Genomic DNA, 72089 nt, shown 5'->3' on the forward strand with positions numbered 1-72089 from the left:
TATTTACTTAATGAATATAATATGAATAAAATTTACAAATACATCATTTAATAAAATAAATAATTAAAAACCGAAAATTCATATCGCCAGGATCTAGTTTTAATAAATTTAGTAATCTAACATATTAACCAGACGGAAGTAAATGTTTCATATGGCTATGACTGGACAGGCTCTGGAACTACACATTTGATTCAACAACTTGTAAACTTACCGGAGAGGATAGCCATCACGTAAACTAGTTTCGGCGAAGAAAATGGAGTCCCACTCCTGCAAACACTGGAGATAGAATAACCAGATTCTGTTACAGTCAACTAAACGTTTCAAGGCTTTGCACGCTAGGCTCAATTTCAATGCGTCTCTTGGCTCCACCAACATCAGTATCTGGACTAATATATCCCATCGGTACCTGATCGAACGCGCTGATAGAAGAAGACGAAGACGACAGAGGAACCTGAATCGCCTTCGTCGTATCCTTGCAACGATTCGATCGGCTCCACACCGATCGCCACACTTTCTTCAGATTCATTCTCGAATTTTCCCGAAGCTCTCGCTCCCCCCTCTGCGTTTATTAACTTACGCTGTTTTCTTAAATTTGCCCTAGAAAATGAATCAGGAAAATTATGGTAACACACGGCGACGGCGGTTTATGGAATGACGCGTGGCCTGTTTAAGACAACGACACGTGTTTCCAGTCGCGGGCAAGGACTTCTGATGAGAGTGGCACTTCACTCACCGACTCAAATGTCCATCATCGTATAACGATACTTTGCGAGCCCAGTGACGAAAATATCCAAGTGGTCAGGGAGTTTATTTTATTAGTCTTGTCTGATTTTACCACAATTTATTAAGAAAACACTTTCTTTTATTTTTTATTTTTTATATAAGGTTGTAGATTTTTTTTACCTTCTTAAGTTTCTCAAATTTTGTTAAGAATTTAAAGGGATGTTATTCAATCACTAATTTAAATTTTTATTAAATTGAATTTACCTTCAATTTTGTTTGAAACTCTTGTAAATCTATAAGACTTTATTTCAAAAACTTTGGTTTTGGAAAACATTGGATGTTAATGAATTATTTGAAAAATAAAATTGAATGACACTTAATTTTACAATCAATGATTCATGATTTATAACTATAAAATCTAATTAGATGATAATCCGTGCGCATGCGCGGAATGAATTTTTATACTAATATTTTTTCATCAAATGGTTATAACATTTTGGATTAGGTTTTTTGTTCTCGATTTGTTTACTATTGACTTTGCATAAGTGATTTCATTTTATACCTATAAAATTGTGTTTTCGTTCTCGTTTACGTTTCATTAATATGAGTTTTTTTTCTTTTTTAATTTATTTTATGAAATCGGTGAATTACATAAATGTTAATTTAAAAAGATGGTCATCTATAAAAATTAGTTACACTCCATATACATATCTAAAATCATTTTTTTTTAGAAAATCACCAGCAAACTTTATTTACAGGTTAGTGTTCAAATCTAATATATCAAGATGTTGTAAAATATAAGCACATACTCGAAATATAAATGTATTTCTAGTATATATTCACCAATTCAGTCTAAAACCATTTAATTCTAGAGCAACAAACAAATTACTTATAGTTATTTAAGAGTTACCGATAATATATATATATATATATATATATATATAATACTTTATCATTATAGTATATGTAAACTATGTATAAACCAATAACTATTTGATTTATTAAATGATAAACCAGAAAACTTATAATAAATAGTTCAAATCTTCATTTTTCAATTATAATAGCTAGATAGGGTATAAGGGAGAAACAAATATTAGACGAATGATCAAATCTCTCATTCTTCGAACAAACTCAAAAGAAGGTGATTGGAATCTTTTCATGATATTTCATTAAAAGCATTTTAGGAATAAAAATCAAGACTAAATTATTTAATCTGAATGAAATAATATATATATATATATATAGAGTACTTATAATATTAAAAAATCACTTCGATTTGAATAAATGTATTTCTAGAATTGTCAGGATCAAATAACATATTAGAAACCACATATTTAGAAAATAATTTGAATACATAAAAGTACATACATTATAGTAAGCACATAAATCAAAACCAACACATTTTGCTAATTTACAACCATGTTTTTGGTAAATAAATAAAAAAATATTTTATTTACTTTATATAGTATATAACTAAACTTTAGTGATATTGACGTAGATACATATATATATTTATATATAGTATATCTTAATAAAATAAAATAAAACTGTTGATCACAAAATTTTTAATTTGAGACTTTTTCCATTTTTTTTAATTTATAGTCGTTTAAAAATTCAAAATATAACATATAAGAAAAAATCTAATTTTTTATTATTTTCTTAATGTAATTTTTTAATTTCTTTTAATAAAATAAAATTAAATAAAAAGAGAGATGATACAAAAATTATTCTCAAATATGTATTATTCATAATCATTAATTGTCATATATATATTAATCATATTAGGTAATTCCATAACTTTTATTTAACGAAAGGAAAAAAATATATTCTACACTACTAATCAATTTGATAGTTAGTTTAATAAAAAGTATAATATATATTTATATGTACCAACTTATTTTTCTAAGGATTCTAAAAATCATTATAGTGATGACACGTGGTTACGAAAACATGTTGTAATGCTTCATGACTAATGTATAGGGGATAATATCAAATTCTAAAACGTAATTTCGAATCATCAATTAGAATAATAGTAAATTATAAATAAATTTAAACTCTTTAAAATCAGCCATTGAATAACATCTCTTAGTAAAATATGTTTGAAATAGTCAATTTACTTTGATATTCATCTACCAACAAATTTATGATTCTTAGAGAAAAACTGTAAATCAATATCTAAAATATTTAACAAGTTCACTCTATTTAACTTACTTATTTTTTGTTTCGAAAAAAAAGTTTACTCATATTTCAATGCGTTGGGAATTACAAATTGTTGCGAGAGAATTACCTTCCTAAATATTTTTTTTTAAACCCGGACCGAATCGGTAATCGGACCGGATTGAACCATGAACCAAAAATAATCCGGGTTGGGTTAATGTTAAAACTCAACTAAAATCGAACAAGTTAAAAATCCCTATCGAACCGTCAAAAACCCGGAAACCGGCGACCCAATGAACCGGCCAAACCCCGGTTCGTATATATGCAAAACTTTTGTTAATGAAACAATTAATTTTTCTTCCTTTTTAAGTAAAAATAAGATTGATCAAAGATTAATAAAGTGTCGTCTCTCGTCTTTTTATTTTGTAGTCTCTACAACTTATAAATTACAAGATTCATAAAGTTTAATATTCATGTCAAGATATTGTTTTTGTCTACTTCTCACCTTGTTTAAATTTTTATTTCATGATCACTTGTTTTGAAGACTTTAAATAATTGAAACATTTACGTTTCTGAAATTTGTATTTCAAAATGTAAGTTTTACCTAATATGTATATAATTTTTCTTAAAAGTGATGAAGATTTAGAGTGATAATTAGTTAAATAAATATGCATATTATTTATAAAAATGTAAAACAAAAAATATACTCGCCCTTTAAATTAAGATTCTAAAAGTTAAACTGAGATGATTGTTCTCTTTAAATGTCTTCAAAGAGATATTTTTTTAATCTAGATTTTAAGTTTTTCTACACATTATGGCTATGTAAACATTTTATTTGATATGATCTATTTTTTAAAAAATAAATATGCATATTATTTATAAAATATTATTAAATTTAGTTTAATATAAGTAAACCCGATCGAATCCGGTTCAGACCGGTCGAACCACAATGACCAATGACCCAAAAAATTTTGGTTCGCTAGCCGGTCCGGTTTTAAAAACATTGCTTTTTAATGACAAACTAGATTTTGACCCGCCCTTTAAAGGGCGGGTATATTTTTTATTTTATTTTTTGAGAAATTTAATTTTTATATTTATGTTTTTTTTGTAATCATATTTGTGTTTAATATTTATTTAATTTAATATAATTTTTGGTAACTATATTAAATATGTCAAGTTGTATAACTTTTCACTTATGCCATATGCATTTCAGAAATTATTTTTAAATTTTATTCCTAAAGTTTGTAACATATTATATTTTTGTAATAGTTACCAAACATAATTAGCCAAGAATATTCGTATCCAGAAAAACCCAACTCGGAATCGACCCGAAAATCAAAGTCGATTACTCTATTAGATCTGACCTATATACTCGAATGGTTCTTAAAGTGTTATATTCGAAACCAATATCAAATTTAACCCGCATCGCAAACCAAACAAATTTTTTGAAAAATGTTTGAAAAAAATAATTTTAATATATTATGTTATATATATATGTAAATGGGTTAATATGATCTTCACTAACTTTAAGTAAAATCACATTGAACAAATTTTTTTAATCAAATAACCTATTTAAAACCCATTAAACTAAGATTCATAGAATATATTAAAATAAATAATACTTCGATAATAATATCATATACACATTAAAAATATATTCAGAATTTAAATTAGATATTAGCCATATAATTAGGTACCAAATAGAAGTTGGTTACGTTATATATTTAAATGCTATATCTTCTAGGGAATTTAGATGCAATTTTAAAATATGTTGATTGAAGTAATAATTAACTAATGATTTTGATGCTATCATGCACTTTTCTCATCTTTATTTAATTTCAGTTTATGTTTGATTAAATAAGATATTTAGATGTAAATAGAAAAAGTAGATCACAATTATTATGCTCAGTGGTTACATCCACAATATATAATTAGATGCAGTTAGTAATTTTTTTAAGTATGTATTATTAAAAAATAATAGTTGGACTAAATATATATCAATTAGCCATGTTGTTGTTTTAATAGAATAGATATAATTAAAAACACATAAATATATAAACTAAATCTCTCAAAAAAAAAATAAACAAAATATACCCGTCTTTTGAAAGAGCGGATAAAAATCTAGTTTTTAGTTATTTTAGGATAAATTTGGATAATATTAGTATATTAATTTATGATATATAATAAAAAAGATATGGATATATTTTTTGTATTCTTTGCAAATCATAAGTATGTTTGTGTTAATAGGACTGTTTTATAATATAAAGAAAATATAAGAAACTTAAGATTATAATTTTTGGTCAAGTGAAAACATCAATCGAAAGTTCATTCAAGTCTGTTTTCATGTTTAAAGCTGATAAAATATCATTTATTACCAACAAATTTTTAATTGAAAGGCCTAAACGATGAAAAAATAAGATTACAAATGGTGCACAACAAATAAAAATAAACCACAAAATAATATTCAGAAAAGGGAAATTATAGTGGAGTACACGTGTATTGTTGCAGTTATTTTCAAAAGAATCTGGACAGTTTCACTTCACAAAGCTTACATCATCATCATCTCAAATGAAGTTTGGCCCTAGAAAGTTTTCGCCCCCGGCATCGATTGCGTCTTCACCGTGAGGCCTCTATCACTTGCTTGCACCAAATTGCAGCATTTTAGGATGATAACCGGAAAAAAAAACTGGAAGAATTTGTGATCTCCACCTCAGGATTGTTTTAAAAGAGGTATTCTTGTCATCATCTAAATTATCGTATTCTGCTCTAAACCAACCTAACCATTTTAACCATTCACCCAAAGAAAATTTTCACCGCATAATCGTTTATAGTGAGAGCGAATAGTTACTTTCATCTGTGAGAGAGATTACGGTGAAGATAAATCGATGAATAGAACTTTATTACAAAAGTAGAAACATAACCGTTTTTATTAGATAGAAAAAGACGTGGTTGGTTTTAAAGTAAAACTGAATACAATTATATAAAAAGAATAATAAGAGGATCTCAAATAAAAAGAATAAATATTTGGACACAGCATATATCAATTGATGATTTAATAGTATTGATTTAAGTAACATTTTATACTTTTGGATATATCGGACACGTGGCTAGTTAGTATTGGAAAGTGAATTTCTGATGTGGCTGCAAGATAATAATGAACCAGCTTGTTTAGAAGTACACATAGATTTTGAGGAGGAAGGGTGTGTATATAAATTCGATCCTCAGATCCGGTGAGAAGCTAATTGGCGTCAATCCTCAACCAGTTTTTTCTTTCAGATTGGGTATCCGATTATTCTCCCCATTTGTACTTATCCTTCTCTTTAGGGTTTCTTTGGGATGATCTAATCGAATCAGTATCCATCGTTGGTGTTTTGAGTACTGATCCCTTGTTTCGGTTGTTAGGGTTTATCTGCTTCTTCGTTCGTGTTACCTTGCAATTTCAATTGAATTCAGTTTTTTCTGGAGCTTAATTTGTAATTTTGGAATCTGAATTTCTCATGGAAGTTTATTAATTTGGTCACAAGAGATTGAAAATTTATATGTAAATTGTGTGAAATGAATCTATAATTATGAAATTGGGTATATGATCTTCATCTTCCTCATCGTCTCAGAGATTGTAATTTACTATTGCAGGTTGGAAGAAGCTGGTTTTGTGATAATTATGGCCGACTTTGGTATGTTCTCTTTCCCTTTGTGATTTTTTTCACTTGTTTTGAATCTCCCCCCATGTCTGATTACAATGTTGATGAACCTGAAGATGAATATATGGCGGATGAATACGACATGGATATTCTTGAGGATGATGTGAATCCTGATTTTGATGGAATTGATATCGGTGTTGAAGATTTCGACCAATGGGTTTGTCTTTTTGGTCCTTGATTTATCTTTTGTTTTGTATTTTATATTCATAACACTCGGTTTACTATTTCAGACCAAGGCTGAAGATACCTCTGCTGCTCAAGCTCGGGACGGGAAGGACATTCAGGGTATACCCTGGGAGAGACTTAGCGTGACTAGACAAAAGTACAGGAAAACTAGGCTAGATCAGTATAAAAACTATGAGAATATCCCCGATTCTGGCGAGTCAGCTGCCAAGGTCAGTTACATTTTTCATGCTTCTCCATGTTTTTCTACTAGGAGCTAACACTTGTTTTGCCCTTTTTGAAACCAGAACTGCACCAATACTGAGAAAGGCAGCTCGTTCTATACGTTCAGGAGGAATTCTAGATCAGTGAGATCAACTATCCTTCATTTTCAGGTTTGCTAACTGCGGACCACCATTACACTCTGTCTCTGTTATTTTTCCAACAGCATCGTTCTTTCTTTGAAGCATGCAAATGTTTTTGTTCTAGTTTTGCTTACTGAACCATACTTTCATAGAAAGCTGATTATAGTTGGGTTAAATCATTTTCTCTTCTTTGTTTTGCAGTTGAGGAATTTGGTCTGGGCTACATCGAAGCATGATGTTTACCTCTTGTCCAACTACTCTATCAGCCACTGGTCGTCTTTGACAGGTTCCAGGAATGAAATTCTCAACGTTAAAGGTCATGTTGCTCCCTCGGAGGTTCGTCTCTCAAAACCCATTTTTGGGATTAATTTTTCTTACTCTGTTTGGTTTATCTTAAGCCGATATTCCATATTTTTTTCAGAGGCATCCCGAGAGTTTGTTGGAAGGATTTACTGAGACTCAAGTTAGCACTCTTGCAGTGAAAGAAAGGTTGCTGGTTGCTGGCGGGTTTCAAGGAGAACTCATTTGCAAGGTTAGTTTAAAAGGCTTTTAATGGGATACTATCAAGGATAGTAGCAACTCCATGGTGTTTCCGCTAACTGCTTTCAAGTCTCTTGTCATTGATTCAACATGCCCAAGAAGTTGCTTATTCATGTTTTAAATTTGCTTCCCCTGCAAGCAGCATCTTGATAGACCTGGGGTGAGCTTCTGCTCACGTACAACTTACATGGAAAACGCTATCACCAACGCTATAGATATATACAGAAACTCGAGGTACCTCTTCGCCTTTCATATTATTTTGGTGGTTTCGAATTTCCGTAGAGTTATACGATTGGACAAGCAGAAACCGAAACTATTTATATGGTCTTTATTAGCGGAGCACTACGTTTCATGGCCTCAAATAATGACTGTGGAGTTAGAGACTTTGACATGGAGAGATATAAGCTTGTCCAACTCTTCCGTTATCTCTGGCCTGTCAACGTAAGCTCATTTAATGTTTTCTTTCATTATCTAGGCTGATAACTAAAAGTCGATCTTATACTTTTTGAAAATTTACCAGCATAGCTCCCTAAGTCCTGATGGAAAACTAGTAGCAGTCGTTGGAGATGACCCAAATGGTCTATTGGTAGACTCAAGCAACGGACAGGTACTTAACATTCTTCTTCACGGTACGGTCTATCTTACTCCGGTTAAGCCTTGGAGAGCCTTACGGTTTTGAATATTGTTTGCAGACGATCGGGACGCTAAGAGGTCACGTAGATTATTCATTTGCATCCGCTTGGCATCCCAACGGTGTGACGTTTGCCACAGGAAACCAAGACAAGACCTGTCGTATATGGGACACAAGGAAAACCTCGGAGTCAGTTGCTGTGCTTAAAGGCAACCTTGGATCGGTTCGGTCCATTAGGTTCACATCGGACGGATGGTACATTGCGATGGCCGAGCCAGCAGATTTTGTGCATATCTATGATACAACGACAGGTTACAAAAAGGAGCAAGAGATTGATTTCTTTGGAGAGATATCTGGGATTTCATTTAGCCCAGACACTGAATCTCTCTTCATCGGTGTTTGGGACCGGACTTATGGAAGTCTCTTGGAGTATGGTCGAACCAGAGACTACTCTTATCTTGATTCATTACTTCGATAAAAAAGATAAAAGTATTTTAAATAAAAGAACTTGCATAAATAATCTGTAATATACAGTATTGGTTAGGTAACTTGGGTTTTAATATCATACCGAAAAAAGGAAAGAGAGATAGACCGTGGTTCGATGCAAAGACAGAAGCTGTTGTGTTGTATTATTTGATTTGTTGTGCTTTTGCTTTTCAAAGGTACATTTTCCAGACACTTTGGAGATTGCATCGGGATCGTAAGTCAACTCAATTTAACTCTGTAAAGATCTTCTAGATTTAGTATGATCAGATTTTTAAAGATTTTATCCCGAAAGGTCACATTCGGATATATCATATATATACGTGGCCCATAATTCAGGGCTAAATTGAGCATCGATTACACTATTTTTATTTGATTTCCTGTGAAAAATCATTTCATCGGTTTGTTTCGAACTTTTAGATTTAACTAGTTCCGTGTCCGCGCTACGCGCGGATTATCGTTTTACAACTTCTTAAGAATTTATAGTATTGTTTTATTAGTTCTGGCTAAATAACTTCTATATTCTTAAACAGTTGAAAGAGAAGGAGGATGGTAGGATGTGTGATTGAAATGTAGCGCATGTTTTGATTGTTATGATCTTCTGACCAACGTCTAATAAATCCAATGTCTTACTGAAAAAATGATATACCGAATGGTGTGTTAAAATATCCGTTGTGATAGTACAGTAACAATGCAGCTATAATACATTCCTTTCTCTTATTTCACCAAATACAAAATTATTTGTTTAGGTATATTGACGTTGGGCAAATGTAGCTACTACGTTATCAACGCGTTCACATGTCTTTTTTTGTTAAATTTCTTAGTTTATTATATATAAATTATTTACTATTTTAGTTTGAGAAATATGGTAGCATAATAATATTTGCAATGTCTTATAAAACAAATTATATTCATATATATAAATGATTATTGTAAGTACACTGTTTAATGCATAGATTCAAATGATCATTCAACTAAACTTATACGTAAATTTAACACTTGAATTTCAGTATTTATGTTCTTATATATTTTATATAGCACACTAATTTTTATCTTCGATCTTTCGTATAAAATCACAAAGGTTACATATAATGTCGTTGATATTTTTCTTTAATATTCACGTAATACTATAAACAAAAGAAAAAGATAAACTTGATGGTAATTAATTTATTTTTAAGAAATTTATTTTTACGGTTTAATTTCCTATTTTTCTAATATATATAGTTTTTCCCTATTTTTTTAACCGTACAACTAATAACTAACTTTTTATCTTCATATTGTAAGCAATTCAACCAATTTTCTGAAAAATATGTGTAAATAGCATAAGATTGTTCATAGATTATAGACTATTAGCATATCAATAAAGCCAGAAATTTATTTTTATGATCAAATACGAAGTTCTTGACGGTTTAATTTCTTCATGTGTTATTTTTTCTAAATTTTAATATATGAATTACTTCCTATGGCGGTTTATATAATAGTGTTCTCATTTTGTGTGCTTTCTATTCTATCGCGGAGTATGTATTACTTAAATTATTGTTTTATAAATTAGTATACTTCTTACTATTGTTAATTTTTAAAATATGAGATAATGTAATCAGAATAAAGGTTTGAATCATAGGATTAAGTTATTAAATTAATCCTACCGATAATAAGTCGCTGATAATATTTAAATTTTCACAAAGAAACCGAGTTTGATTAAGTCGACAATAAATAAGGAAAAAATGTGAATGGTTTGGTCCTTTGGAATTCACCTTCACAATTTTTCCGTTCACCACCATTTTACTCCTTTTACAATAGTTCATTATAGATAGTCACCAGATAACTGCAAGTTTAATTTATCTTTGAACTTACAGACAGCTCATTAATGTTTTTGGTCGCAGACCACATAACTCATCAGCCATGGCTTGTCATTCTTCTCTTCTTCACATCTTGGCAGTTGTTTGCTTCGCCTCTCTTATTTCACAAGCTTGATCTATAAAAAACCTGCGCTCCAGACTTTCTTGGGCCTTCCAAAACTTGATTCCTACCTCTATCACACTTTCAGTGCCACCAACTAATCTCTCTCTGATGCTTTAGTTGTCACTCCATCTTGATCGACGGCTGGATTGCTTGGGCCATCAATCCTTCATCGACTGGGATGAGCGGATCTCATGTGTTGAAGATATCCTGAAATTGGTGTAAGCTCTGATGCATCAACAATCTCTTCTTTATACGCGTGTTCGATCACGAACTTTCGAATTAATAAATAAATTCACAACCTAAAGTCTGTCAAGAACCAGGAAACCACTTAAACCAAAGCAACTCCAAAAAAACTGAGCCAACAATAAAAGTGTCATCTAGCCTTGATGATGAACATACCAAAGCAACCACAACAGTAAATCCTACAATCTCAGAGGAGACAACCTCAAAACCCCTATCAGCAGCAGATCCGCTGATTTTCAGCCAATCTAACACCGTTATAACACGGCTACTGCAGACTTTCTCCTACTGGAATTTCAGACCGTTTTCAGTGTTCCTGTTGAGTAATACGTCATTATGAGTTCGATGTATTCAGCCAAAGTAAAATGGAGTCTACCTCACTAAAACATGTCTTGTAATATCTTTAACTAAATAGGAGCAAAAAGAAAGTCCAAAAGTTAAATCGTTAACAAAGGACACATCAAATTCATAGAAATACCTTGAGATGAGGCAGGTATGTGGGAGCAAGAGTAGAGGTGATAAAAATTTTCATCTCTCATGTCGGTGTAGAAATCAATCAGTATTAGGGAAACTGGTTTAGACTACGATGGAAGGAAAGTTGCTAATAAGAACTCATACTTGTTGATCAATGAGGAGTAGCTCTAATCCAATAAAGGTCCCACCTTTAGCAATGTTTATTGCCTCCCAGAAATGGACTAACCGAAATGGAAGCTCTGACTCAGCTGGTCTTGGTGAGACGTCGCTGAAATAAACGGCGACTGGAGATTTACTTACTGGTGCTTCTTTAGAGTAGGATTGGATTTAGGGTGGATTTAGGTTTAGATATAGAGCTTTATATAGGAAAAAGATCAAGGGGGAGGAGTAACGAAACATTCAAGAACAACTTTAAATCATTACTAATTGAGAAGGTAACGGAGAAAAGAAAAATCAGACATGGGAGAAGATGAAGTGGAAGATTTGGGGAAGAGAGAAGACGAAGCAAGTTTGTCGGTATGGGCTGAGATGGGCCGGATAGAAAATTTAAGAAAACCCACACAGAAGCCCAGTCTAACTCAGCAGCAGTGTGACATGGCGATTATAAGCTCTCTGATTGGTCTGAATTTTCAATCCAACGTGGACGCAGAGGGCTTGATATCCTGCTTTTAGTATTGTTAGATTTGGTTTTCAGTCTTTTGTGTAATCAAATTATAATGGTGTTTAACATTATCTTTGTGGTCTGATAAATCTGATTTACAATTTGTTAAGTATTCACTGTGAAGAAGATTTTTTTAACTTATTGATCACTATTTTTAATTAAACTATAATTGTAGCTTGGTACAAAATCTCATGCACGGAATCCTAGTGCTAGTCTATTTTTACATATTGGTAAATGAATACAATAACTTACTTCAGTGACAGTAAAGCTTCAACTTTAAAATAAAATCTTGATAAATGAAGAAATAAATTATTGAAAAAGTGAACATGAATCTATATCAGATGAAGTTTTGTATAAAATAAAAGAATTAATCTAGACAGTGAATGAAGATGCATAAATGTTGTAGGACTGAATAAATAAAGTCTAGCTAAGAAATACCAAAAATTAGCTTTGGCCTTTGGGAGTGATCTAGTTATATTCTAAAGTCTAGCTAAGAAATACCAAAAATCTTACCTTCCAATGGTATATGAAAATATTTTATTTTAATGTGTCAATTAGTTAAAAACTTGTTTATATAACTTTATGTATCATTAAAATACTGAATAATTAACTGGATAATAAAAAGTATAAGATATGAAATTGTTGAATATCTATTAAAATGGTAAAACCATATTAGTAAAAAAAATCATGGAAATATGATTAATCAAAGAAAAATATGAAAGTTTATTTTGAGGGACACATTTTATTATATTTTTAGATTTGGAAGTGGGTTGTTCTCTCTGTGTCAATACCCTAATCAAAAAAAAACTAATATGTGTCGATAGAGATTTTTTACTATGTAGTTCTACATATTTTGCATAGAGTTACAAGTCTGAAACTGTGTTTTATGTTGTAGCTTTTAGTCATGAATAAATTTAATAATGTGTATGATAGTTATAAAAACGGACTTTGATTACCATTAACAAAACAAGAAAGGTTACTTTTTATATAAAATATATAATTTGGATTCATTTTCATAAATTTGAGATGATTTAGTTTAATTTGGCTAAACCACAACAACTCAAAATTAAAGTCAAAACATATATAAAAGCTGCACGAATCTTTTTGCTAAGAATTGTTTTTGTTTTATCCAAAAATCAAATCAAAATTGAATGTGGTTTCACAAACAAATATGATAAACTTGGAGTTTTAGGAAGTGAATCATCGTGATTGCAGAAACACGTGAGACCAAAATATTAAGAACCCTAATTTATGAATAGTTGATTATTAATTACTAATTAAAATATAAAGAGATAATTATATTGAAATACTGTGGGTGATTGGTTAAGATATACCTAGCTTCTTTAGCTTTATTTTACTTTTAAATCATTAAATTTTTATGATGTAGCTTTGTTTAAAAATTTAAAACCTACATCATAAAAATTCTACTAGTCTTTACCGATCATGATTTAGCTTTATTTATTAAACTACAAAAAACTCTTTATGTATATTAGACAAAAATCTTATAGCTTTATTATTTAGACGGTAGAATCTGTAAAATGAAAAAAAAATATTTAATATAAAATAAATTAGATAGTTGTAGGTAAAATTTATTACTATTTAGATATTAATTTTTACTATAATTTTAAGGAATTTATTTTTGAATAATTTTATAAATTGTTAAAAAATTGAATGACATAAAAGTCATTTATATAGTATATCAAATAATAGTAAATTTCTGATAATTCATATTTTTTTTATTAATATAAAATATTTTAATTGAGATATGTACATCACACATCTCATATGTTTTATTTTAAAATATCTATAGCCGAAAACTTATAGGTATAACCAGCTTAACTATAGAAAAAAATCTCTGCAAAATAAAATTTATCATAAATTTAGAATTACAACAAATCATATATAATGAAAATGTAATTTTTTACGGCTACAATCCTCCACACTTGTATGTGTCTTTCTCATATATTTTTTTCCTTGTCTTAATAAAAACACTTTGTAATCCCAATCAAATATTTTCTTATGATGAAAGAGATATGTCAAATTTAAAAATAAAATAAATGAAATCCATATAAAATCTTGATTTAATTGCCATAAATAGCAATGCCCACGAGAAAAAATAAATGGAAAAGAGCCACCTATACATTCCTTAATTCCTAAATGCACGATTGATGATTATACGTGTTTGGTTCCAAACCAAAAACGTAAACTCAACTTTATGGTTAAACACACATAAAAACCACGTTCTGCGTTTGGTAAACTAGGAAACTAAATCAATCATAGATATACCTTTGAATATAACGAAAAGAAAATATGTTAATATTAAATAAAAATATGTAAAATTAACATAGACAAAATAATAGTCTTTGCTTACATAATTACCATGAAGCCAGTATTTACTAGTCAAAAGAGATTTGAGTTCTGAATTTACACAGTCAAACAGGACCTAGTAGGTTAAAGTCATATCTTTTTATGGTTTGGTAAGTGACTAAGTGCTACAAAGACTAGATATGATACCCAACTATAGCATTTAATTAAAAATTAAATTGATGCCAAAAATAATAATTAAAACTTAAATAGCAAAAGCTATTTTTTATATATATTAATGAAATAAATAGAACTATTCATCCAACGTGAGGCACAATACAGCCTCTCTTCCTCACTCTTGTGCTATAGCCTCTTCTTATTTTCTCTCTATTGCCTCTTCTCAATCTTCAACTTCTTCTATAACTCCTTCTCCTTTGTCCTTTACTAGATTTTCATATCCGTGAGATTTTGTTGAGGTGTAGAGATTGTCTTCTTCACTAAGTTAGGGATAAGAAGGAACCCTAATTATCAGCTGGTGAGATCTTTCAGCTTTAATCTGAGCTTTGGCTTTCTGTTGGTTCAAACAAGCAAATGGACCAGTGTCGATTCTCACATGGTAGACCCAGGTTTGGATCTATCAAGTTTAAAGTTCCAAACTCATCACAGCCTTTCATTTCTCAGAAAAGAAAAGAGATGGAAGAAGAAGATCAAGCTGAAGAAGAAGCTAAAAGCATCGGTTTCAGGGAAGAAGAAGAATGTGAGGATGATGATGGAGCTAAGAGTATTGAAGAAGAAGAGAAGAAGCATATATGCTGTGAATGTGGTAAACGTTTTAAGTCAGGCAAGGCGTTAGGCGGTCATAAAAGGATTCATGTGCTGGAAGCTCGGAAATTTTCAATGGTGAGACCGAAGATGGTGGCTGGTGTGGTTGGTAGATCTGATGAGAGAGATGACTTCGAAGTTGATTGCTGTGTTTGTCATAAGAAGTTTACATCGATGAAGGCTTTGTATGGACATATGAGGTTTCATCCAGACAGAGGATGGAAAGGTGTTTTGCCTCCTCATCATCATCATCCACTTGATCATGATGGTGGTGAGTTTATAAGCTCTGATTATGATGATGATGATGATGATGATGATGATGATGGTGATCATGAGGATGATGATGATGATGAGAACTCGGAGTTATGGGATAATCATTGGGAATTGGATAACGTGGTTGACCTTAAGGACTCAATCAAAGGATGGGCGGTGACAGGAAAGAGAGGAAGGAGAAGTGCTTTGAAGGATCCACCACCAGAAGATGTTGATGCTAAGGATCTATTGTTCTTAGCTACTACAGCAGAAGCTGTAGATCTCGATGCTGCAGAGACTTGTGATTCACGCTCGGTTGAAGAGATGATGAAGAAGAGGAAAAAGAAGAGGAAAAGATTGTCTGAGATGGAGAAAGAATCAACATCTAGTCATGATCATCATCAGCTTGAGGTTGGTGCTGCTTCTGCTGCTGAGGAAGGTGGTGGTGGTGCACGTGAGAAGCACGTGTGTGTGACTTGCAACAAGTCGTTTGCTTCTTATCAAGCTTTAGGAGGTCATAGAGCGAGTCACAACAAGGTCAAGATTTCGGAGAATCATCAAGCTAGGGCTAACAGTGAAGCTTTGTTACTTGGAACCGAAGCAATGATGACCGGTTTAGCTAGTGCTCAAGGACCAAACACTTCTTTGAGCATTGGCAATAAGGGAGATCATGTTTGTAACATTTGTCAGAAAAGTTTCACAACAGGTCAAGCTCTTGGAGGTCACAAGAGATGCCACTGGCCTGGACCAACTTCTAATGAGGCTGCAACCGCTCCTGTACCAGCTTCTAATGAATCTGCAACCACTGCTCCAACCCCTCTAGTAGCATGTTCTTCTAGTCAAGTAACAGAGACAGTGCAAGAGGAGAAGAAATTGAAGAGAAAGTTTCTAGAGTTTGACTTGAATGAGTTGCCACCTAATGAAGAGTAAGGAGTGCAAGAAACGTATATATGCAGACAAGTAAGCTTTTTTTTAATTTTTATAAACTCCAAAAAAAAAGTAGAAGGAAAAAGAATATGAATTTAGGGAGTATCTCATGGTAAAAAGAGTTGTTGACATTGTAATCTAAGAAAAGAGAGAAAGATACTTTTGGTTCTTGGCTCTTGAGATTCTTGGTGTTTGGCTTTTTAATCTAATTTGGTGGGGTCTCTTGTTAATTTGATGTGAGGATTTACATACTCTTTTGTATTCTTCTCTCAATCTTTGATTTTTCTTTCTTCATTGTGCTTTTGGATTCACATAAAGCATGATGGTTTAAATTGACCAAAGTTTCATAAAGTATAACTATCTTATTCATCTCACTAGCTATCTTATCTTTCTCTTTTCTTCTTTTAAAAACAAATGGTTTCTCCATAACTGTATTGGATAATCAGATATTTTTTGTGACGATTTGATGATGATTAATAGTAGAAATTGCTGCAGTTTAATCGGAATACTGAACTTTTTTTTTTTTTTGTCATCAAACAAAATTTATATTTTCATAATCTATATTTGTAGAATAGTGGTACACTATGAAATGATATGGTTCAAGTTCATAGTGGAAAAATTCCAACACACTGGTGGTATATTATTTTATTTTCTTTACAATATCTTAGCATTATATGACATATCGCAAATTCAAGTTTTGAACCACATCAACAGTTGAGGTAGATATAAACAAAAAAAGGAATCAAATCTCTATCCTCTTGTATTAAGAAAGAATCTAAAACAATCTCTCTCTCTCTTTACCAACTTGTAAATAATTTGGAGTTTACAAATCCAGAGATCATCAGTAAGACACCTAATGACTCTGCATGAATCATATCTAGTTATATATATAAAACAAATTATTCTGTTATTCATTGTTGGTTTGGTCTAAAATTCTTAAAGACGTGGGTGCATTGTTAATTTTCTGGAACAAACCAACATTTAGATGGCTGTTTATAGTCAATTGTCAAAGTCATCACTTGCCGCTAATGACATAAGACCAATTCTGTAGTGTCATCAGAAACACCACACAATATTCTCACAACTAAATTGAATTAGTCTTTTTTATCTATTCTATTAAAATACCAGTGTGACCAATTGATAAAATTAGGGTCCAGCTTATTAAATAATTATATCTAAATATCATATAAGTATATAACCGCCTTCTAAATGTAACTGCCTCTACATAATTTTAGTTTTGGACTAATTACCCATTATGTGGGCCATCATTACTTACGTTAATAAAACTTACATTCTATACTGGTCGAATCTTATTGTAATTTCCTCCCTCTTTAGTTCCAATATTTTCGAAGCTCACTTCTATCGAATACATATAATGATACTTTACATAATGCATTTGAGCGTGTGATGACAAAATACTATTATACTAGGATAAGAACTTCGCCTTGCGCAGGGTGAGTTTATTTATATATATTATCGATAGTTTCTTTTATATATTTGATCATTTTATTTATATATATAAAATATTTTTGTTGTTATTATATAATTCTTTCTGATGGATCGGATCAATTTTTATTAAAAATAATGCAACAGAATTATAATTAATACATCATGGGTTGATCGGATTGGACATTAAACAAATTATGACATAAAAACCTTATTTTTTCCATCGAACACATTCTTGAAAAAAGTGAACAGTGTTGTTTTCACAGTTGAATTATTTTGACTTTTATCTTCCATATGGTTTTGAAAGCTTTCAAATCAACCATCGAATTGATACATGTCATTTTAATGTTTTTAGTCGTATACTTAAGGAAAACAAACATTTTTGTAATTTAAAGTCGTTTTAAAAAATTCAAAATATAACATATAAGAAAAAATCTAACATATAAGAAAATATAAAATATAAGGTGTCCTCATTTTTGTATTTTAAAGTCATTTAAAAAAATATATAACATATAGGGTTTCCTCATTTTTGTAATTTAAAGTCATTTTAAAAAATTAAAAATATAACATATAAGAAAAAATCTAATTTTTTTTATTATATGGTTAATGTGATTGTTTCTTTTTTTAATAATATAAAATTAAACAAAATGAAGAAGGATGCAAAAATTGTTATCAAATCTTTATTATTCATAATCATTAATTGCCATATATATGTAAATAATATTAGGTAATTTCGTAACTTTTATTTAGGGAAAGAATACACACTTCTTATATTTTAGGTTAATATAATGTTCTCTAGTGGACATTAAACAAATTATGACTTAAAAAACTTATTTTTTCCCTCGAACACATTCTTGAAAAAGTGAACAGTATTGATTTCACAGTTGAATTATTTTGACTTTTATCTTCAATATAGTTTTGAAAACTTTCAAATCAACCACCGAACTGATACATGCCATTTAAATGTTTTTAGTAGTATACTTAAGGAAAACTTACATTTTTGTAATTTAAAGTCGTTTTAAAAAATTCAAAATATAACATATAAGAAAAAATCTAACATATAAGAAATATAACATATACGATGTCCTCATTTTTGCATTTTAAAGTCTTTTAAAAAAATATATATAACATATAGGGTTTCCTCATTTTTGTAATTTAAAGTTATTTTAAAAAATTCAAAATATAACATATAAGAAAACATTTAATTTTTTTATTATATGGTTAATGTGATTGTTTATTTTTTAAAAAAAATATAAAATTAAACAAAAATGAAGAAGGATGCAAAAATTGTTATAAAATCTTTATTATTCATAATCATTAATTGTCATATATATGTAAATCATATTAGGTAATTCTGTAACTTTTATTTAAGGAAAGAATACACACTTCTTATATTTTAGGTTAATATAATGTTCTCTAGTGAACATTAAACAAATTATTACATAAAAACCTTATTTTTTTCCATCGAACACTTTCTTGAAAAAAATGAACAATATTGTTTCCACAGTTAAATTATTTTGATTTTTATCTTCCATATGGTTTTGAAAGCTTTCAAATCAACCATCGAATTGATACATGTCATTTTAATGTTTTTAGTCGTTTACTTAAGGAAAACTTACATTTTTGTAATTTAAAGTCGTTTAAAAAAAATTCAAAATATAACATATAAGAAAATTCTAACATATAAAAAAATATAACATATAAGGTATCCTCATTTTTGTATTTTAAAATCGTTTTAAAAAAAAAATAACATATAAGGTTTCCTCATTTTGTAATTTAAAGTCATTTTAAAAAATTCAAAATATAACATATAAGAAAAAAATCTAATTTTTTTATTATATGGTTAATGTGATTGTTTAATTTTTTTAATAAAATAAATTTAAACAAAAATGAAGAAGGATGCAAAAATTGTTATCAAATCTTTATTATTCATAATCATTAATTGTCATATATATGTAAATCATATTAGGTAATTCCGTAGCTTTTATTTAAGGAAAGAATACACACTTCCTATATTTTAGGTTAATATAATGTTCTCTAGTGTTATATAATTATGAAATAATGTGACACCATTAGATTAAACTATACTTTATATTAGATGCTCTAGAATTCTTTGAAATGAAATTTAGAAGGCATTTAGAGTGCCACCTAGGATTTGAGGTTTTTTTCTAATTAATACAAAATTAAGGTTCTAATTTTTCAAATGCTTCTCAATTAATATATAGGGGATGGCCGACTAATATTTACGTAACAAATGCTAATTAATCATATTCTTAATGTTTGATGCCACAATATGCCACTTTCGTTCATATTAATGATTGATACATTCTTATTCATATTCTTTATATATACTAAACAAAAAAATATTTAAATTCAGTTCACACACTGGGTTTTAAAAGGTAACAATTTCGATATACTAAACCGAAAAAAAATAGAATCGGTCCATTAGAATTTTCAATAAATTTGTAAGTATTTTTCAGTTCCTTGGTGTAAAATCAAATCAGTTCATGGTTCAGAAAAACTAACCAATTCATTATAATTATTTTATTAATATATAAGGGCTTGTTGGTTCAGAGTAAATGTATATAGATTTTGAGTTGGTAGCGGGTTTTATCAGATCAACTGGTATCGGATTGCGGGTTGATAGTGGGTTTTTAGATTTTTTGTCTGTTTTTATCTGATTAACGGATATATTCTATTAAATCAGGATCATGACCAATTGATAAACGATTGGTCCAATAATTTTTCCCTTACGTGACCTACTTAAAAATAACCAAATATATTACAAATATCTATTATATTGAAACAATAATATGACCTATTGATATAGGTGTGATCTAACTTTTTAATACAATTATTAAAATAAATTATTAATTATTTAAAATAAATATTATACAAAAAAACTCAAATATAATTAAAACACAAATATAAAAATTAATTTTTAAAAAAATGTAAAACAAAAAATGTACCCGCTCTTTAAGGATGGGTCAGAATCTAGTATATTCTTAGGAGGTAAGATTGTTTTCCTTTCATTTTGGCCAAGAGCCAAGATTTTCATATTAAGTTTCTACTTTGTCGCATCCAACTGTATAATACGACAGCAAAATTATTCCAAATTCCATTTTCAGTTTCAAACTTTAATCCAAAACAGTAAATTCCATTTGAATGGCTAAACCAACGATATGGAGTAGAACGCAAATCTTGGTTTCTCTTTTTACAATATAAAGATCAATGTGAATGTGAAGTTTTCACTTGTGATAAATATCTTATCTTTTGTTTCTTATTTCATAAAGAACTTACGGAAAATGATGGCAAAGTTGACAAAAAGCAAACCAGATATATATAACACACACACTGACGTCATGCCATTGCAACACAGAAAAACAAGAGAAGTACCAAAGAGGAGTTGGTCCGTCGGAGCCAAATATGTTACAATATATATGTAAATATAATTTAAATAAAAAAGTGTCAAAACGAAAATAAATAAAACACATTTCAAACAATCAAAATACATCATGTGGGTACAACGGTTTCCGACTCTGGCACTAACAGGACATTAAACAGTATAAACAGCAAACCTAACTGTAGAAGAAGACATGAAGTGGTCTTAACTACTCTCTTCTTGAAACTCTTCACTTCTTGCATCTCTTTGATGTCAACACAATGGTCTTGTAAATCTAGAGCTTGATTCTTTAGATTCTCAGCTTTGGTTTTTGCTTCTTCAAGCTTTGACAAAGTCTCATGAGCTTCTGCCAAAGCCTTCTCTTCTTCAATCAGTTTGATCTTTCTTTTTAGGTTCTCCACTGATCTTGAGAATGTAAGATGTTCAATCTCTGCCTCTATCTTTTGCTGGAAAATGTCTTCTATCCCAATCTCCATCTCTGTTCCTTGCCCTGAAACGCTTATGGTGGATTCGAGTTCACGGATTTGTGATTCTTTAACGTCGAGAATACGCTTTGTTTCTTCTAGTTTGATCTCCAGATGCTCTACATTCTTCACCAGGTTTAGTACCCCGGAATCTAGACAAGTTAATCTCTTCTCACCTGTGTTATCAGACCCAAACCAGCGAGAAGAGCTTGCTTCACCGGCTTGGTCATGTCCTGAGTGTATGCAACTGCTGCTTTCTGATCCACCATGTAGTAAAGATATAGATTCTTCTTTCCCAAGCTCTTGGAACTTGTGAAGTTCTGTTAATAGAAAAGGGAACAGCACTTGAGTTTAAGCTCTGATACACAATCAAGTTGTTTCAGCAACCATCAAGATCCAAATGAAAACAACATATCAAGAAACTGCTACCTTTTTCTAGGACTTGTTGCAAGTTGTGGTAACTGTTGAAGGCTTCAGTTAATGGATCCAGATCGTCTGAGGAACCATTGTTCTTGATCTCAGGCTCTTTCACAAACTCTGTTGAAGCATGCGCCTCATGATCACTATTTACTTCGTCGTAATCCATCGTTCGTCTCCCGCCAGGTTGACTGTTATTCAAACTAAAAGACGCACCCTGCATAAACACAAAGTTGGAGCTTCTTGAGTCGGGAGATTTTTCCTTCTAGATTTTGATCCTTTAGTTTCTTCTCTAGCCTTGTTACTACTATTCTCTACACTACTCTTCCTTTGTTGACCACTATCACCCCCCAAACTAATCACACTCTTATATCCTCACAAGCACCATGACGAGACCCATGTATTGCAAAACCAACACTATCTTGAACGAGAAGTCTTTATAACCAAATAACTTTGCCATTGCAGGACAAGTCTTTCATCCCTATCACCCAATGGACTCGACTTCACAAATCAAGCCATTATATTCAACAGACTCAATAACAGAGCTTTCACTCACCAAAACCCATGGACGCTGCTACCCTAAAAATCTCAAACCTTTACTAAATTTTTAACGTGTGATCAAAATAACAACCATCATTCCAAATGAAAAATTATACGTAAAAATTCAACTCAATTTCAAAATTAAAGTCAAATACCCAAAATGTTCTTCCAGATTAAAATGCAAAATAGAAGAAATCAATGACTGGCTAAATCACATATCCGATATGAATTGAGTTGACGTATACCTAAATGTGACGCAGTCACGCAGAACCGTTCCAAAGGTGACCCCTTTACAGCGAGACCGAGAAGATGATGGACGAACCCTAATTCAATCTACGATTCCCAGATCTCTTTTATATATCCGCTTGCGAAAATTCTTTGACGATCAAACTTCTCTTTTCGTAATTTTTTAAAGTTTTTTTTTTTATTTAGACAAAACATGAACGTGTGAGCGACTTGGTCGGAACACGTGGCGAAACCGCTGGCAAACTGAAGTAACGAGTCGGACGTTTTATGACCGTTCGATTCTAAGCGATCTTATCTGGTCGGGATTTAGAACTCGACGGTGTGTGATATACACCACCGTTTGGAATTAAATACCATGTTCAGCAATTTACTAATTTACCCCATTCGTCTCGTCTCGTCTCGGGTCTTCCTAGCTTCTTTACGGTTTTGACGTTTACATCTTTCGTATATGAAATGGTTGCTGTTTTTTATACAACAAACCCACGTGAAGTTTTCTTCATTGTTAGATTAACGCTTCCACGTCTGGATTTTTTCGTCCGTCTCATAATCATAAACCTGATAAAAATAAAAGAACCCAACTTGTCCTGCACTTCTGCTCATACGTCACGGATTCCAAGATTTTGATGGTAATTTATTTGTTTTCCTATAAAGTTTTTTTTATAGTCTATGAATGTAGATAAATGTGAAAATGTTTTGGGTAAATAAAAATAATATATATAAAGTCACAGGTGCACTGGTCTTGGAGCAATTCCCATTGCGAATCAGATTTCAAATGTTGTCAGTGTACACATGCACATATGCAAACTAAAGAAACCAAAAGATGAAATATATATATGGAGGTTTATCTTACTATAAGTTACATTTTTACTAATCCAAAAAATCAAAATTACAAACTAAAACGTTCTGGAGAAATTAAAAAAAAATTTCTTGGTTATCTTCTCCTATTTATTAACTACAGCAAGGCCAATGATGGTGTAATTTGATAAATATTGTAATGTACAGTCTTGGAATTTCATAAAATACAAAAGACTAATCGACAAACAACCAAAGTAGTTGTACTGAGCCAACTGAGAATGGTTCCTTTACTTCAATCCAACCTCTTTTCTTTAAAGCTCAAAGTTCAATGTCTTAAATCTGACCCCGACTATTTAATTTTTTCTTAAATTCAATGTAACCATGTTAAAATTAGAGTTTACTAGGCACAGGGGCAGTTTCGAGTTTTCTTTTATATTATAGAGCAGTTCCCGTTACAGAGGTAGTTTTTCGATGGAAAGACTCCAAAAAGCGTAACTGATCGTTTCATTTAGTTAGGTTAATTATTTTATTATATTTTCGGTTCGGTTTTTGAATTTCAAAGCGGAGTAGTGGAGTCGTGTTATTAATTACTTTCACCTTTACTATTTGACAAACATCAGTTTCCGAGAGTAAATCTCGAAACTCTGTTTGAGAAGAATAGGAGGTGATTTCCGGCCAGTGAGACTTTAACAGCGTACGTTGAAGATTCCGGCGACGATGTCGAGGAGACGAAATCTGCGGCTGAAAGCGAACATAGGTGATTAGGGTGATAACTGATTTGATTTTTTAATTTTTTACCCTTTGTAAATAAATATCTTTGTGTTTCCGAAGGTGGCGAAGCGGTGGAGGATATCGAGGGCGGGGGGGGGGGGGGGGGGAGCGGCGAAGAGGCGAAGAGGCGCATGGCCTTGATGATTTTAAAGAACTTCTGTCTGGGAGGTTTTTTGCGATAGACCGATTCCCAAGCGAGAGACGTAATCTGAAATTTGGGAATTTCGGGGGTGTTGGAGAGGATGAAATGGGAGGAGAGAGAAAGAAAGAAGTTCAATACATACATGTTGCATACGGTTTTGATCCAAACCAAACATATATTTTGTGTTTTGTGTATGTACATTTTTTCGTGTACACGAGTACGTTGGGTGAGCACGATGATGTGTACACAAATGTTAGTGTACGCATGTACATGTTAAAGAGATACGAAAGTCATATTCTACTGCCATTTGAGAATCAACTTCATTAAGCTTTGTATAATGATATGAAAATCATATTCTACTACCATTTGAGAATCAACTTCATTAAGCTTTGTATAATGATATGAAAGTCATATTCTATTACCATTTCATCTTTGAATGGAATTAATTTAATTTTCCAGTGATGTACATTGTACACTACCATATGTATTGTACACATATATGTTACCAACACTGAATGTATACATGTACACATGTACACTAACGAATGTACATAACTTTACAACATGTTGGACATCTAACATCTATCTCAAACATATGTGTACATGTAAATGTCTGATAAAATATAATATGTATATTGTACACGTTAGCCCTTATCGATAGTGAAAAACATGTGTACATGTAAATTTCTTTTGAAAGTATATATGTTAAACATGCAAACATCTTTAGATGTGTTAAAAAGAATAAAAGCCTTCCAAGATCTAGCTTTCAATGCATAACCATCAGTGCCTGTGAAATATTTTTCGCAAATCTCGTCCCATCGATTTGTTCCAATATGGAAGCATGCTTCCATGTAGAAAGGTTGTTGTTTGCTGTACAATGTGATTGTGTACATTCCATGTCGTGTACATTCTGTACAGTGTGATTGTGTACATCCATGTCGTATACAATGTGATTTTGTAGATCCCATGTCGTGTACTCGTGTACATCTCATGTCATGTACAATGTGATTTTGGGGACTAATATGCACATTTTAATATTTTAGGGGCATAATGAAAATAATTAAAAGCCGAAGGGCTATTTCTGAAAATATACGGAAGGCCATATTGCTACATTGAAAGTATTGGGGTAAATTTATGAAGCAAATTGATCAGATTGGAAATTGAGGCATGTTGTGAACGAAGCAGAAAACTAAAGGACCAAAGATGAAAAAGATGAAACTCATCCATTGATGTCGCTCGGTCTATCTTTTCGTCGGATCTCGTTGACGACGATGGCGAGCAGGCAACAACGGAGCAGAGACACGACGGTGAGAATTAATTCCGACGGCGGCGAAGGCTGAAAGCACGACCCGAGATGGAGCGGTCATGGGCTTGAGACGTGGAGAAGCCGATGTTAACGAGACGCGACGAAGAGCAACGACCACCGGTGAGCGAGACCTAACATCGATGCCATCTTGGACAGAGGAGTTGAGGACGGAGAAGAGGTGATGAATTGGAGCTCTCCGACTGTAACCCGTTTATTGATCCGTCAACTCCAAACACCAAAAGAATCAACTTTTCTTTAGCTTTCATCATCTAGGATTCCATAATTCTCGAACCCAGAACTCAAATTCGTCAAAGCTCGAGTCCTCGACGACAATTTGCTCATACTTTTTTGGGTTTTCTTCCCTGCAAAAGGTACGTTGCTGCTTAGTATTGTTCACTGCCATTTTGCCTAATCGAACGTCGTGGTTGGGATGTTGATTATTTTCATTATTTGGTTAGGTTCATAGATGTGAAGCTATTGTAGAACATGAAAAGCATGACTTGTGAGATCTGAGAAAAAAATGTCGAAGTAAAATCGATGAGGAAGAGAGAAAGATGTTAGGACTCAAGTGCATTTAACCGTTTAGTTAACCAATTTTATGGTTAGTTATGTTATTTAGTTAGTGAATAGGTAGAAATTAGTTTTGGTTAAAAAAAACTGTTCTAATAGCAAAAACCATCTTTTAATATTATAAAAAACTTAAACTGTTTGTGAGGAAATTGTTTCTTAAAATTATATCCCAAATGAGTTGTTTTTAGATCTTAAAAAAAACAAGCTCGTCTTGACAAACTTTAAAAAAAGTCTCTTCATTCAGTAAATTAGAGAGAGAAAATAATCTAACTGCAGGAGGAAGTTGTGTGAGAGAGAGAGAGAGAGAGAGAGGTGAAAGAGAAGAGAATCCAAGATTTTAATTATATACTGATTAGTGGGTCATCATTATAAAATACATTGGTACATGTTTACACATTAACCATCTCCAGGCTGCTCCTCTTAACCATTTCTTTAATCACCATTTTTTAAGAATAATCTCCATAAGCACTTTCAGATCCAACTCACAAAACCCAGATTCTTCTCCCTCTTCATTATCACAATCTGCTCTTCCTAAAAATACACACATTGAAGCAAAGAGAGAAAGAGAGGCTTTGTAATGGTGCAGCGGAAGTGACACGTCTTTTGCCTTGTGTCTGAAAAAGATCAAACAAAAGAGTAAGTCTTTGTAAATCATCTTTAAAGATTTGACTAAACTATTACTTTTTTTCTCTTGTTCCTATTCATTTTTGGTTCTGGTTTTAATTCAAAAGAGAATGAAAGATTCAATCTTGACGATGATGATGCACACAACAAGACCTCACTTATTGATATAAAGCAATTACTTATCTACTGACCCATGACGTCCATTGTTGCAGACTGAAACTGGGCTATGTGTTTTGGTCAAATCTGAGCCAAGAGGAGGAAATAATAAAGAAAAAACAAATTGGGTTTCAACAGTGTTAAAGAAGAAGAGGAGAGAGGACCCCACCAAATGGAGGAGTTAGATACATCACATGCAGTTCCTCAGATTTTACCTCAGTCTCCTTAGAACAACATCAACTGTTGCATTCATGTTCTGACCCATCTCCTCAAAGTCCCACTCACTTCAATATAATCTGTCAGTGAAGACCACAATGATTCAGACACCAAGTTAGAGAGAGAGAGATAAAAAGACACAACCTTTTCAGCTGAGAGCTTCATTTTGGGGTTTGGCAAGAATGAGGAGAGAGGAAGAAGCAAGTTTAGTTGGATTAACCATAAGAACATCATCAGCAACAGCAAGCTCCTCAAGCAAGAAAGGCAAAGATGTTCAGACAAATGATGCTTCAGATTCATCTCCAAGTATCAAAAACTCTCCTTTCAATTCACCATCTCTTGTGTCCCCACCATCTTCTGCTTTTGTTTCCGCTTTACAATCTCCTTATATATCCCCAAGAGCCACTCAACCCCTTACCACCACCACCGCTCACAAGCCCTCCTCGCCGCCTCCTGAAGATGTACCAAGCAGCTCCTACACTCCTCCTTCCGACCAGTACGAGTTCTCCGACGACCCATCAGACCGGAAGCTCAAGTTATCATCAGCTTGTACTCCAGATCCTGCTCTTCCAAGGATCTCCTTCTCTTTCCCTGTCCCTAGAGTCTCTTTAGCTAAAGTCTCTGTCTCTTCTCCAGCCACCACCAACACCACCAAGCTCAGAAGCTCTGATGTCTTCATAGGGTTCCACGGACAAAACCCAAACCTGGTGAGGTTCTGCAAGTGGCTAAAGTCCGAGCTTGAGCTTCAGGGAATCGCTTGTTTCGTCGCCGACAGAGCTAAGTATTCCGACACGCAGAGCCATGAGATAGCAGACAGAGTTATCTGTTCTGTCACTTATGGGATTGTGGTTGTGTCTTGCTCGAGCTTGCTCAACTACCTTAGCTTGGAGGAGGTTAGGTTCTTCGCTCAGAAGAAGAACTTGATTCCTATCTTCTATGGTACTGGACCTTCTGAGATAATGGGTCTTCTCAACTGCAATGCCATTGATAAAGAGTGTAAAGAAGCTATAGATGGGCTGATTAAGTCACATGAGTTTAAGCTAGAAGCTAATGAGAGTAACTGGAGAAGCTGTGTGGGGAAGACGGCGATGATTCTGAGGGGGAAGCTTGGGAGGAAGAGTGTGGTTGATAAGGAGATAGTGGAGAGGATTGATGAGCTTCCTTTCCCAAGAAACAGATCTTTTCTTGGAAGAGAGAAGGAGATAATAGAGATGGAGATGGATTTCTTTGGTAGTAATGGAGAGTATCTCGAGTCCACAACACCAAGTTCCAAAGGAGAAGCAAGTGGATTGTCATCTGAAGGGCTTGCAGATGAGGAATCAGACGCTGCTGTATCGACTCGGAACGGGAAGTTTATCACCTTGGAGCTTGGAAGATGCTCAGAGCAAAGAAGTGAAGCTCCAAACGGTGGAAAAAACTCTCTTAAAAGACTGTTGAAGAGTAAGAAATGCAGAAGCAGTAGTGGTAACTGCAAGAGTAGTAGCAGCATAAGTGTTGTTTGTGTGAATGGAGTTCCAGGGATTGGGAAGACAGAGCTAGCTCTCGAGTTCGCTTACAGGTATTCTCAGAGGTATAAGATGGTTTTGTGGGTGGGAGGGGAAGCTAGATACTTCAGGCAGAACCTGTTGAACCTGTCATTCAGCTTGGGGGTTGATGTGAGCGCTGATGCTGAGAAGGATAGAGGTAGGCTAAGGAGCTTTGACGAGCAAGAGTTTGAAGCTTTCAAGAGGATCAAGAGAGAGCTTTTCAGAGACATGCCTTATCTTCTCATCATTGATAATCTTGAGATAGAGAAAGACTGGTGGGAAGGGAAAGATCTGAACGATCTGATTCCGAGAAACACTGGAGGTACTCATGTCTTGATCACTACTAGGCTCCCTAAAGTCATGGCCTTCGACACAGTACAGCTTCCTGTCTTGTCTTCATCTGATGCAATGGTGTTACTGAGAGGAAGGAGAAAGAAAGATTACCCTGCCGAGGAGGTTGAGATCCTCAAGGTGTTTGAAGAGAAGTTGGGAAGGTTGAGCTATGGTCTTTGGGTGATAGGTTCATTGCTCTCAGAGCTTGCTATTACACCTTCTGCTCTCTTTGAAGCTGTGAACAAAGTTCATATAGAAGAGCGTTCAGCGTCACCGTTTCTTAACTCAAACGATGAGGGATACTGCAGATCCAATCCGTTCGCTGCAAAGGTATTAGCCTTCTGTTTGGCTGTTTTGGAGCAAGCTCAAGGAAACAGAAACCTTCTCTCGTTGAAAATGCTACTAGTGGGAGCTTGGTTTGCTCCTGTCCCAATCCCGGTTAACTTGCTAGCCGCAGCGGCTAAAAACATGCCCACAGGTGGGAACCGGTTTAGCAAATGGAACAAATGTTTGAGCCACACGTTTGCTTGGTGCGGTGGTTGTGGTGGACTAGGACGCAGAGGCGAAGAGGACGCTGCTTTTTTACTAGTCAGGTTAGGACTAGCGAGGATGAGTAATAGACAGCCTGGATGTTGGATTCAGTTCCATCCCATAACTCAGACGTTTGCAAGGAGAAGAGACTACATACTTGCTCCCAAGGCAACGGTTCAAGGCGTGAGGAAAATCGAAAACCCGTTGCTGAATCTTGATCACTTGTGGGCTTCAGCGTTCTTGGTGTTCGGATTCAAGTCGGAGCCTCCTCTGGTGGAGTTGCAAGCGATGGATTTGGTGCTTTACATCAAGAGAACAGCTCTTCCTTTAGCGATCACAGCTTTCACAACCTTCTCTAGGTGCACTTCAGCTTTGGAGCTTCTGAAAGTGTGCACCAACGTGCTGGAGGATGCGGAGAAGTCGTTTGTGACTCAGATACAAGATTGGCGACAAGGCTCTCTCTGCTGGAAGAAGAAGACTAGCAAGAAGGTGGATGAGTACGTGTGGCAGGATGTTACGCTGTTGAAGGCTTTGTTACTGGAGACAAGAGCGAAGCTGCTGCTGCGAGGAGGGCATTTTGATAGCGGAGAGGAGCTGTGCAGGACTTGTATCAGTATCAGGACGGTGATGCTGGGACATAACCATGAGCTCACTTTGGCTGCTCAAGAAACACTAGCGAAGTTGGTTAGAATGAGAAGCAAGATATGACACACACACACAAGCAAACATTTCTCCTAATGGTTTATTTCCACGTTTACTTTAAAAATTCAGTTTTGTTGAAGATATATTAGTTCATGTATCGGTTACTTTAAAACAATCTTATTCGTATGTACATTACCAAGTTGATCCTAGTCTCTTTTTACTCCTTTCAGATATTGAGTTGTTGATAGTGTATGGGATGTATGAATCAAATGGCTACTAGGGCCACGGGTAAAACAGCATTCAATGCATTGGATTCTCAAGCCAATCAGAGGAAAAGAGTTACCAAAGATCTCGGTAACAAACAGAATTATAGCAAGGACAAATTCTTGTGTAAGAAGTGGGACCAAAGACAAACACAGAAAAATAGGGAATGGGCTGTGGGAAAAAAGTAAGTTAATCAGTGTCTGGGTTTAGCCAACAAGTGTCACTCTCCCCTCTCCTGTTACTGGTCCCAAAGTCCACTGCTCGGTTTTTTGTTTCATTTTCAAAGAATCTGACTTGTCATACTAATTGAACTTATTTTTTTTCCTCTGATCTTGTTTTGGTTAAACCCAAGTTAGTCATAATCAAACACAAAAGCATATTATTAAGGTAGTTAATTGACAATCAAGAGAACTCATAGGTGCATATTAACTCTTAGTTTCTGCCACTTTCGGGTCCTTGAATTCTTTTGAAGCTTTTAGACTTTGCATCTTTAAAAAAAAAGGAAATGACTAAAGAGTGGCTGTAAGAAAAACTACAAGATCATTTACATTACACAAGTTGACCTCAAAGCCTATCCTTTTCTTACAAGAGGGTCTCGAGCTTCAAGACAAAACTGAAAAATCTATGGAGCTTGAAAACAAGATATGGTACATTGTATCAGAAAAAAAATCAAAAGTTACACGTGAAGACAATGCACAGAACAAGTGAATCAATTGATCTAATACTCTCGGACGAAAAAAAAAAATCTCCAATACTCCTCCCCTTTTTCCTTTTTATTTAATATTTATTTAAATCATAAAAAATATTAAAAGACCAACGAACCTGACGAAATCTAGTTATTTACAAATTTACCAGCGGACTATCCAAACCCAAACCATACCCACCCGTTAAACTCGAATCCAGACATAAAAATCTAGACATCAACTAAGTATTTTTAAGTTTTACTCATTCTTTCTATTTCTTCACTGTAACAAATCAATCTTATTTTTTCATTTTTTTATCACATGGAAAAGGATAATTTTCAAATAAAAGACGAATCAAACTTTTCTCTAGAAAAAAATTAATGAAATAACAAATAGAGAAGAAAAAACGAACCCAAAATGGTATAACTTAGTAAAACTTGATATAACTATAAAACTTTGTACAACTTAGTAAAACTTTAAATAGTTTAGATTGTATAACTTAGTAATACTTTATGAATTTTTTTGATGATGACTTAATTTGATAGTTACGTTTTTGTATGAAGTGATGCTTTCAAAAAAAAAAAAGAAACTATCTGGCCTCTAATGGTGGAGACATGAAACAAAGTGAAAAGGATAGTGGTTTAGGTAGTGGAGAGATGAAAAAAAAAGTGTGGATAAGGGTGTAGGAAAGAAGGACAGTAGAAGTAATAAGGAAAAAAATATCGTGGGGATGAGCAAAACGAGAAAGAAGGAATGAAGAACAAATCAATCATTGGCAACCAATACAAGTGGCAAAGAAAAAAAATCAATCATTTTCAATCAATACAAGTTTTTGTAACTTGGTAACTTGGTTAAAAATTGATTAGTTATACATCTAAAATTATAACTACTAGAACTAAGACAACATAGAACTATCATTATTTTCCTCGCACTATAAGGTTTCCCAATCTTCATAGTTGCCTTGAGAAGTAGAACTTCTTCTTCCAACACACTAACTTTTGTGTTTGTGTTTATGTTACTTGGTTTGTTATTTTGTTCGTAGAAATTGGTGTAATTTAGGATAACTTTGGTTAAGTATCTCATTTTTGTTTGTCAAACTTCATTAAATTCAGTATTACTTTTTTTTCATGTTTGTGTAATTAGGTAAAAATTTGCCAAAATTTTCGATTTTCGTATGTCAAACTTTGTATAATTTAGTTTTTTTTTTGTATTTCTGTTTGTATAATTCGGTATAAACTTCCTCAATTTTCTTTTTGTTTTTCATTTGTCAAATTTCGAAAACTTAAAACAACTTGTCACTGAATTAATTTGATAGAAGTTATGATTAACTGTACAACCGAAATCTCAAAAAGACCATGACAATAGGAATAAGACAATATACAACTATCAATATTTTTCTTTCATTATTGGGTCTTTCAATCCGCATGGTCGTTTGAGAAACCAAACATCAACAGTATTGGCGATAAGGAATTGGATCAGATTTGGAGAACTTCTCGATGATACCCACATAGCTGAATCATCACTTAATAGGTAGCCTCAGAGTTTTAACTCTTGATTGACCACTATTGTGGAAAAAAAACCCTGAAAATCTGCCCATTAGGTGAAGAAAGATGTAAAAGGGGCAATGGGATGAGAGGAAATTAGTTGAGTGAGCTGAGAAGATAGTAGAAATAAGAAAACCCTAAAAATTAAGGAATTTATAGTTACCAACTTCGTTTTTGGGGTCTGGAAAAGTATAAAATTTTGGGAGGGAAAATTCTGAAATTTGGGCGGGAATTTTTTTTACAGCATTTTCGGGGTCAAAGTTTTACCAAGTTTGTAGTTTTACAAAAAACTTCAAAGTTTTACTTTTCTATTGTGACATTTTTTTTAGTTTTACTGTACTAAAAAGACTTATATTATCAACGAGATGGATATTGCTGGAGCTATACGAAGAATGGGATGTACACTATCAAATCAGGTTACTGGGTGGCAACTAATTTGCTAAAGGAACAGTCATTGGAGACGAAGGAGCCTAGTATCACAAAGCTCCAGGCCTATGCTTGGAAGATAAAAGCTCCTCCAAAAATGAGACATCTCATTTGGCAGGTGATATCGGGCCAACTAGCAGTAACGAGTAATCTGACTCATCGCCATATGCGATGCGATAATTACTGCCCTCGATGTGGTGCAGATGATGAATCTGTAAATCACACCATCTTTGAGTGTCCTCTTGCAATTCAGACATGGGCACATGCATCAACCCCAACGCCGCCGACTATATTTCCAAGCGGAAGTCAGTTCACGAATATAGATTACCTGTTCTGGAGGAAGAATGATATTGTAGAACCAGAATTGGATAGGGACCCATATCCATGGATCATATGGTTTATTTGGAAAGCGAGGAACGACAAACTCTTTAAAGGAATTGACAGGGACCCTTTGGAAACTGTCAGACATGCTGAATCTGAATGCCAAGCTTGGTTTGACGCAAATCAAAGAACGGATGAGGTAGTGGAAGAACAAAACACAGTAAGGAATCCAATCCCCGAGCGCTGCATGATAGATGGATCATGGACACATGATGCACTCTTTAGTGGTTATGGATGGACATGGGCAAGTTCAAGTGGTGCGCTACAATTATTGGGAGCAAGAAATCAACGACGTCGAATCTCACCACTGCATTCTGAACTGGAAGCATTATCATGGGCAATAGAATGTATGCTACAAGTATCAACATGCCAATCTTTTGGGACTGACTGCAAGGAATTAATCGCGATGACCAAAGACCCTGGAGCATGGCCGAGCTTTTCTACTGAGCTGGAGGAGTTTATGAAGTTGAAAGCAAGATTCTCGGAATTCTCGATTGTTTTTGTACCTCGTCAGGAAAATGTATCGTCTGATTCACTAGCTAAGATAGCGAGATCCTTCCATAGGGACTTGTATTACATTGGTTGTTCTGTTCCGGTCTGGTTTCCCAGACCACCTCAAACTTGAGTAATAGAATAGCCGTTTGAAGGGAAAAAAAGACTTATATTATAGTTATACCACTTATGTTTAGTTTCTTACAACTATTTTCCACCAAATCATGTTGTAATATAATTAATTTCGTGACATATATAAGTTTTGTAATGTCACAAGGTCAATACTAAGAAAAAAGGCATAAAAGAACAAGATATTTCCTCTATTATAAATAATACACAGCTATGTGATGAAAAATTTGACTATAATTATTTTGAATTTAAATCAGAAAATACTAACAAATAATAAACATAATACTTGTAAACAATCAAACAAGTTTAGAATTTTGTATCTTCAATTTTTTGTATTTTATCAGTTTTACTTAGTTTTTCTATTGTCTCGAAGAATATATGCAATTAATCACGGTGTGCATTTCCTTATGATTCCGGAATTTAAATTTTTTCAAGAGCAAGTATGCACTTTTATGTATGTTTTATCGAAATAAATCAGAATTCTTAATATTCGAAGCTCACACATACCCACAGTTCAAAATAATAATTTCAAAACAGTTATGGTGTGATGCTCAATCAACTAAATCTTTCACATGCTCTCCACGTTATCCAAACCAATACCTACATTGTTTCTGTCTCGAATAACAACATCTTCCACTGACTCAGTCACCTTAAGATGTCGTTATGCTTCTTCAATTGCCTCTAGGTTTTACGACCAATGAAATATAACTCAAATTCAGCCTCTTTATACATGGATTTATGGTCATCTTTCTGCATATCCTATCCATTAGTATACATGCTACCTTCGTTTGGAATCCATTCATAACCACCTCTGATTTTATAATAGTATTTTTCATAATCAAAGTGTATGTTTGTGAAAGAAATCGTCGTCTCCTGTAAATATCAAAATGATTAACAATCAAGTTAGATAAAGTTGCACGGTTTAACTATTAAATTTTATCAAGTTATACAATTTTACCAATATAGTTATACCAAGTTATACAGTATAGTTTTACTAAGTTATACTACGTTTTCTAGTTCTTTAAATCAAAATACTAATCTGTTAATATTTTTTATGATTATACTAGTATTTTTGATTATACAAATAGATCGAGACTCATTATTCTTAATGTTTAATTAGTTAATTGCAAACACGAATTTGAAGTTAAAGTTTCTAATTCTTCACGAATTAATGGAGAAGTTGAATGCTAAATCGAATAGAGCTTGAATAAATCTAGGTTGTAGATCTACCCGTGGAGAGAGAGAAATGAAGAAGACAAAGTAGGAAAGTAAATGATTTTGATTGGTTTAGTCTAAAAGGGTAATTTGGATATTAACCACGGTTTCGAAGAGTATGAAATAAATGAAGAGTATGACAGAATAAATAAGAGTATAACAAAATAAATTTCGCCTCGTTAAAGAGCGCAATTTCCCTTCTTTTGAAGCTTTCAGACTTTGCATCTTAACAAAAAAAGGAAATGAGTCAAATGACTAAAGAGTGGCCGTAAGAAAAACTACAGGATTATTTACATTACACAAGTTGACCTCAAAAGCCTATCCTTTTCTTACAAGAGGGTCTCGAGCTTCATGACAAAACTGAAAAATCTATGAAGCTTGAAATCAAGATATGGTACATTGCATCAGAAAAAAATCAAAAGTTACACGTGAAGACAATGCAGAACAAGTTGGTTTCTCTCACTCTTGAGAATTTAATCAATCAAACAAGAAGTGATTACAATCCACGAAGATAACAAGAAATCAGTTTTCAGATCATCCTCAGAAATTTACAATACAAATCACAAGAAATCAAACAAACAAAAAGTTATGGCCCTCTTTGGAAAATTTTGATAATTTAAGGGTAGCCAAAAAAAAAAACAAATAATTAACATCCATAAAATTTCACCGGCGATTAGACCCGATCAATCCTCCGGTTATAGCATCGTCTTCCTCAAGGAAAAGTTCGTCGGAGTTCCTAATTAATGAGTGAACGGTGCACAATAGCAAGCCAACGCTGACACCTACGGCCAAGCTCACGGCGGAGCTTGTAAACCACAAGGCCCAAACGGAAGCTAAGACCAGGAAACACACCACCATCCGATCACCGACCTGAAACCCCCAGAGAAGAAGAGGGTCTTCCCTGAAGAAGTGAAGGAGAAGCCACAAGGCGATGATCGTTCCGACGACGACTAGCGCGACGGGACTGGCTGTGACGAGAGAGAACGCCGCGCAGGTGCCGATAATGAGAGAGTAGTTGACGGAGAAGTAGCGGAAGTTCGACCGAGATCGGAGGGGGAGAGAGGAGAATCTCTCCGGGAAGCAGAAGGCGCCGGAAAAGACAAGTTCCGACCAGGGACGGTGGCGAGAGATAGCGGAAGTGAGATTGTGGATTGATCGGGAGATGACGTCGCCGGTAGGGATCGGAATTGATGTGTAGGTTGGTGCCATCGTCGTCGTCGTCGTCGTAATCGTTGGAGCCATTAAGAAGACTTTCTCTGATATCGTTAACCGGTTTGACCCGGCCCGACCCGAAACGCCACCGAGTATATAGCGGCTCCGTGAAAATTATACTGATAGGTGTCCAACGACTTTTAGTCAACCACTAAATCATTCCTTTCACCAACCATACAAATGTCGCCAGCTCATCTAAATTATTTAATAACTGATTTATCACTTTCTTCCTCTACTTATTTTATGCGCTTTTAAAAAGCTCATCTTTTTTTTTTTGATGTGTTATTCAGAATATGGTTCCCTATGAACTAGTTGTTCCCGGCTTTTTCACACACGAAATTTTAAGTCATGCCAAAAATCACATGAACAACGGAAAAATAATTTATTCCCCTATGAACTACTTGTTTCCGGTTATTTCACACACAAACTTTTAAGTCATGTCAAAAACCACATTAACAATTCTATTTTTTGAATTACATACATAAACTATCGATTTTAAACTAATTCTCCTAAAATCGTAAATGGTGTTGTTTAAACGTTAATTTGGTTTATGACAGGTAGATAGTCGGTTTCATCTAGATTGATAAAAATAGAATACTACGTCGTTTTGTTCTTCTTCTTTTTGTCAACTGCTCTTCTTCTTCAGAAATCATTTTACTCTTCATCATCAATTGAGGATAAAAATTTTATTTTGCATTTTCGAGTTATATGACATAGTAACTGGTTGGGTAGATATTTTCGAGTTTATGACATAAAACATATAAAGAGATCATATGACATTAATTTCTGGATTGAAAAAAATATATAAATCCCTGCAGTACCGGAACCTGAGAGTAACATTCGGTTACAGAACCAATCAAGCGTCCTAAACTACGCCAAATTTATAGTTCCTTGTGAGAATACATGGAGATTGGTAAGTTAGTATTTGCTGCTCTTCTTTCTTTAAACCGTCTCTCCACCTATCATAAACCAAGTTAACGTTTAAATAACACCGTTACGGTTTTAGGGGAATTACTTTAAAATCGATAGTTTGTGCATGTAATTAAAAAAATAGAGTTGTTCATGAGGTTTTTGGCATGACTTAAAAGTTTGTGTGTGAAATAGCCGGAAACAATTAGTTCATAGGGGAATAAGTCATTTTTCCATTGTTCATGTGGTTTTTGACATGATTTAAAAGTTTATGTGTGAAAAAGCCGGGAACAACTAGTTTATAGGGGAATAAGTCATTCCCTGTGTTGTTCAATGGCTGTGAAAAAGTCACTCCCTCTATTCCCGAAATTAAGATTTTCTAAAGTGTTTACGCTTATCAAGAATTCAAAAAATGTTTATAATTTAATTTTTCTTTTATTTTATTATACACTTTCCAATAACTTTTCACCGATGAAATTTAATCAATTAAAATATTTTCATTTAATGTTTCTTAAAAGTATAAAAACGTACCTTAACCATATAGAAAATCTATCTTTGTGGAACAAGTAAAAAATCTAAAACATCTTACTTTCGGGAACGGACCCATATATGCCGGTCACTGATTTCAACAACATTTTCCTAGAATTTTTTTTTGTCAAAATGCAAAATAATAAGTAAGGATTTAAACATATTTCGATTATTGTTCAGAAGTTTTTAAACTGATTCTAAATTAGTTTACAGTATGATTTTAGCTATTTTTACATCCAGTATGATTTTAGTTAAATTAAACAAATATGATGCAAGATTCAAAAAAAAAAAGTTACTCTAACAGTTGAGGTTTTGAAAAACTTTGGTGCCAACTGAAAATTTCCGAAGTTTATGGGAAGAATCAAGTGTTCTACCACAATGGCCAAGTCTTAAAGATAAAGTAAAAGTTTGTTTTTAAACTTTCTGGAGCCTTTAGACAACTTTGGTAGCAACTGAAAGCGTAAAGTTACTTATCTCTACATAGTGTTATTTTCAAGTCTTAGCTTCTTTTTTTTACTACACAACAACAGTCTCTGCAGAAAGAGATAAAGCATGGAAGCCGTAGAACATTTACCTTGAAACCCAATGCACCCATGTTCGATGATCGGTATTCAAAGAGAACCCACTTCTCAATTTCTTCTTAAACTTCATAAAGATCGTTGACTAGCTTTGAGAAAAGTACCTCACATGATCAAAACTGTTTCTGAATGCTGAAGCTTGTGTTTCTAGTTGATGTGTTGGCTCCAAACTGTTCCTTAAATAGAGACCTGTGTTTAAGTATAAGCCAGCTCCAGCAGATAGAGGAGGAGGATCAAGAAACTGTGGGGTTGGTTTTAAGCTAGCCAGAGATTCTTCTCCTTGGTTCATGACCATCAAGTCTTTTCCCATTAACCGCAAAACCGAGTTTGAAGGACTAGGAGGCACCACAACAGCGCCATTGACATTCCCCTTGTTTGAGAATTTACTATGAAGATCAAACTCTTGCTGGATCATGTATGGTGGTGACTGCTCAAACGAAAGATTTGGATCCAAACACGTGGGCGGTTTGGTTAAGTTCATGGCCATTGAAGAAGAAGAAACTGCGGCTCTTCGCTGCAGTAGATGATATGGTTGGTGATTCAAAGTAACGCTCTCGGAGATTCTCTCTTTTCTTTGGCAACAACAAGGCTCACCATCATTGTTTCTAAAGCTCGGAGGTGTTATTGCCTTGTCAACAGTCATCTTCTCAGGATGAGATGGAACGGGAAAGCTCACTGGGGTTGTGGAGTAGGGAGAAGGAACGTCCATGGAGAATAGCTCTGCTGGAAAACTCAATCTACCAGCTGCAAAGTTGGAAAAAGCAGAAACAGGTGATTCAGATGAGTGTCTGTCAGGCTGATCCATGGAAGACTGGAGCTGGCTTGTGATAACCGACGAGTTTCCAAGATGCTCGTCATAACTCATACCCCGGGGACTCGGTATAAATGATCCAGGAGGTCCTGGAATGGGAATGGTATCAACCTCTACGTATAAGCTTCCCTTTCCCACCTCAGAATCAAACCTCACATCATCGTCCTCCTCGTAAACCATATTCTCAACTCCTTCAGAGTTATACAAATAAGCTCTCTCGCTAGGTATGGTTTCATTAGATGGTGGAGTCTCTGACTGGTAGAACTCATCTGTTTTGTCCTCTTCACTACTTTCTTCGTCATCATCATCATCATCTTCATATTCATATTCATTGTAACCACTAAATGTTAAGGGATTTGATCTGCGTACGACCTCATTTCTTTCTCCATTATCACCGGAAACATAATCATCATCTGATAGTTCACGTTCTTGTGTCATTTCAGATTCCCATCTCCCAGTTTCTTCTTCTTCTTCATCTGACAAATCCAACCGAGCTCTCTTTAGTTCCAAAGGCAGAGATAATCGTCTCCAGCCATTTGCTACAAATGGTGGCAACAGCTTTCTCAGACTAGTTGCACGAGGAGACGCATCTGTAACCTCTCTGACATTCTTTCCCGGTGGATACTTATCTTCTTGAATCGAACTAAGGCTCTTCTTCAACCTGACAGTGTTTAGATGAGCTCCTGCAAGTGATGTCTCCTGCTTCTCACTCATCCGAACTCTTTGAGCCCTTTTACTCCCAAACATAGTCTTATTCCAAGACGAACCAGTGGCAGACAAATCAGTACCTCTCAAGACAACATGATCACCTCCTGACCATGAATCATCATCATCATCATCATCAGATGGCTGATCCCGCAATGCATATAACTTATTTTCTTTCTCATTTAGCTTCTTTGAACTCGAACCACGTTCTGCTAACATCCGCTGATTAAAGATTCTACGATGACCGGTGCTGCTACCTTTTACAGAAACCCCTCTTTGAACCTGCTGTACAAAAGCAGTGTACTGTTATTTCATGAAACCTCTGCAAAAACCAACAATGAATTTATGCAAAAATAAAACGTTACCTCTGACTCTTTGATTTTGTGACTGTTGTTTAGTTTAAGATACTTATGATGTTTTTTTCCCGGACGTCTCTTCCTTGAGCTTTTACTATTTTCTTTACTACCTTGGCTTGCACTTTTATTTTCATCACTACCATCCTCGTGCTGCTTTGTCAATGGAGTAGTAGTAGAAGAAGTCTTCTTCTCGCTGAACTCTGTTAAAATCCGCAGCTTTTGTCCCTTGGCATCAACATAAATAGGACCAACACCGACAGGAGCAACTTTCCGCTTCTTGGACACTTCAGACTTATCAGCAACAACCCTATTCGTGTAGCTCGAGATCACAGCCCAATTTGTTCCATTTCTTTTATCAAGATCTTCTAATGTGCATTCTTTAGCAGTAGCGTAGATATCAACCATTGTTTTCACTTTCATCAGTGGCTTACCTCTAGGCTTGCTTGGGTTACTAGTAACCAAAGGCACCGCTGAATCAACAGATAGAGGCTGGTTAACTCTAGGCTTGTTCGGCTTGCTAATAACCGGTGAGTCTACGGATATACACTGATCGATGTGAGCATTCAAAGTAGTGTTGGAAGCTGATGAGAAGGTTTTGCAAATAGGACATGTTTTTGAAGCCATGATTGATTCGATCCCAACACAACTGGTGGCTTCTTTGGATTTCACCATTCCTCCTCCACACGTTTTACTCTTGTGGTGATTATTACTTGTAGCAGCTACTAGTACTATCCCTTCCTTAGACTTGGAAACACTTGTGCTCCTGAACAAACCATTCCTGACGATCTTAGACTGGCTACAATCTCCTTGTCTAGTCTTTACTATTGTCTGATTTAGCCCAAGTTTAGCCAAATGTCTTCCTCGTTGGACATGGGATACAATCTGCTTCCCTGACGATGAACTAGCCGTGATCTGAAACGGTGGCAAAGGATCAGTCACTCCATGAGTTGAAAGAAGTTGGAGACTTTTGGGAGAAAAGGGCCAGTTGTTGTTGATGTTGTTCTTCCGGTTATTATATGCGTAATCTCTGCAAACCATCAGACATATATAGATGAAACAAAGTTAGTTACTTTCAAAACACCCTATAAGATAATAGTGTTTTAACATTAAACAGACAAGATAAAGCATATGTAAGGACGTTTAGAGAGAAGCAAAACCCCAATCTAAGCTTTGAAAGCTCTAAACTTTGGATCTAGCCAAGAGGATGAGCTTTAGCTTATGATCATTTGAGACTGACCCATTAATTAATCAGTACAAGGGTCAAGGAATAAGGACGAAAGCTCTAAACTTTGGATCTAGCCAAGAGGATAAGCTCTAGCTCGTGGTCACTTTGACTCACTGACCCATAGATCAGTACAATGAAGAAGGAAGAAAGACTTTGGATCTAGCCAAAAGAATGAGCTTTAGCTTATTGATCAATTGAGACTGACCCATCATGAAATCAAAAGACTTTTTTCTTTTTCTTTTCTTTGGGGGGGGGGGGGGGGGGGGGGGGGGGACAAAACCATATTGGCGAAGAAACCCAGAAGAAAAAAAGGTTAAGTTTTTTTAATTTACCTGATGGAGAAACTCTGGGGATGGGACTGAGCTAATTCATGGGAAGAGGTAGAGGTGAGATGTACGAAACTGGAAGAAGGAGAAGGAAGTGGGTGGTCATGTGGTGTGTTCTCAGTGGATAAGAACATTTGACTCTCTTCCACTGTTACTATCTGCCTCTTCGCTTCCCAAAAGCTTCAGCATAACACCACTTCTTCTTTATCAACATCTACTCCTGTTAACAACACATATATCATGTAAAGATTAATCTATGTTCTTGAGATTTGTGATTCTAAGAAACCGTAATTAAGAGGAAAAGTGAATCATTATTTCATGTGAAAAAAATAAATCAATATTTGGTGGTATAAAGATTTTAAAAGTTTTGATGAGGTGAAATCACAAAGAAACAATTATTCGCACGCAAAAAGACAGTGATTTTTCTTTTGTCTTAAGAAAAAGTTTCAGTTTCCAATCTGATTTGAAAGCTTATTGTATGTAAATGGATCTTAGGAAGAACAAGAAAAAATGTAATAAGATATCATCCATAAGATGAACTCATCTAGTAATTTAAGCAAGAAAATAACATGAGTTATTAACTATGTAAATTCAAAGAAAATTCTAGACATGGAGTAAGATTCTTGATCTGCTAAACAAAAAAAAAAAAGATGTGACTACAAATGGATTTGAAGGAGAATAAGTAAATCTGGAAGGTAAAAAAAAAGAGAGATCCATATAAGATGAGATTTACACACACAGACACGGAGAAGAAGGAAGAATCTGAAGAACTTGAAACCGGAATCCAAACCTTAACTATTTGGAAGTTATAATTAGAAAATGACTTTTAAAAATAGATCTTTCACTCATAAACCTATGCGCGCACACACAAACCGATCTAAAAGATTTCAAGATTTGGGATCTTCAAATTGGTTTAAAGATTAGAAGATCAAAGGAAAGGAAGAAGTAGAATAAAGCAGATTGAAAATCTTTAGAGCAAGAAGCAGAACAAGAATGAAACTTACAAACATTAGATGGGTTTTCTTGGCAGAAGAAGAAAAAATGGTTTCTTAGAGAGAGAAAGAGAGCATTGAAGAAAGAGAGCATTGAGATGGAGAGAGAGAGAAGAACCAAGGCACTAAAATGATCTTTTCGGTGTAATATAAGTCCACATACCGTATTGCGCATTATAACAAAATGTAAAATAAAAAGCAAAACAAATGGGTGCAAGAGGAGAAAAAATGAAAGTGTCCACACTAACTTCAATTATTATCGCACTCCACCATCCTTTATTTTATTTTATTTTTTTTCTGTTGTATAGATTTGGTTGGTGTAGCTAAATTTCAAGCTTTTTAAATTGCTACGTTCTCTTATTCCAAGAAATGTAATTTTGTTTTAGATATTAGGTTTTTGGCTTTTACATGTTATGTTTATTCACCAAAGGAGTTCTTCTATAAATATTACTATAATCACATAAAATTATAACCTCACATAGTCACATCGTTATTCGCAAAACTGTAACTAAGAACTGAGACGCAGGAAAACTAAAATAAAGATACATGCAACAAAAATCTGAAATCGAGATCCATAAAAGAAAGAATTTGCTTAATAACCAACTTTGGAATCAAATCAAGTAAATGTCGTTGATTTTGACATAACGTAATAACTAACATTTATTCCAATTATTATTCCGTTCTATTTTTTTTCATGTAATCATTCAGTAATTTGTGTTGTTAGAAATAATGTGACCAAAATAATATATGGTGACACATGATGTCAAACGAAATGAAGTGTGGCCAATATTTACTGCGCCACTATTGACAACGAAAGTACCAAAATCATGCACATCACTTACATAATTACATCATACATATTCACCATGTACAGTAAATGTGTGAATAAAATTAGAACACTTTTGCAATAAATGGTATATTTCATTACTTCTCAGACACGAGTATTCTATTCCATATAACAAAATAGTATAAAAGATCAACTCTATTCCTATCTTCATGATTATTGGGGGTTCTTAGGATGGAGTTCTTAGCGGAATATAAGAACCCCACCGTAAGAATCCCTCAATAATCATACTCTTATCTCAATCCCATCCACTTCAAGCCCCTAAATATTAAACCTTAAACACTAGATCCTAAATCCAAATACAAACCATTAATCCAAATAAAGAATGTATTTCACATCACTGAAATAGTATATGGCTCTAACTCAACACACAATTCCTAAATGCTAAACCCAGACCCAAATTTTGAATACTAAACTCTAAACTGTTATCACTAAACCCAAACCTCAACCTCCACTTTTCAAATACTAAACTCTACATCCTAATCACTAAACCTTAAACACAAGTTTAAATCCTAAACTCAAATAGAATGGAACAAAATACATAGTATAATACATATTGGTGAACAAAATATAACACTCTTTATTAGTCATCAAATGGAATGATACATGATAGGGTCACTAAACCCAAACTTTAACCCCCACCTTCCAAATACTAAACCCTAAACCCAAATAAAATACATAGTATAATACATATTGGTGAACAAAATAATATATTTTTTTATTAATCGTCAAATGGAACGATACATGATAAAAATGTATAGTAACAAACTATTTCACATTACATAACATGAATAGAAAATTCATAATACATATTATTTTACATTTCTATTTCATACACATGAAATAGAATAGAACACAATGTTATAAAAATTGTTCATCTTCTCCGATCAATTCTAAGTTATTCACAGCGACAAAGATAAGTGTAACTGGTGATATCCGTGGGGATAGTACATGTAACTGCCTAGTAAACCGAAGATATTTGGATGATTAAAGGAAGAGTTGACGAACCTCGTGCTGGCGCCATTTACGTTATCGGACTCCATAGATTTCAGATGCGTGAAGCTTCATGTCAATAGCCAAGCGAGCTGTTGCAGATAGACATCTCCTAGGCAAAGCTACTCCAAAGATGGTCTTGGTGATTACACAGTGGATCAATAATGGGGAATAAACCACTCATGTTTTACAATCTATGTGATCCTCCAAAAGCCATGATATATGTGTGTTAGGTAAGTATTATTAATTTAGTTTTTTTTGTTTACAGGTTTGACCGATTGTGTAAGAAGGCAGATTAGTATTATTTTATAAAAGATGCATGGTGTATTGATGTATTAGAGTATTTAGATATTGAATGAATTATAATTTTTTTGATGGTTATACGGTGAAATTTTCCTAAAAAAACTAGCTAAGTTGTGGGATTATGAATTTGGAAAAACTTTAGTTTCATCTAATAATATTATATCCTTTTCACAAAATATCATCTTTAAAAAATCCTTATTAATTTTTTAAAAAAATTATTTTTTACTTTTAATTAATATATTATTTTGTTTACTTTTTACTAATTAATTAACTAAATATTAAAATTAACATATATTAAAAATTAAAATAACGCTTAATATAAAATAGAATGAGTATTTTATTGGATCTAAAATTTTAGATAGCTTATATATTTCACAGGTTACCAAATGTATTATTATCTAAACTATCACTCAGAATAATAAAAAATCACACAATCCAGCCGATAATTTATTTATCCAAAAAAGTTACGATAAATCAAGTTCAAATGAATTTTACGGAGGATCACATAGATTGAGGGCCGTTGTTCCTCCATTGTCTTTAAATTACTAGGGGCATTGTCTCTGCGCGCTTGCGCGGAGTTGTGGACAGAGTTCTTGTTTCATCTTAATATTTGTTAGAGTTATTGTGGCTGTGAATTTTTGCGTTTTGGGTTGATCATTGTTTTTCAAATTTTTTTATTGTTATAGGGTTAGAGTTGTGATGATGAACTGTGTATGCACTGTTCTCCATTCACGAATGACTAAATTGTGTTAGTAATGTGATTGATATAGTTCGTGGTGTTGCTTGTTGTGTCACTGAGACTTATTGTTTGTTTGTCTTTTTAATTTGTTACTTGTACCGTTGAGATTACATAAATTATATTAAAGTTGTTGAGAATACCTTTTGTTTCTGGATATTTTTTCTCCAGTTTAGTTGTGTAAGTTGTGTGTATTAAGTAATAATTTTTTTTGTTCTTATTATGTTAGTTATATGTTTTTTTTATTTTTAAACTTGTTGCTCTTACCGAACCTTTAAAACAAATACATGAAGACTTGTAGAAATAACTATAAAATGAGTGACAATTAGTATTTGGGCCTTAATGGGTTTTAAACGAATATATGTATTTCTCATAAGAAGACAATAGCATTGGTCTGTTGACATTGAGCATGTAAGCTATTTTCATAAGACAAGAAGAGTGAGCATGTGGAGATGTTGTTGCCGTCTTTGTGTCTGTTGGGATTGTCTCTTGTATCTCCTGGTGTGGCTGTGTTTGTTTCTATTTTATTGATGGGTAATATGTAAACAAAAATCATTGTTAGTTGTATTTATCAGAGTTTGTAACTTACTCTGCTTTTTTTTTGTTTAGCTAATTTCACTGATCTTGGTTGTCGTCTTCATCTTCTTCGTAAGCATCTGCCAAAGTAAGTTTGTAAATTGTTAAATAGCTAGCCGTGTATTTTGTATTTGTTTAGCTGGCTCAATGTATGTGTCGTTGAGTTTTAGTTGAGTTGATTGGTTTGATATATTTGTTTTGAAGTTTATTTTTAAGATTAAACAAAAAAAGAGGTGATCATTAATGATTCGTCTTTTTTGGGATTCTAGTTTTCGGTGTTTTGATTGTTCGAGTTATTGTGGTTTCTTTTAAGCTGTAAAATAAAGATTTGTGTAAAATTAGATTGACAATTAAGGGAGATAAATAGACGAACACAAATCTTGGGTAGGAAATATTTTTGATTATTGATGTTAGCACAATATAGACAGTAATATAAAAGGAATAATGTGTTGATTGTTTCTTACGGATCAATGAGGAGACGGATAACGACTCGAGTTGTTTCTTTGGTGAGGTCAGAGCCCTGGACATAACGGATTTGCCCAATCACATCTATGAGTTTAAATATCAGTTATGATATCGAAACATAATATAAACTCAGATGCAATATGATAATATACATGAGAGTTCTAGGTTTGTGTTTGCAATCACTTGGAGATTGTTGAACAGTCTAATCTTGACTGGATATTGATCTCAGGAGCACCCGTGATAACTTCATCAATAATGGTTAATGAGATGAAACAAATGGGGAATAAATGATCAGTTATCTTGTACATGCTTCAGCACCTAGCAACCTCAAAACGATTGACTTTCACAATGAAATATGCTTTTAAAGATGGCATGTAATGATTAGCACGTCCGACGGGAGTAAACTCATGAATCACAAAATTTGCAAATAATATTATTCAACAAAGAATCAGGGAATCAATTAAATCAATTATGTTAAATAAGAGTGATAGATCAAAGATTAACTTACCTTTTCATCAAGAAAGAGAACCGTGATTCCCACAAACTCCCTGTCTATTTTCAAGTTCAGGGAATCCCAGAAGCGGAGGAAGCCAGAGACTATGCTCTGACTACTACAACCAAGACGGAGAGACTCGAAGGTTGAGTGACAGACGCCGGTTTGAGGAACTGGAGAGGCAGAGAGAAACGTTTTCTAGAAAATGGTTAAAGCTAAGAGGAATCAATGATTTTTGTGGAGATGCAGATTGGATTCATCAAAGATGAGAATTATATATATAGGGTTTACAGAGGGGCTACAAATCAGGAACATTTATGATCAAACGATTTAAGATGGGGACATGAAGAGTTCACCGGTGAAAAAATAGATTACGAACAGACACACGGCGCAACTCTGTAACTCAGACTTGTTTGAGACAATGATGAAAAGAACCCAAACTCATCTTAAACGACAACAGTTTACAATATGGAAAAACTATAATTGTTGCAAACTTGAACTTTTTTCATATAACATGATGAATCCCATTTAAAAATGAAACTCATAATATACTTGTAGGCCCGATCCTCAGAGGAAGCCGAAGAATCAAGGGCTTCCGACCTTCATAAATATATATTAGGTTTGGCCATCAATGTACAAAGTATCATTTAGCTTAGAGGTATAAATGTTAGAGTTTATATCTTAATAACCTGGGTTCGAGTCATGGACTTGACACTTTTTCACACTTTTTAAAAATGAGATCCACAAAGCGCTGACATGACGCACTGAAAAGTGAGAAAAACTCAACTATTATAATATAGATTACTATTTTTTACTTTTTAACCTGAAACGAAATTATGTGTTCACCCGTCGATGAAATCTTATTTAGAAAAAGCACGCTCACTCGCGCTCAAGATATTTTTCATCATCTGTGCGCGACCACGCGCGGCTACATATTGCATTAATAAATGTTTAAGAACATTTTCATAATCAGAAAAAACTAAAGAGTACTAAGAGAATAATTTTTAGAAAAAAAATTAAATTTAATATTTACATTATCTGTGTAATTTATTCATCTATGTATAAAACACAATGGTATTAACACCCATTTTATTTTTAACACTTTCCTTTTTCATTTTTAATATTCCACGTTATCTTTTATTTCTTCTATCTAATTCATTTAACATCCATTTCATTTCTAATCTCTACAATGGTTTGTTTAAAAAAATTCAACGTCCACTTTATTTTAATCTCTACAATGGTTTGGTTAAAAAAATTCAACACACTACCCCAATATTTTAATTCATATATTTATCATTTAAAATATAATAATTACAATTAATAATTTGATTGTAATTAACTTTAAAACTAAAATAACATAACTTTAATAACTTTTTTTATTTATATATGTATCTTTTTAAAAAAAAATAATACTAAAATTAGTATTATTTAAAACAATTAAAATAGTTGATTATAATGAAAAAATACATTTTTTGTATCCAAATAAAATGAGAGTAGTCTATATTTATAAATAATAAAAAATCATAAATTTTGATATAATTTTATTTATTTTTTAATAATTCTATTATAGAATAAATGAGTTTGCATTATTCGGTGGAAATAAAAAATTAAAAATGTGTTCAACAATTTCTCCCGGTCCAATCGTGCCATGTGGCTAAACTGACCCACAAAAAAAAGTTTAAGCTGTTGAAAATTTACAACACCGTTAATACCACATAGTTTTGTTCTAAAATTTCAACGCTCTCATCGGAAGATGTTCAACAGTTGAATTTTGGATTCATCATCCTAGTTGTGGGTGGTCTAAGTGTATCGTTATAATCTATCAGGCGTTCAAAATGCTACAACAGTTGTTTTCCGTGTGCTATTTTTATCATTTCATTAATAAATGGCAAAATTGTTATTGTTTATCTTGACTATAGGCTAATTTTTTTTTTTTTTGAACACGATACTATAGGCTAATTTACAACTGTTTTTTCAACATAAACCATATTTTCGTTTGACTTTTTGTTCCGATTGTTGTCTATTTGCAAAGAAATATAGTAAATCTATATAGAAAGTACCAATTTAAAACTTGAAAATGATATACACGTAGTTCTATTTTAGATCCAAATTTTTAGTCGAATAAAGCAAAACCACAACCGAGCACCACTAGTGTGCGTTTAAACGGTGAGAAATCGGCCAATTCAGTTGTGTTTTTGAACATGAACTTTATTCCATCTTTTGTGGTAGTTATTCCCTTGTTTTTTTGTTTCTTGTTTAACTATGTTTAAATTATCTATTTTCTTATATTTTATAGGCTGATATTGTTAGGTTCAATAGAAATTTATTAGTGTTTTTTTTTATTAGTGTTTTAGTGTGAATATTTTTAAAGGTCAACACATTAGTTGATTAGAGTTTAGAATGTTTTCCGATTAGTGTTAGAGATAACAATCGGAATTCTGTCGGAATTTCCTCGGTCTGTCGGCAGGATTTCAACTATAAATACAAGCACCCCTCTTCCTCTTCATTCACTCCATATCTTCATCCTCCCTCTTACTCTCTTTACACACGAATTTGATTCATAAAAAACATGTCTTCTTCAAATTATTTTCGTTCTTAGATCGATCGACCTCATTTGGATCCGAACACGAGATTGCTTACGGAAGAATACCAACGAGGTATAACCAAATTCATGGGGTTAGTTCACCGACAACCGGAAGCAAAAACAGGTATGTTAAGATGTCTTTGCTCTAATTGTAAAAATAGAAAGGTTATTAAAGAGTGGGATGTTTGGACTCATCTATATTTGAGTGGGTTTACACGAAGTTACAAAATTTGGTATCATCATGGGGAAACTGATTATGAACATGGTAGTACTAGCGAACCTCAGCCAGCGGTTAGATTAGAAGAACCAATTAGAACGGATGTAGATTATGGTGTAGGTACTGAGGAGATGGTAAATGATCATTTTAGAGGGGAAGATTTACCCAATGCACAAGCTAGGAGATTTTATGATATGTTGGATGCTGGAAAGCAACCATTGTACGAAGGTTGCAGAGATGGTCATTCAGCTTTATCATCTGCTACAAGATTGATGGGCATTAAAACATATTATAATTTGGCTGAAGACTGTGTGGATGCGATTGCTGATTTTGTAAAAGGTATTCTACCCGAGGATAATGTAGCTCCTGGTTCATACTACGAGGTTCAGAAACTCGTAGCTGGTCTTGGTTTATCGTATCAGGTAATAGATGTATGCAGCGACAACTGCATGATTTATTGGAGGGCGGATGAACAGCGGGTTACGCGCAAATTTTGTGGAAAGCCTCGTTATAAAGATACGAGTGGAAGAGTTCCAGTGCCATATAAAAGGATGTGGTATTTGCCTTTGACGGAAAGGTTGCAGAGGTTGTATCTGTCTGAACGCACAGCGCAACCAATGAAATGGTATGCGGAGCACTCAACAGATGGTGAGATCAGACATCCTTCAGATGCAAAAGCGTGGAAGCATTTCCAATCAAAGTATCCCGAGTTTGCGTATGAGAGAAGAAATGTCTACCTTGGATTATGTACTGATGGTTTCAGCCCGTTTGGCAAGAGTGGAAGACAGTATTCTCTATGGCCAGTCATTCTTACACCATACAACTTACCCCCAAACTTGTGCTTGCGACGAGAGTTTTTGTTTCTCTCGATTCTCGTTCCCGGACCACAGCATCCTAAGAGATCACTTGATGTGTTTCTTCAGCCACTAATATATGAGTTGCAACAACTATGGGCTCAAGGTGCTGAAACATACGATGTTTCGTGTAAAGAAAACTTTCAAATGCGGGCAGTACTAATGTGGACAATAAGTGATTTTCCATCATGTGTATTAATTTATAATTTTACTAAAAATTTTTTAAATGTTACAGGTTTGTTATATCAAGTACCCCCGGGTAAGGAACATAGATGATCCATGGGTTACTGTTACAAGACTCAACCCGAGAGGCCGAGTTCAGGGAAGTTCTGAGCTGGAAGACCCACTACAACCAAGCACATCATGCAACTTAAGTGCAGCAGAAGATTTAGCTGGAGTTGGCCTTGTAGTCGATTTAACCGACTTCGGAGAGGAAGCTGTCGTTCACGTAGAGGATGAATCAGTGATTGGAGAGTTTCACCAAGATCCAGATTCAGATTCATCTGGTGATGATGACTCGGAAACAAACTAGCATCGACTTTTTTTTTTTTATTGGAATATTCCGACGGAATTCTGAGGAAGATAAGGGTTTCCTCGGAATTCCCTCGGAATATTCCGACGAAATTCCGAGGAAGTAGGGTTTATAAACCGAATAACACTTATATAACCCTTATTAAGTGTCTTACACTGATTATGAAGTCAAAAATTTGTTCCTTACCTATAACAAACACTTTTCCGATTGTATGAACGAAATCCCCACAACATAAGAGAAACACTTATACACTTTAATGAACGGTAAAGGGAATACTTACAATTCGTTTTGAAATTTTGTTATTTCATGGTTTATGATCATCTATACAAAGAATCCTCAATGGTATGCATTACAATTGTATAAGAAATGAAATACGGCAAAAATAATCGATGTTTTGAAACCCCAAACACTAGTTCCTCGGTATTTCCTCGGAATATTCCGACGGAATTCCGAGGAAGATAAGGGTTTCCTCGAAATTCCCTCGGAATATTTCGAGGAAATTCCGAGGAAGTAGGGTTTTTAAACCGAAAACAATGTTTTGCGGTTTGAATAACACTTATATAACCCTTATTAAGTGTCTTAGACTGATTATGAAGTCAAAAATTTGTTCCTTACCTATAACAAACACTTTTCCGATTGTATGAACAAAATCCCCACAACATAAGAGAAACACTTATACACTTTAATGAACGGTAAAGGGAATACTTACAATTCTTTTTGAAATTTTGTTATTTCATGGTTTATGATCATCTATACAAAGAATCCTCAAAGGTATGCATTACAATTGTATAAGAAATGAAATACGGCAAAAAAAAATCGATGTTTTGAAACCCCAAACACTAGTTTCTCGGTATTTCCTCGGAATATTCCGACGGAATTCCAAGGAAGATAAGGGTTTCCTCGGAATTCCCTCGGAATATTCCGAGGAAATTCCGAGGAAGTAGGGTTTTTAAACCGATAACAACGTTTTGCGGTTTGAATAACACTTATGTAACCCTTATTAAGTGTCTTAGACTGATTATGAAGTCAAAAATTTGTTCCTTACCTATAACAAACACTTTTCCGATTGTATGAACGAAATCCCCACAACATAAGAGAAACACTTATACACTTTAATGAACGGTAAAGGGAATACTTACAATTCGTTTTGAAATTTTGTTATTTCATGGTTTATGATCATCTATACAAAGAATCCTCAATGGTATGCATTACAATTGTATAAGAAATGAAATACGGCAAAAAAATCGATGTTTTGAAACCCCAAACACTAGTTCCTCGGTATTTCCTCGGAATATTCCGACGGAATTCCGACGGATATTTAAGTATCCGTCGGAATTTTCTTGGAATATTTTCATTTAACCGGGCAAATATTTCGCGAAAATTGAAATCGGAATCCCGAGGAAATTCCTACGGAAACTATCCGTCGGACCCTAGGTTCCATTTCTCTCTTCTTCCTCTGTGCGGCTCCTCTCCCTCCTCTCCGACGATCTCCCCCTTCTCTCCGACGATATCTCCGGCGATCTCCCTCTTCTCTTACACAAATCATGTAAGGACCCTATCCCACTCTCTTAGGTTCTATTTGTTAGGTTTTTGTGTAGAGTTGATAGATTTTTGTTAGGGTGATTGGTTAGGATTGTGATTTGGTTATATAATAGGTTTAGAATTGTGATTTGGTTGAATAATTTGTTTTGTTGAATTGATTTAGAATTTTTTTATAATTTTTTTATTTTTTTGTATTTATAAAATTGATTTTTGTATATAAATTCGATTTTTGTGTATAAATTCGATTTTTGTGTATAAATTCGATTTTTGTATTTTACAAAACGATTTTGTATATAAATTCGATTTTTCAGATTTTACAAAACGTTTTTTGTATATAAATTCGATTTTTTGGGTTTTACAAAACATTTTTAATATCTATAAAACTTTTTTGTGATTAAGAACTATTATTTGGGATTTAAAAAAAAAATATATATATATATACATATATATTATATAAATTTCTATATTTATTAAACATTTTTAATATTATTAAAACTATTTTTTGTAATTATTAAACTATTTTTTATTTATTAAAACTATTTTTTGTTTATTAGAACTATTTTTATATATTTATTAAACATTTTTAATATCTATAAAACTTTTTTTTATATATTTATTAAACATTTTTAATATCTATAAAACTTTTTTTGTGATTAAAAACTATTATTTGAGATTTTTTTTTTTAAAAAAGAAATATATATATTTATATTATATAAATTTCTATATTTATTAAAAAATTAATATTATTAAAAATATTTTTTGTATTTATTAAACTATTTTTTATTTATTAAAACTATTTTTTGTTTATTAGAACTATTTTTATATATTTATTAAACATTTTTAATAACTATAAAACTTTTTTTGTGATTAAAAACTATTATTTGGGATTTTTTTTTTTTAAAAAAATTAATTTATATATTTCTATATTTATTAATTTTTTTTTTTAATTTACAGGTCTCATGATGATCAGACCCGGCCTCGACAGCGTCGTGGTCGTGGTGGTACGGGGAGCCAGTCTCGGGATTCCAGCCATTTTCAGGATTCTCCTTCGCCCCACAGCTCCTACCATACATCTCCCTCTGCTGCACCCGCTCCTGCACCCGCTCCTGCTCCTCTCGCTCCCGCTGCTGCACCCGCTCCTGCTCCTCCGGGTCCTCCGGGAGTGATGAGTGTTGCGGAGTTTGTTCGACAGCCCGGTCGTGACCATCTTCCCTATCTCACTCCGTATCCACATGGACGGGGTCAAACATGGTAATTAAACATATTTTTTTTCATTAAAATTTGATTCATTATTAACCGTTTGTTCTTTTTATTAGGTTTAACCGATCCGGGAACGGGATCAGCACATGGATCAACCGTATGATGTACTCGGCCCTCGACAAGGGACATCCGACTTTCACTGATTCCCTACCGACAAGCAGCATATGTGGTTCCGTTAGTTTGCGGTAAGTATTATAATTTTTTACTTATATTTTTATTCTTTAATATAAATTTTCTACTAATTGTGTTTTTTTTCAGCAAGAATTCAACTGGAATTCCGATGAGACGCTCTTTATCTATCACCACTTCGTCCATAAAGTTATGGACAACTATGGGAAGCAGATCCACGAGTGGAAGAAGAAGTGGGAAATCAACAAGGTTTGTTTTTAATTTATTAAACTATTTTTTTTTTTTTTATTAAAAGGTCCCAAAGTCGATAAACCACACGGTCTGGACGGAGTTGTGTGCGCATTGCGATAAGGAAGAGACGAAAGAAACTTCTTGCACCAACTCCACCAACCGCAGGAGCGACCGTAAAGGGAAGGGCGTCTTCAAGCATAACTTGGGTGCTCAATCTATTGCCTCTCTGGGAGATCGCATGGTAAGTTCAGTCGGTTTTTCTTCAATTATTTAAGTTTTGAAATTTTATTTTTTTCGCATGTCTCCTAATTTCTAATGTTTCTTTAATTTATGTTTTTTTCAAGGCGGAAGAAAATGATGGCGAGCCGGTTGATGATCTCGCCCTAATGAAAAGGGCGTATATACCAACAAGAAGACCGGCCAGATTGATGACGGTCTTGTGAGGGAAGTGGTCACCCTGGTCCAAACTCAGGTGCATGACGAAGTGTCTCAGCTTCAAACCGAGGATGACGTTTCGACGGCTTCGACCAACTTGTCCCGGTTTCGAAGTTGAATCCGTAAGTTCTTTTTTTTTAAAGTTCAATTCATTTATTTCTTGATTTAAATTTGGTTATTTTCTATTTCATTCGGTTCCAAAGAAGAAGGGATGTTTGGTCGGTTTGGGTCGTCGCACCCGGTCGGTTCCTCCTTCTTCTGCACCACCGCCCTTTGTTGATCCAGAAGTACTTACGGCTCAGTTGAAGGACAAAGATGATCGCATATCTTTGTTGGAGACCCAGATGGCGGCTCAACAGGTGGGCTATGAGGCACAGAGGAGGTTGAACCAGCAAATGATGGAGATGATGCAGAGGATGTACCCGAACGAGGTGTTCCCGGACGTGCCAGACCCGTAGTTTTTTTTTTTCAAAAAATCGGAATGTTTTGTTTTTATTTGTACAACTTTGAATATTAACTAATATGATTTCAATTTTAATTTTAATTTTATATTTTCGAATTTAAATTTCAAAAATTTTATTTTAAAAAAAAAAATTAATTTTTTTTAAATTCCGAGGAAATGAACTCTCGGAATATACCGAGGGACATGTTCCTCGGAATATACCGAGGGACTCATTCCTCAGTATATACGGAGGGAGTTGTTCCTCGGTATATTCAGAGGGTTCAAATTCCGAGGAAATGAACCATCAGAATATACTGAGGGACATGTTCCTCGGAATATACTGAGGGACTCATTGCTCTGAATATACCGAGGGACTTGTTCCTCGGAATTTTCCGAGGGTTCATTTCCTCGGAAATTCCCGATGAAAATTCCGAGGAACATTTCGTCGGAACTTCCGAGGTAAATTCCGAGGAAGTTCTCCCTCGGTATATTCCGAGGAAGTTCTCCCTCGGTATATTCCGAGGAGCTTTCCGACGAACTGGTGGTCTTCGGAGTTTCCTCGGAAATTTGTTTTCTCGGAATTCCGTCGGAAAATTCTGAGGGATTTCCGAGAAAAAAACGAATTTCCGAGGAGTTATTTTCGAGGACTTGTTTCGTCGGTATGTCATCGGAATAACGTTATTCCGACGACATACCGACGATTTTTTCCCTCAGTATGTTGCTGTTTTCTTGTAGTGATTATCCAATACATATGTATCTATTAGATAATGTAATAATTATATATATATATATATAAACCTAATTGCTTTCATGAAATATTATTTCAAAATTTTATAACTGTTTCTTGGGTCAACATTGTTATGCATGGCTAATATATGACATGGTTAACATTTTTAACAGTACCAGACAACCTCTTTTCAATCTATGTTCGATGCCAAATTGATATGAATGTAGTGGTTACCCTCTTGATATATTTGATGCAATCTTCTGATATTCAAGGGGTTAAGGATGCTTCTGATCAAGAATGATACGTTTCATTATATTTTATATGTTTCTCACTAGAACTTGAAATTTGACAGAAGCTCTTGTGTTTGTAAGCAACTAACTATATAAACTATTCTGATGAATGAATTCGCGAGATCAAGAAGCGATACAGAGAGTCTTTTGAAAATCATCAAAGCACACAAGAAAAAGAAAAAAATATGAATAGTGAGAGAAAACTGAAGCAATATGGAACAAAAAATATATTAGACTCATAAGATTTTACTAGTTACTTGGAAGATGGAGGGATTCTAAAACCGCTATAAATCTAATCCCGCAAGGATCAAGTTTCAAGATTATTTAATGTCACTGGGGGGTGTCGCGCGGAATACTGTTTTATTGTTATTAAATATGATTTTTGGATCATATGATTATGTGGATGATGTGATTATTTGTGAAGAGCATTATTTGGTGTTTTATTGTGTTATGTAGTAGTAGATAATAAGTTAATATATTATGTGTTTGTCTTTTTAATAATGTGTTGTTGTGTGTATAATATTACTTGTTAGTGGTGAAGTGAACTTCTGATGTAAAACATATTGAATTTCAATAACTTTGCATTTAGGCGTTTGTTGATTTTAAGATTAACGGCGTCAAAATTGTATTTTAATTTTTCACTTTTTTGAACATTACTTTTTTCAGATGTTCTTTTCACTCTCCCCATATTTTGACCTTGAACCGTCACCATCTATATATTTCGTTTACCTTTCCGGTGTGCAGGGCTTCTCACCATCACTGAGAAAAGACTTACCTCCGTGCTCTTGTTTTTCCTCACCTTCTTCTCTGTGAGATTATCTGGTATTTGTTATAGATCACGCATATTAGTTCCATGTTGTGCGGTTGTTTCTTACGGAGTTGTAGATTATTTCAGTCAATATTGGTCTTTTTTACTTAGATTTTGGCCAATGTTAGAAACTACATCTCGTTGGGTAAAGTTAGAGTTTAGTTGTCTCTGATGTTGTCTTTCTCGTCGTTGGTTTACCGTCGCTAGCCTCTGCTGTCTTAGTTTTCAAGATCTGGTTTTTGGTGATATGACTTTTATGCTCTTTTTCATAGTTCGAGGATGGCTCCACAATTTGTTGATTTCATTTCGTCTCCTTTTATCTCTTTATTCTCTCATCTCATTGCACCTTCATAGTTGATCACGTCTCTGGTGGCTCTCTCTTTCGCCATATTTGCTACTCCAGGGTTGGATAGTGTTTTTCTCTATGTATGCTTTGTGCGCTTGGAAGGTTGTTTATGGTTTCAAGCTTGAGCTCTGATTTCTCGGTGGTTGGCTTCCATTCTTCCCCACTCTTGTTGTTTATCTTTTTCTCATGCGTCTCTTTGTGTAAGTGTGCGGAGTTAGTCTTTCAGAGCTTTGGTTTCTTCTATTCAGAGCTTTGTGATTCTTTGTTGGCATGGGCGCCTTTATGTGTTTGTTTATTTTGTGACGTGCTTCTTACCTCTTAAGCTGGTGGTTGTGCTTCTGGTGCTTTAGGCATGTGTCGTCTTGTTTCGTGGTAACTTTGTTCATCCGATGATTATTCTTTCTCTAACCCGTTATTTTTTTTGCTTTTTGCGAAGGTGCTTGATCGTGATCCTTTGTGTTCTAGAGATTGTTTTGTCTTATATTTTATCATTTTACCTTTTTCTGACATCTATTTGTTCTAATCAAGACATTATATGGTAAGATGAGATAAATTAGTCTTCTTTGTTGATATATTTTCAGCTCCAAACCTTTATTAAGTTGGTGTTACTATGGTATTATTCTTAATAGATTATCAAACTTTATACAATAATAGTTACGTGAAAAAGATTAGAGAGTGCACAATTATAATGTATTTGGTCAAATTGCAATAATCTAAAAAAAAAAACTTAAAATATAAAAAAAATAATATGGATGACACTTGTCGTAAAAAACCCCTGCCACTTGTCAGAAGAAGGAAAAAACCAACTTTATATATATAGATATTCCAGATGATGGAAAACACAAGTATCCTTTGGATTTGATTAGTACAGTAAAATGTTAGAAAGTAAAACTAAAACACCCAACTGAAAAAAAAACTCAAAGTATGACTAACTTTCTACCATAACCAGGATTCAGTTCAATTTCACTTGGAAGAAACTGAAACCAAGACAGTGTTATTGTATTTCACTTGCAAAGTTGCATCCTGTTTAAATTAAATTTTGGATTTGTATTATGTGTCTTGTTTAGAATAGGAATTGTGTCTGGTAATCTGTATTGGAGGAAATTGAGAACTTTACACTATGACCTCTATTATTGCTTGAGGTTGAAGACTAGCTTTTTGAATCAGAAGCATTCAACATGTAGAGTTTTTGGAGCTTATATCTGAATTTGTAAGCAAGTTCTTATAAAAGGGAATATACAAATCTGCTAAAAAGAATGACAAGTACTAATTTTATAATTTTTTTCAAAGTTGTAAACCATGCCTAAGTTTCTGGGGTTTTAAATAAAAGTTTCTCTTTTTATCTACCTTGTTAGGTCTTTTTTATGTTTTTTTTATAACACAAACTTTCATTCAAAAGGTTATAACCCAGAGTTCAATACATTAGCTTCCACAAATAAGGCTTGTTTAGCAAGGGCATGAGCATCGTTATTCTTACTACGGTGGAACCATGAAAAGGAGATACATTCAACTTCTTATGTAGTTATCTACTTGAATAGCCCAATATGATATCACAATATGTGCATTAATACTTGTGTGGACGCAGAAAATAAAACCTAAAAAATAATAAGAGTATAAAAAAATGAGTGATTTGGATAAATATACCCATTTAAGACTCACATTTGAAAATTGCCGTACCAAAATTATAATGCCAACTTGTCTACCATTTTGGCTCATAAGTGACGGTTATACCCTTCTGAGAAGCAGAAGAATCGTAGAAAGTCAGACATTGTGTCAGATGGATGATGTTTGAGTAGGTATCTATTGGCAGACGTGGGTCTTTTTGCAGGAGGTGGTACAACAAAAAATCCTTTGGATAATGCTTCGATTTTCTATTGGATTTGATGAAGAATGTGTGTATATTATTAAACAAATAATTAGAATGTTAGAGTTTGAATATTATTTATTAATCACAATTAATGACACTATTGCTTAAAATCAAATATATATATATATATATATATATATATATACATTATTGGCTGAAACATTAATTTTAAGTCCCAATGTGAAATAAATTGGTAACAATAAATAAATAATCTTATATACAGAAATCATTTAATACAAAACATTACATTCCAGTAAACAAATATATATATTAAAAAGATTTAAACATTACGTATGTTAGCATGCTACGTGCATCGTTAACGACCAATAAAAAAGTTACCATTGATAGTATTGTGTTACTGTCAATAAATAAAGTTATCATATTTTGTTAGTTGATACATAATTTGTTATCTGATACTTAATTTGTTAATCGATATATTATTTGATAGATAGTTTGTTAATTGATATATTGTTCAGTATATGTTCTCTTAGTCGATACATAATACAACAATGTATCAAATATGTAGTATATTGACTATCAATACACCATAATACATTTCTTGGACATTTATCATCTTTGTATCAAAACATGTAGTATGTTGAAGATCTCTATATCGAATAGTAATAAATTAAGATATTTTTTAAAAAATTGTAAATAAATCCCAATTAATTGTAGATTAATCTTTGATTAGTTGATTATTAATCTATTCATTACTATGCCCAAGTCCACCACACCCGTTACGCTTAACGTAGTATCAAACCGTGGCTACACATAAAAGCGTTAACATAGTTGTATATGGGCATACGTTTAAAACACTATGCTTCATAATCATAGTATTTAAAGTCTTAACAACTATGTTGTGCTATTAACGACTAACAAACTATGTATCTTCACTACATAGTTGGTTAGTCGTTAGTAATACAATGACTAATTTTCGTGTTAGCATGATACATCAAATGGTAACGGCCATTGATAATGTTAGTGGTTATTTAACTGTTCTCTGGAAGCAATAAAATATAAGTTTATGGTTAAGAAAAAATAACTATTGTATGTCTTAACATGTAAGTATAAACTTAACGACAAAACCGTAACATATATATTTAGTGGATAGATTGATAAAATACAGTAACTGAAATATATATGTAATGTTCTAAATATTTTGGTGAAAAATTTTGAGTTAATGTATGCCTTAGCTGAATAGACGTATATTTAACTGACATCCCGCAGTTGTTAACGCACATATATGACTAAGAAAATTAAATATGTATACATACGCAAATGTATGTTTTAACGGAGGAGAACAAAATTTTGGTGATTGAAAATTGAAGGTGGATTGTGATTTAAAATTTAGTTTGAAAAAATTAAAAAATTTGGTGATAAATGTAATATGTGAAGACTTACGATGAATTAGAACATAGAAAAATGAAAGAACAAAGAGAGCTAAGAGAGTGTAATTAATTTTACGAAGAGAAAAAAAGAAAAAGGCAAGAGAGTAGAATATAAGAAGAAAAAAAGGGAAAAAATAGTAAAGACACATTTCAGAAGTTAATCTTTTCACATAAAAACAAGAATCGATGGACACATAGGAATGTTTTATGGTAGCAGTCCACTAACCTGACGCACACACAGCTAGGTACTGACACATGTAGGAGCAAGCTGAGTAGTTGTATAGGGTTAAAATCGGAATGGTTTATCTAGTTAGAGACACATGGGCAGTTCACTAATTACTGTCCAATATGAGGGCACTGACACCAATTTTTGTAAAAAAATAAGAGAGAAAGAAAGACTTAAGAGGTCAGTCCAAGAAAGATTGGTAAAACAGAAATGCATAATAGGCCTGGAACTTATTATCCGAGATCCGGATTCGATCCGAGATCCGCTTCGGATCTGCTCCGAAAATAGGATATCCGGGGTGCCCGGATCCGAATCCGGATAATAAATCTTGGATCCGTACAAACCGAATCCGGATCCGGATATCTTAATTTTTAGGTCCGGATATCCGGATCCGGATCCGTATTTTTTAAATACATTAAATTTTTAAATTTTATTAATATTTATATTTGATATATTAATATTTATACATGAATTAATCTTATAATATTATATTTTAGTTTTTACAATATTATAAACATATATAAATATATTTATAAATATTTAATTTATGTATTATATTAAAAAATTAGTATTTTTTGTTAAAAAAATTATTTTTAATTATTTTGACGGATCCGGATCCGGATCCGGATATCCGCGGATAATAGAATATCGAGACGGATATCTGAAATCCGGATATCCGGAAACCACGAATCCGGATCCGGATATTAAATTCACGGATCCGACGGATCCGGATCCGGATACCCTAAATTTCCCGGATATCCGGATCCGTCCCAGGGCTAGTTAGAGATAGTCAAATCGTATGTTATCAGACTGTCTTTTTTTGGGCAACTTTATCAGACTGTCATGTTAATTATCTTGGACTGAAATCCCAAATCAAATTTTTATATAACTAGGATTTTGTTTTAAAAAGGCTTGAAATTCAAGAAAATATCGTAACAAATTCTGAAATCCAGTGTACCACTCGACTATAGCAATACAGACATATATATATATATATATATATATATATATATATATGTTATATTTGCATTACCATGTTTATATTATTTGTTAAGAAGTTATATTGTTTGTATTTTTTAATACTAAAGCCTTTGGATGAATACTCCGAGGATCTTTCATAGGAACTATAAATTTTAAACACGGGGGGAAGCATGAACGCAGATATATACTAAAAATAATGTATATGCAAAAGTGGAGTACGCAAAATAGTTGATATGTCGATTCGTGGATGGAAGAGATGAGCCCAAATCGTAATGCCATGCATGCATCCATGTGCACAATCTTTAAAATTATTTCATCCATACGGACCATATCGTACACGACTGACTTGTACATGTGTATATATATATATATATATATATATATATATATATATATTGGTAAAAATGTTAAAATGTACATGTATATATTCATTAATCAATATGGTATATGTATGATCCATATCTGAATCCAGATTTTTATCAATTTTTCTATTCAGATTTAGCATATGCTTCACGTGATCTCAACGTATATAATTCAATTTAGCTTTGGTGAAGTTCATGTAGAATAAAATGTCACAATTTTTTGAATGTGGTAGAAGATTCACTTCATTGTTTCTTTAGATGAACATTGAGCCATAAAGTTGAGGCATTTTCATATCCTGCTTAGACATCGATGTTCTCCCTTCCTTTAAATAAACTTTTGTTTGGAACAAGAATCCAGCGGTCTCACATGTGCTAAATAATAATGCAAATCAAAGCATCGGTGTATGAAATTTCGATAGAAAAATATTGCAATACTCCATCAATATGGTGAATGGAAACCTGTAAACATCACCATTCTCGGAATAATGACGATAACTATTGCCCGGATTTAAGACTTTAACCGCTTCCGCCTTAAGAAAAAACCCATTTGAATGGTTGATTTAGACATTTCCAAACATCTCATGCTTATCACAAATACCCAAATCACAATTTGAATTCAAATCCAAGTTCTGTAGTACGCATTATGAAGCTATATAGTAGGATATATATATGTGTGTATATATTGTGTGGGAACTTCTGAAAGAATAATTTAGTCCTCTCTATTTTATTTGACATTTTTTTCTTACTAAACAAAGTACCACTTTTAGAATGAGTTTTAATATTATACATAAATTAAGTTTAATATTAATTACAAAATATATTAATTTATAAATAATTTATTTATATCAAACGCTATTAATTAAGTAGGTGTAATTATTAAAACATAAATTTATTTCAGTTATGAAATAGTTTGTGTAAGAAATATTAAAATGACACACTTCATAAAACAAATATAATATCTGATTATTTATTTTTGAAAACAATACTTCTCTTTAACAGCTAATTAATCACCAAATTAAACTTTCACGTTTGCCACAAATTAATTTAATCTATTAAGTACTAACTTAATGGCAACGAACGGTGCACCAAATTAATTAATATATTAAAGACATTATTTCGTGCGTTTAAACATGCTTAGAACAATATTTTAAATTGTGTAAAGCTACTAATGGAAGACCAAAACCAACATTTCAGGTCTAGGTAACCTAAGGAACGAAAAAGAATAATGTATTTTCTACTATTCTTAATTTTTTTACTATTTATAACAAATAGTTTTTTCTTTTCATTTCTTTTCGTTCCTTTTATTCTAAAAGAATATATAACAAATTTGTTCTTCACTAAAATTTATAAGAATAATATTTTTTTTCATTTTTATAATTTTATTCCTCTCCATTTTTTTCTTTCTCATTCCTAATGTTTCTACAATGGTCACCGGTTAGACGAATCGTCTCTTGTTTAATATGCTATCTTCGAGCCAGAATAAAATATCCCACTAAGCGAGCTCACGATAATATATGTGGAAGATATTGGTTAAGGTTTAAAGGCTTCTACACCCAAATCTAAGGTACGAACCCTAAACTATGCAATTTCTTGCAAATTACAAAAAATCCATGTTTCAAGTCTCGGAGATAGTGGTTTATTAATGCAGATTACAGAAGAAAGGTTTACAAAGAATCTTCAACATGGTGCAAGAAAATATGGTCAGAAATGGATCTTCATATGACGGTTCAGATAATTCATTTAGGCGTAGATCTTCATAAGGTAGATAGTATTGTCGTTTGTCGAATTGTCTATGTAATTTTTTCTCATAAATATAATATCATAATAAATCAGCGTTATATGTAATTTTTTCTCATAAATATAATATCATAATAAATCAGCATTAAAAAGAGAGATGAAAATATACAAAAAAACTAACATTTAAATACTAACTGTAAATACTATGTTTATTTAGACATGCGAGTGGTGCATTCGTACAAAAACGTTAGTTCTTAATTTATTTTTCTAAATATGTTAAATGTGTATATACAAAATTTGAAATATCTTATGATATTATCACTATTTTATCTTTGTAGGTAGGACTTGACAAATAAACCGAACCCGATCAGATAAAAATGAATCCGAACTGATTTGATTCCGACATAAATACCAAATGAATCTTGTTTTATGGTATTTCGGTTTATGGGTATTATCCGAACCGAATCCGAACCTAAATGGATACCCAATAGAACCCGAAACATTCAAAATCCCCAAAGAAAACTTTTACCAAACATGATCTCAATTCCTAATATGCATCTAAAATACACAAAGATATTATTGAACATCTAAAATAATTATCTATTCCATGAAGATTGATGGTTGAAGGTGACAGTTAAAGCTTGAAGTTTTAGATTTTAGTTTTGTTTTTATTGAATAATGTTTCTCATTTTATGAGAACTTGGTTTTCGTTTTATGCTTTTCTTTATTTGTTTTTGTCTATCAATAACTATGTTTACCTTTTGTTTGATTTTGAATGATCACGTTTGATGTTCCTTTTTTTTTATTAAATTGATTTTACTTATGTTTTGGTTATAAAATAGGTATAAATCATATCTTATATATTAAAACAGAAGGCACAACATTGATTCATGTGTGATTTTTTTTAAAAATTGACCTAATAGACATATTACTAGAAAATCATGTTACTTTTAATCTCTAATCTTATCATTATTATAGGTCTAACTAACTCACTTTCTAGATTATAGGAACTAAATAATATGTTTATAACACAATATTGCTACAATATAGGAACTAAATAACTATCAATCCTTTCCAATAAAAAAAAGTGATCTGAAAACTCTCTTATCAATTTTTACTTCCATATCATGTACCATCGTATTTGAAAGAGACTGCAAGGAGAAAAAATATTTCTCGAGACTTCTACACCTAATCAGGTACATTTTTAAAACTAAACTGATTTCACATTGATTTGTCTTTTGTATATAGTTCATTTTGTGAAATGTTTGATTATCATTAGAGATGATAATATTTTAATATTTTCTAAATTCTATTTCTATTTATTTATTCAATAATGAAATACTAATCCAACAAACAAAAAAATATATAAGAAGAAATTAACACATGTGAAAGTTTGAAACAATCTATTTGATGGAGAACAAGTATACTCTAATATTATTATGTTTGAACAACCTTAATATACTCGACAATATAAATCTATGAAGCTAAAAGTTTAATTTTTTAATAACTTGTGAAAGTTTCAAACAACCAATTCAATAAAAAAATACACGTTAAAATTATTATGTTTTAAAAAGTGTTAGAAACACCTCATTTACATTATAATATATACCAATCTAGAATTGAAAACAAAATGTTTATATAAAAATAAATGAAAACAAACATTCGCGCGGTTGCGCGGATCGAGATCTAGTATATTGTTAAAACTGAAGTACTTTTTGGTATTGTTTGGAAACATAGATAACAATATAAATGAGAATTGTTTGGAAACATGGATAGTAGTATAAAAAAGAAATATAATGTCATTTTAGTAATTTCATTAATATAATTACATTAATTATCTTTCAATACTTCACTCAGTTTAAAAATTTCATTAATTATACTCCATCTGTTTCATAATAAGTGTCATTTTAATTTTTTTTCTTGTTACAAAAATAGTGTCACTTTACAATTCCAATACAAATTATACTTACTTTCAGCTGAAAATTAATTGAAAACTGCATTGATTTTATAAATAATTTTATTTATCTCAAATACTATTGGTCATATAAGTATAATTAATAACAACTTACATATATTTCTGCAACTTTCTTAATTTGTGTGAAAAATGTCAAAGTGACACTTATTTAGAAATGGAGGGAGTATTACCATAGTAATACATCACATGATTAATTATATTGGCATAATAATAATAGTGCAGATTTTTATTTATTAGTTAATCAACATTAACTTTGTGCCAATTATAAAATTAAAATATAAAATAATTGTGTTTTACATATGGTTAAACGTTCGGTTTAGTTTGTTTTTTAAATTTTAGTTCCAATCGATGAAAAATTTCGTAGCCAAAAACATTATTCAAATACATGTTTTTGTGAATAAAATAATAACTTAAATAAAAAATGTATTACATTTATTGTCACTTAATTTTTCACTTCATATAGTTATTTTACTAAATAAAAAATTCTTCCTATTTCACTTAATTTAGCCAAACATATATTTTATTAGTTTATAAAATTAGTTAGGCATTGATATTGGCTATCTATTTAGGTACGAGTTGTTCTTTTCGAGTATCGTTTCTTTTGTTTTGAAATTATGTTCCGCTTGAATATTATAAATTTATGTGTGGATTTTGAGTTGAGTTCTTCTGGGTATGGATGAGTTCGGTTCTGATGTATAGAAACCTAAAAATAGATAATTAACAAATTTATCTAAAACGAGTTCGGATATTGGTACAAAAAATAACCATATTACCCTATTCGGTCCAGATCTTTTAAAGACAATTAGTATTACCACCCATGTTAAATATATAACACTATGATAGACCATGGATTTTACCTATTATTGGTCATGGTTTATAAGTGTTTTAAGATACATTTACTACTATATAGAGTCTATTTAGAGTATTTACAAGTCCAAGTACTATTTGCAAGGAAATGATGTCTTTGGAGCTATTTAGAGATCTTTTGAGCTTCGCTGGAAGCAAGAGATGGTCGACGGTCGCAACTCAGTATCGACCGACAGTTACCACCAAATATCGATCGATGTTGGGTCCCTCGTATCGATCGATTATGAAGCCATCCGAGAATTAGTGTCAAATCAGAAGATTTCAAGTTTCACAAAAGTCTTAATAATTATATCATTAGTCTCTGGCCGCCTGTTAGGCTATTTATTAGGGTTTTGTATCATTTTAGAGTCAGATTAGCCTAGAGACCTTTTTAGACCTAGTTTGGAGGAGGCAAGAAGCCACCATTGAAAGATGAGAACTTAGGATTGGAGAGATAGACCATCTACTGCAAAACAGAGAAGATCTTGAACTCTCTTGCTTTCATTATTTCTGTTAGTTTTACTATTTATTTTATCTAAGTATTATTCAGACCATCAAAACTATGTGTTTCATGAATATGTCTGAGTAGTCCTTACTGTTAGATTTAGGTTTCTCAAATGGGTTGATAAATGTAATACTGATACAACAATTGTTAGGATGTTTGGAAATATAGTTCATTCATCTAGTTGTGCTTAAAGCTAAGTTTAGGATTGATCACCCTTTAAACTTAGATCTTAGGATTAATTGGGATCAAGCCATTGCTTGACTCAGTACCTGAAAATAACTATAATGATCTAACTGACTAGATACAGACGAAAGTTGGTCTAGTGAGTTAGAGAATACAAATTAAACATGTCCGTAAAGCTTTCTGGAAGAAGTAATAGCCCTGTCAATCGATATTTTGAAAGGTGTATCGATCGATATTCACAAAGAAATATCGATCGACACTTTCACGTGATTAAAATACGAGAGTTGAGATCCGAGATCCAGATTAGATAATCAAACAAATTATACCTTGGTTTGAATTCAAGAACAATTAATATTAATAAACTCCTAAATTTCCCAAATTAAGTTTTACTTATCATACCTGAGAATATACCAGAATCTAGCTACTTCAACCAACTGTTAACAAACTCAAAACAATCAATCGAGCAATAAACTTGCTCACCAATCCATTTACTATTTTTTTAAAACCTATAAACCATTCTATCTAGATTTATTCAATACCATAATCTATTGTGTAATCCTAGAGTCTCTGTGGATTTGATCCCTACGTACTACATCCGAACCTCTTATTTGAGAGAGTAATTCACTTCTTAGAGTAATTTGAGTGATATCAAATTTGGCGCCGTTGCCGGGGACTCTTTCTTATTACCATTAGATTAAGTTTAGAATATAGTCTAGATTTTGTTACTGAATCTGCTTAAGTTTTTCCTCTTTCGCTGCTGACACAGGTACTTAAGATGGAGGACATGAATTTCGGCCCGAAATCGATCGACGCCAACAACATCGAGCGATGGGTCGACACAAAAATCGATCGACGCTCAGACAAAAACATCGAGCGACAGGTCGACCGAAAAGTCGATCGACACTCTGCTACCAATATCGATTGACGCCATCCTGCCAGAAGAAAGTAAGTATGTTCTTACCTGTTTCAATAATGAAAAAGTAGTTCTAGGGGATCAAAAAGGTCGAGTATGCAATGCATCAAACCAAATTAATTATAGACATAGGGCTCCAATTCCTATTGGAGTAGCTGTTGTTTTGAATGCTGGACCGGAGCATCACCAAACGCTTGGAGATTGTGACAGACCTGATCGGTTCTACACTAACAGGCCTGCAATCCATCCTCCAGCAATTCAAAGAAAAGATTTTTAACTAAAACCCAAATATTTCTCTCTAGTAAGTCAGCACCCCTTTCATGGTCTTCCTCATGAAAAACCCATAGACCATATCGAACCACTTGAGGACTTCGTGTCTAACATCAAGGTGCATGGTGTCTCTGAAGACTACCTATTTTGCAAACTCTTCCCGCACTCCCTTGCTGGAGATGCGACGCACTGGCTGAAACAATTGCAACCAGGATCTTTGACTTGCTGGAATGATATCAAAAGCGTCTTCCTCAACAACTTCTTCGATGATGCACGAGCCGAGGAATTTAGGAAAAAGATTTATAATTTTTCTCAAGGCACTACTGAAACTTTTAAGGCTTCTTGGTTGAGATTCAGAGCCTATCAGCGAGACTGCCCACACCATGGTTTTCCCGAAATCCAGCTACATAATATTTTCTTCAGAGGTCTCGTCTGGACATACCAAGCGTCTTTGGACGCTGCGAGTCAAGGGAACTTCAAAACCAAGACACCTGAAGAAGCTACGAGGCTCATTGAAAATGTGGCGTCTAGCACTAGTACCAAGAAGACTGATCTCGAGAGAAGGAAGATGGCCGAGAATTCGACTGGAGATCGGATATCTGAGGTGAAAGAAACGTCAGATTCAGTTCATGCTTTTGTGATTGGAGATGAGCAAGTTCGGTTTACCGATGAGAGTCAGACCTTTTTACGTGAAGGAGATGAAGAAAAGCATGTAGACCTCATCGATTAAACTGGCTTTCGCAAACAAAGACTTTCCGATCAGCAGCGAAACATGAGCTCCACAAGGACCTACAAGGCAGAATAGACTCATAAGAGCAAGCTGGAATCTATGAAGGGATAAGTTCTAAAAGGCCAACAGAAAATGAGTGCGCTTCTCGATGAAAGATTGGATTCCGTATATTCTGATTTACATGATAATTTTGAAACTTTGAGTAACCATGTCAAGAAATTGGATAGCCAAGTTGCGCATAACGCTGGGCTTGTTAGAAGAGATGAAGGATTCCTTCCTGGAAAAACTGACACCAACCCGAGACGCCAAGTTTGTGCTGTGTTACTAAGAAGCGAAAAACGCCTTTCCCCGAGCACTGTAGAAATCACTTCTGCAAAAAAAACCCCTGAAGCTGAAAAGGCAACGATTAACCTCGATGAAGAAGAGGAGGAGTCAGAAGAAGATGTGAAAATCGACCGACAAGAACGGAATAATGTCGATCGACCGACTACGGTAAATATCGATCGACAAGAAGGGAATAATGTCGATCGACACTCTACTCCTGCCACGCCGGCAGTTGAGAGAGTGTATAGGAATTTGCCACCCTTTCCTCCTAACAAGACGCAAACTAAGCGAGAATTAGTTAAAGCGATCTGCAAGAAAGCATTCGATAAAATCACGTTGGAAATGCCACTAAGTGATGCCATAAAAGTGGCACCTTCGATTAAGAAATATGTAAAAGACATGGTATCCAACGGCTTCCCAGCTGCTGAACATAACGTCATGATGGTTTCAGAGGAAGTAATAGCAATAAACCAAGGCAAAACCCCGATCAAGAGACCTGATACGGGCAGTTTTGTTCTAGATTGCAACATACAAGACAAGAGTTTTCCTCGATCCCTTTGTGACCTAGGATCCAGTGTGAATCTTATGCCACACTCTGTCGCGATATCCCTAGGTTACGACGAGTTTAAACCCACCAAAATAACTTTGGTTCTTGCCGGTAGATCCGTTAGAGTACCTGAGGGAGTACTAGATGACATTCCGATAAGAATTAATGACTGTCACGTACCAACGGATTTCGTTGTGTTGAAATACCAGAATGAACCAAAAGATCCTCTCATCTTAGGTAGACCATTTCTAGCTACCGCTGGTGCAATCATCGACGTCAAGGAAGGTCGAATATGTTTAAACATTGGAAACATTCCAATGACCTTCGATATGGAAAAACTGATAAAACGACCTTTAATCGATTAACAAACCTCTTACGCGGACGATATCTCTGAGTTGGTTGAAGAATCCTTCATAGACTTATGCTCAAATGACCCCCTGGAAAAAGTGCTCACATCTACCGAAGAGGAAACATTTAGCATCGACATCAGAGCTGATGAATATGCACGATTAATAGACGCAAGTGTAGAAATAGCAAATATCGATGACATGGAGGAGGACGATTCGGAAATCAACGTCAATCGATATTTAAAGGCCGCCTTCTGTCGACAACCATCCCCTCTAGAAAATTGGGATCCCGAAAAAGCACCAAAATTGAGTTAAAGCAATTGCCCGCCGGACTCAAGTATGCCTTTCTCTACAATAATTCTTACCCCGTAATCATAAATGCTAACCTAACCAATTGAGAACTTGTGTTGTTATTGAATAAACTGCCAAATATAGGAAAGCCCTCGGATACTCTCTAGAGGATATTCCTGGTATCTCTCCAGATCTTTGCATGCACCGAATTCACTTAGAAGACGATTCCAAATCGTCAGTGGAATATCAAAGAAGGCTAAACCCAAAATTGAAAGAAGTTGTTAAGAAGGAAATTATCAAACTTCTAGATGCTGGAATCATCTACCCAATTTCGGATAGCAACTGGGTGTGCCCCGTGCATGTTGTACGTAAGAAAGACGGAATTACAGTGGTTAAGAATGATAAAAACGAACTCATTCCTACGCGAACTGTCACTGGACATCGAATGTGTATCGATTATAGGAACCAAAACGCTGCCACCA

At 33.5% G+C, this 72089-nt stretch overlaps 7 protein-coding genes and 1 long non-coding RNA gene across 12 annotated transcripts; 4 read left to right on the forward strand and 4 right to left on the reverse strand.

Annotated features, from left to right (window-relative positions):
• The first annotated feature begins 6041 nt into the window (after window positions 1-6041).
• On the forward strand, window positions 6042-8957 carry LOC106385075 (uncharacterized WD repeat-containing protein C2A9.03-like). 3 transcript variants are annotated; one of them, XM_013825030.3, is made up of 11 exons: window positions 6042-6161; window positions 6514-6554; window positions 6638-6738; window positions 6812-6976; window positions 7052-7138; window positions 7310-7444; window positions 7530-7640; window positions 7791-7882; window positions 7984-8089; window positions 8169-8255; window positions 8341-8957. In XM_013825030.3, exons 2-11 carry the CDS (start codon window positions 6542-6544, stop codon window positions 8755-8757), a joined length of 1314 nt encoding a protein of 437 aa, XP_013680484.2. In that variant the 5' UTR covers window positions 6042-6161; window positions 6514-6541; the 3' UTR covers window positions 8758-8957. The 3 variants fall into 3 exon arrangements, with proteins under 3 accessions (XP_013680484.2, XP_013680485.2, XP_013680483.2); XM_013825031.3 differs by having other exon boundaries at window positions 6068-6184; XM_013825029.3 differs by lacking the exons at window positions 6042-6161; window positions 6514-6554 and having other exon boundaries at window positions 6607-6738.
• Window positions 8958-13096: 4139 nt separating this feature from the next.
• Window positions 13097-17866, forward strand: LOC106383383 (zinc finger protein ZAT4-like). The gene has a single exon (XM_022711138.2). It carries the CDS (start codon window positions 14995-14997, stop codon window positions 16405-16407), a length of 1413 nt encoding a protein of 470 aa, XP_022566859.1. The 5' UTR covers window positions 13097-14994; the 3' UTR covers window positions 16408-17866.
• A 3401-nt stretch (window positions 17867-21267) lies between these two features.
• Window positions 21268-23236, reverse strand: LOC111210610 (WPP domain-interacting protein 2-like). Its single transcript, XM_022711131.2, has 3 exons — window positions 22920-23236; window positions 22147-22351; window positions 21268-22037 (listed from the first exon to the last, which is right to left on the reverse strand). Exons 2-3 carry the CDS (start codon window positions 22301-22303, stop codon window positions 21364-21366), a joined length of 831 nt encoding a protein of 276 aa, XP_022566852.1. The 5' UTR covers window positions 22304-22351; window positions 22920-23236; the 3' UTR covers window positions 21268-21363.
• Window positions 23237-26837: 3601 nt separating this feature from the next.
• LOC125592966 lies at window positions 26838-27448 on the reverse strand. The gene is made up of 2 exons (XR_007328796.1): window positions 27320-27448; window positions 26838-27118 (listed from the first exon to the last, which is right to left on the reverse strand). It is a non-coding gene; the product is annotated as an uncharacterized LOC125592966 (long non-coding RNA).
• A 216-nt stretch (window positions 27449-27664) lies between these two features.
• LOC106385087 lies at window positions 27665-30761 on the forward strand. Its single transcript, XM_048768708.1, has one exon. The coding sequence runs from the start codon at window positions 27683-27685 to the stop codon at window positions 30596-30598; it is 2916 nt and encodes a 971-aa protein (XP_048624665.1). The 5' UTR covers window positions 27665-27682; the 3' UTR covers window positions 30599-30761.
• Window positions 30762-36104: 5343 nt separating this feature from the next.
• On the reverse strand, window positions 36105-36908 carry LOC106385080 (PRA1 family protein G2-like). Its single transcript, XM_013825035.3, has one exon. It carries the CDS (start codon window positions 36906-36908, stop codon window positions 36330-36332), a length of 579 nt encoding a protein of 192 aa, XP_013680489.1. The 3' UTR covers window positions 36105-36329.
• Window positions 36909-37652: 744 nt separating this feature from the next.
• On the reverse strand, window positions 37653-43501 carry LOC106385093. 3 transcript variants are annotated; one of them, XR_001277091.3, is made up of 5 exons: window positions 43321-43501; window positions 42323-42536; window positions 40775-41792; window positions 38890-40694; window positions 37653-37837 (listed from the first exon to the last, which is right to left on the reverse strand). XR_001277091.3 is itself a non-coding variant. In XM_013825050.3 (4 exons), exons 2-4 carry the CDS (start codon window positions 42448-42450, stop codon window positions 38979-38981), a joined length of 2859 nt encoding a protein of 952 aa, XP_013680504.1. In that variant the 5' UTR covers window positions 42451-42536; window positions 43321-43501; the 3' UTR covers window positions 38710-38978. The 3 variants fall into 3 exon arrangements, 2 of the variants coding, with proteins under 2 accessions (XP_013680504.1, XP_013680503.1); XM_013825050.3 differs by lacking the exon at window positions 37653-37837 and having other exon boundaries at window positions 38710-40691; XM_013825049.3 differs by lacking the exon at window positions 37653-37837 and having other exon boundaries at window positions 38710-40694.
• Window positions 43502-70230: 26729 nt separating this feature from the next.
• Window positions 70231-71334, forward strand: LOC106383384. The gene has a single exon (XM_013823496.1). It carries the CDS (start codon window positions 70231-70233, stop codon window positions 71332-71334), a length of 1104 nt encoding a protein of 367 aa, XP_013678950.1.
• The last annotated feature ends 755 nt before the right edge of the window (window positions 71335-72089 follow it).

The sequence above is a fragment of the Brassica napus genome, chromosome C9, assembly GCF_020379485.1.
Source record: "Brassica napus cultivar Da-Ae chromosome C9, Da-Ae, whole genome shotgun sequence".
NCBI lineage: Eukaryota > Viridiplantae > Streptophyta > Magnoliopsida > Brassicales > Brassicaceae > Brassica > Brassica napus.

Bases quoted from the DNA above. Each gene is read 5' to 3' on its own strand.
- LOC106383383 (XM_022711138.2), top strand. From the start codon at position 14,995: ATGGACCAGTGTCGATTCTCACATGGTAGACCCAGGTTTGGATCTATC.
- LOC111210610 (XM_022711131.2), bottom strand. From the start codon at position 22,303: ATGGATTACGACGAAGTAAATAGTGATCATGAGGCGCATGCTTCAACA. The intron at 22,038-22,146 runs GTAGCAGTTTCT...TTCTATTAACAG, and splicing joins GCAACAAGTCCTAGAAAAAG to AACTTCACAAGTTCCAAGAG.
- LOC106385080 (XM_013825035.3), bottom strand. From the start codon at position 36,908: ATGGCTCCAACGATTACGACGACGACGACGACGATGGCACCAACCTAC.
- LOC106385093 (XM_013825049.3), bottom strand. From the start codon at position 42,450: ATGTTCTTATCCACTGAGAACACACCACATGACCACCCACTTCCTTCT. The intron at 41,793-42,322 runs GTAAATTAAAAA...GATGGTTTGCAG, and splicing joins CCCCAGAGTTTCTCCATCAG to AGATTACGCATATAATAACC. The intron at 40,695-40,774 runs GTAACGTTTTAT...GCTTTTGTACAG, and splicing joins ACAAAATCAAAGAGTCAGAG to CAGGTTCAAAGAGGGGTTTC.
- LOC106385075 (XM_013825029.3), top strand. From the start codon at position 6,607: ATGTCTGATTACAATGTTGATGAACCTGAAGATGAATATATGGCGGAT. The intron at 6,977-7,051 runs GTCAGTTACATT...TTTTGAAACCAG, and splicing joins CTGGCGAGTCAGCTGCCAAG to AACTGCACCAATACTGAGAA. The intron at 8,256-8,340 runs GTACTTAACATT...TATTGTTTGCAG, and splicing joins TAGACTCAAGCAACGGACAG to ACGATCGGGACGCTAAGAGG.
- LOC106385087 (XM_048768708.1), top strand. From the start codon at position 27,683: ATGAGGAGAGAGGAAGAAGCAAGTTTAGTTGGATTAACCATAAGAACA.
- LOC106383384 (XM_013823496.1), top strand. From the start codon at position 70,231: ATGAGTGCGCTTCTCGATGAAAGATTGGATTCCGTATATTCTGATTTA.